Source organism: Nicotiana tabacum, chromosome 9, assembly GCF_000715075.1.
Source record: "Nicotiana tabacum cultivar K326 chromosome 9, ASM71507v2, whole genome shotgun sequence".
Taxonomy (NCBI): Eukaryota; Viridiplantae; Streptophyta; class Magnoliopsida; order Solanales; family Solanaceae; genus Nicotiana; species Nicotiana tabacum.
In genome coordinates, this window is record NC_134088.1 from 69,839,285 (window position 1) to 69,911,373 (window position 72,089).

Genomic DNA, 72,089 nt, shown 5'->3' on the forward strand with positions numbered 1-72,089 from the left:
TGATTGAATCCTCGAAATGAGGCCGATCCCCTCGAATTTCAGGGTTGTACGCGTCGTTAACAGTCTTATCTACCATTTTTATAATTTTTCTAAGACAAAATAAGCAAATCGCGTTAGTAAAAAGACAAGGATCAATTTAATTGCACGACTGTCTAGGCCCCACAGTGGGCACCAAACAATTTATCTGTAAAACCGTACAGTTGAATTTATACGTGGTTTCTAGACAAGTGAACTAATTTGATCCTAAAATAATGCAATAATTGAAGAAATATACAATACTTAGCCTTAGAATGTAGATGAAATAGCAAGGATGATGATTCCGGGACAGTGTTTCCGGGCACAACGATGATGAGAACAAAAATCAAGAAAGTAAGATTATATTAAGCTTTGTATAGAATATAGTATCAGGTTTGCCAGATAATTCGTATCCTTTACAATGATAACTGAGCTCACTATTTATAGATATGTCTAGAGAAAGAAGTCATAGGATCATGTCCTCCTTTAATGTCAATTATGAGGGTCATTGATGAAGACGTAATGGTGAACATAAATGCCAAATTCTCTCTAACGGACCATCGCTCTTAGTGCTACAGAATATTCTCTAGTAAATGCTACCGGGTATAGAACATTTATTGTACCTTTATGAACGTTATCCTTTCTGATGACAAGTGGAACGGCTACGTCCGGTCTTCGGCCATCCCCATCTTGGGTTCCACGTATCCTCCTTTTAGACAAGCACGTGTCATATCATATTTTATCATATACATTCATAACAGTTTACACCTAAAATTAGCCATATGAATTGCTCCAGAACGTAATCTTGTAGAACTTCATTTTTAACACCTAGTCTCTCATTTAATTTCTATCTTTGTTCGGAGGCTAATAACTCTCAATTGTTTTTCTAATGGATTCACAAATTGCAATGAGTATATTAAAGTTTTCCCTGCTAGTGACGTCAAGTAAATTCCTACTTCAATTTATGTATGTAAAAGAAATAGTAGTAAATTCAGCTTCTTAAGTAATAACCTATACTCAAATTGGAGAAATAAAAATTATACAACAAAACGCATGGACTGCGCAATCATTCTCTTATACCAAAATCTCTGCCCAAATACTATTAAGAGGTGATTTATCCGTATCACTTTAAATTCCTCCCCTTTAGTGTTTTTCGTTTTATTGTGAATTATTAGTGAGTTGACAAGGAAAGCGTTTATCGTAAAATGGTACATTTGAATTTATACGTGATTTTTACACAATTGAATTAATTTGATCCTGAAATAATAGACGAATTATATAAATATGCAATACTTAGTCTTGAAATGGAAACGAAATAGCAGAAATAATAGTTCCGGGAGCATAGCTTTCGGGCACAACATCAACGGAATCAAAAAGCAAGAAGATAAGATTATATTAAGCTTTGAATAGAGTAGAGTATGTTTGCCAGAAAATTCGTGTTCTTTACAATAATAATAAAGCTCAATATTTATAGTTGCACCTAGGGAACAAGGTCCTAGGATCAAGCCCTTCTTTAATGTCAATTATGAGGGCCATTGAAGAATACGTAACGGTGGGCATGAATGTCATATTTTTTGTAATGGGTAATGTACTAAATGCTGTAGAATATTATTCACTAAATGCTACCGGGTGGCAGGCATTTATTTCGTCTTTATGAGTATCATTCTTTCCGGTAACAGATGGAATAGTTGCCTTCGGTTTCATCTATCCTCTGCCTTCGGCTCCACGTGTCACTTCCTTATGTGATCATTTAATATAACATTATTTTATCCTATACAGATAGTCTCCCTGCTTTCCGGTGGCATAAATTTATGTCACCGGAAAGTTGGTAGAAACATTCTTTTTGGCGAAAAATTTACTAATCCCTCTGAAAAGTTTCTGACGGTTGATTAGATGCACGTCTCTCTGCATTTAATGCCCCGAACACGTATCATCCTACGATTCAGCATAACTTTTGCAGGCTATCGAGGTAATTATGTCCATGAGTTTAGCCACCTAAACCTTTACTTATGCGCATCAACCTCCTTCATTTTCACTTCATAATTCTTCAAACTCGCTTCATTCAACTGGTACTCTTTTCTTCAATCTTTCTTTAATTTTCTTCATAAGAGAAAAGCTTTTCCTTCTTCTCTAATATAAGAATGGCTTCTTCTTCTAAAAACCTTAATTCCTCAAAAAACAAAGGAAAAGCTGATGAGGCTGCTCCTCCTACAGCAAGTACCATCATTCCCAGAAGTCTCGTCACAACTAAAGACTTCGAAGAGAAATTTCCTTCTTATAATCCTCGTACATGGGCCGTTGGTAGATACCCTTCTTCTATCCGTCCTTCTAGTATTCGTGTTGTGAAGAACGATTGCCATTGCTAGGATTTAGACATTATCACTCCTGATCTGACGGAGCAGGTGACCTTACCCAAGAAGGGTTTTACGTATTTCTATACGTATCCCTTCACTTTGGGAGCGTTTTCTCTGAGTGGAGAGCTTGACTCCGTCATCATGGAATTTTGCCTCTGCTACTAGGTATGTTTGGCACAAGTAAGTCCTTCTGTGTGGAGGATGATTGCTTGTTTGCGGTTCTTGTGCCAAGTAACGGGAGAGGAGCTATCCCTAACGTGATGAACTTCTATTCCCCTAATATCTTCCGCGGGGGAACAATAAATTTCAGCAAATATGGCCACCATGCTCTACTATCTAGCATGGATGATGACAATGACCGTAGGTGGATGAAACGGTTCGTTTCAATTGCCACCAATGATATCATTCTGGTAACGTCTTCATCCTTTCCGGAATCATGGAACCACACTCATAAGTTCCTTGTTTAATCTTTATTTCATTAGCGATCATCTCATATCATTATTGACTCTCCTTCTTTCGCCTATTTCAGCAACTCGATGGATATCACCTAGGGTTGAAGGCTTGGACCAGTGGATCTAGAAAATGTTGGACGTCACTACGCCTGAAACCCGCACGTAGAATGAACTGGCCCTTAAATACGGGTGGAAGACCAAAAATCATGGTAACTTAGACTCGTATCATCTTTGCTTTTTGTATGAGGAAATAAGTTAATCCTTTATCTCTTTGCTAAATTCAGGTCTACCCCAAGGCTCGGTTGTCATCCCTGAGAAGGACTTGGCTTATCCTACTGATGCGGCGAGGTTGCTTCAGGAGGTGTTTACTCGAACAGGCATCTCCGGGCCTGCTTCTGGTGTGAGGGATTCTTCTCGGATTCCCTGGCCGGAGAACAAGCAACCAAAAAGAAGGCATTTCTCCGCGGCCGAGGGAAAGAATAAGAGGGCGAAGAATTCCGCCCCCGAGTCATCTCCGAATGTTGTGGTGACGAGCCCTCCACCCGGGCCAACCATAGATAACGTGATGATTGACGATGATGCAGAAGCCAACAAGGAGGGGGCTTCTCTACACAGAAAACGATGACCTTCCTCAACTCAACAGACTGCTCAATCTATTGAGTCAGTTACACCAACCGAGGATGATGCCTCGACGCTTTAGGGGGAGTTTGAGATGGTGGAAAATTCCAACTCCCGTATTCGAATCCCAGTCGATGTGCGTATTATTGTGGAGCTGAGTAATGGGTCATTACTGTCTTCGGTTGATGAGCAACCAACACCTAGCACTGCGCTTGCCGTAACCACTTCTCATCCTTCTACGTCATCAACTTTATCCCCTTCTTCACCAACTCTTCCACCAGCAACTGCTACATCATCTCCAACGGTCGCATCCGTCCGAGAAGAGGATGTTTCTCTTCCCCAATCCCTAGTTCATTGGAATTTAAGGCAATATTATGCCGCCCCCTTAGAAGATCTGCAAAGAAGGAGGAGAGTTACTCTCTCGGTTTCTACAGGGTGCAATATGATATCCCGACCAGTAGAACTTGCTAACTATCTGAAGCCTTTAGCTTTAGAAAAAGATTGGGAAAAGATAAAAGCTCTCTCGGGAGGGTGCTTGTTGAACAATGCCATGAACAACGCCGCATCGGTATGTCTTTCATTTCCTTTATCATTCTTCTATCTTTGATTTAGTAGTATTTTGAGTTGGTCTTTCTTGTTTCGCAGGCCAATTTTCGTACTTCCGAGGGCCTCCAAAGGTTGATTGGGGACAAGGAGGAACTTATCTCTGAGCGGGACCAAATTGCTGCTCGCCTCTCAGAATTGGAAACCAAAGCTGTTGAGGCTGTTGTGTTAGAGGATCGTTTGCAGCAAAGAGAGCGAGAAATAAAGACCCTTAGCCAAGAGATCGCCCGCTGAGGGTTCAATTTGAAGAGGCTAGGGCCAAATGGGCTGAAGTCCATAGTGTCGTTCTTGCTGCATCCAATCGCGAGGCTGCCTTCACTGAAAGATTAACTAATTTGGAGGCAGACTTGAACTCCAAAACCGAAGAGCTTGCTGCTGCAGGGGCGAAACATGTCCAACTGGAGGAGAAGTATAAGAGGACCATTGAGCATAATATACTTTTCAGCTCTACTGTCCGTGATCCCGATGTTAGCCTCCGGTCCTTTAAATCCGCACAGGAAAATTTTTCTGCCGAGGTTGACCAACTTAAAAAAGAATTCAAGCGCTGAGCGGCTTCCCTCATTGTTGAAAAAATATATGTTATGTACAATATGAGGAGGAAAACCTTGGAAGAGGCTAAAATGGGTGTCATCGACTTTGATGCTGAAATCGATAAAGCACGTAAGTTGGAGTTAGTTGCTAAAAGGGGTCGTCCGGCCAGGCCTGATGCTTTCGGTTCTTTTGGTTCCAATTTTTAATCCTCGAAAACTGAAGAGGAACCGGAAGGCGAAAATGTTGAAGGACAAAATGATGAGGGCCAAGAAATCGAGCCGGCAACAGATCTACCCATTTCCCCTGGGGGCGCGGATGCTTCTCTTGCTCCGGGTTCTTGAGATACAACAACTTAGCTTTTCATTTCTTTTCCCAACTTTTGTACTTGTGCTATTTTTGGCACATTTACCATAAATAAAAATACCTTTTTCTCATGTATTGCATGAGTCTTTCTGCATTCTTTTGTTTGAACATTTATGCAAATTTAATCTTTGCGTTTTGTTTTTGCTTAAGTGTTTTGCGCAAGTTTTACTGTTTGTGTCTGATTATTCAAGGCTTTGGGTGTATTTTCCCCCGAAAGCATTTGGATTTAGGGCACAAGTTCTTCCGAAATCAACCCTTTATCGTGAGGGTTTTCATAAGAAAGGGCCCTCTTATGTTTACAGTGCTCTTGAAGAGAATGTCTCTTATTCATTACGGCACTAGCATTTGAAGTACTTGTTTAACTTTCAAATGAAAAAATTAATTCATCGTTCAGACAAGAAATAAGATAGAAATAAAAGGACTTTACTTTATTCCTTCCATTTTCAAAAAGTACATAAGCATTCGTTATGCTAAAAAGAAATTGCCATTTCTTGTGGCTACTTGTACAACTTGTTTCTACGGGGCTAGCCGCGTAGTCCCCGATCCTGATGATATAACTATGTTTCTGATTTTTGTATTCCAGTCGATGTGGCAATCATCGAATGCGAAGAATACGAATTTGAATACTATAAGTTCTGCACCTTCGAGGATTCCACTAATGAATTGCTAGATAATCTTCAGTTTGGTAACAAACTTCATTTCCCCTTAGGAATTTATGCTATCGAGCCAAAGACTATCTAACAATCCCCTAGTGGTTCGCACTTGTGAACGGTCGAGTAACCTTTGCTCGATAGCAAACTTAACTTCCCGATGGAAATTTGCTACCGAGCAAAAGATTATCTAACCGCTCCGGAGTGGTTCTTCGCTTGTGTGCCTTGCTATTAAAAGGTCTTATTGCTACTGTGGAAACCTTCTTCGTAGTATGCTTTCCGTTGTTGCCTCATTAAAAACCTTGCCAGAAAAATCCAATTGGGATAAAAACTAGATGAAGGAAAAAAAAGTGCAGCATATACTTTCAGTATCATGATGTTCATCAGCAATAGTATATCTTGAGGTGTGCCACGTTCCAATTGCTTGGAAAAACTTTTCCATCTTGATTCTCTAACTCGTATGAAGCTTTCCCAGTGATAGTTGAAACCCGGTAAAGTCCTTCCCATGTTGGACCTAGCTTTGTTGCATGGAGTTCCTGGGTGTTTTGAGTTACTTTCCTTAGAACCAAGTCTCCCACTTTGAAATAACGGAGGTCGTCTCTTCGATTATAATATCTTTCAATTCTATGCTTTTGAGCTTCCATCCTTATATGCGCCAAGTCCCTGCGCTCATCGAGTAGCGCCAAATTGACTAACATTGCTTCATTGTTTGCCTCTTCATTTGCCTGGAAATATCTCAAGGTAGGCTCCCCTACTTCCATCGGGATGAAGGCTTCTTCTCCGTACACAAGGTAGAAAGGAGTCTCTCCTGTGCTCGATTTGGCCGTTGTTCAGTATGCCCATAGTACTCCAGGCAGTTCCTCGGGCCATTTACCTTTAGCTGCTTCTAATTTCTTTTTGATGTTTTGTATAATCACTTTATTCGTTGATTCTGCTATGCCATTTATGCTCGGATGATAGGGCGAAGATGTGATACTTTTGATTTTCAAGTCTTCAAGAAACTTTATGACCTTTGCGTCCATAAACTGTGGCCCGTTATCGCAGGCTATCTAATTTGGTATTCCAAATTTGAAAATTATATTCTCCCACAAGAAATCCACCACTTCACGTTCGCCAATCTTCTTATAAGGACCTGCTTTAACCCACTTCAAAAAATAGTCAGTTAAAATCAAAAAAAATCTTACCTTACCAGGGGCCGGCGGCAGTGGTCCGGTGATATCCATTCCCCACTTCATGAATGGCCATGGAGACAAAACTGAGTGTAATGGTTTTGTTGGTTGATGTACTAACAATTTGTAGCGTTGAAACTTATCGCCTTTTTGTACGAAAGCTTTGAAGTCTTGTTCCATTCAGGGCCAATAGTATCCTGCCCTTACCAACTTTAGTACTAAGGAGTCTGCGCCCAAATGATTTCCACATATCCTTTCATGGACTTCTCGCATAATATAATTAGATTCGGAGGCTCCCAAGCATCGAGCCAGTGGGCCTTGGGAAGATTTCTTGTACAATTGGCCTCCTCTAAAGCTATATCGTGTTTCTTTAGCGCGCATCGCCCGGGATGCCTTGGGGTCTTCAGGCAACTTCCTGTGCTTGAGATAATCAATGATCTTATTCCTTTAGTCCCAGACCAAATTGGTCGTGTTTACCTCATAATAGCTATCTACATCTAGAATCGAGTGCAGGAGCTGCACTACCATACCAGAATCTAATCCCTTCATTTCCGTTGATGAGCCAAGGTTAGCTAATGCGTCTGCTTCTGAGTTTTCTTCCCTCGAGATGTGTGTAATTGACCACTCCCGTGATCGAGCAAGCAGAGCCTGAACATTCACTACGTATTATTGTATGCACTGCTCTTTGGCTTCGAAGATCCTATAGACCTGATTTACCACCAGCTGGGAGTCACATTTTATTTCTATGACCTCGGAATCTAGTCCCCGGGCCAATTCAGGCCCTTCAATCAAAGCTTCAAACTCTGATTCATTGTTAGTCAAAAGGACCGTTCTTATGGCCTCCTTAGGGTTTCTCCCGAAGGCGTGGTTAATACTATGCCAAGCCCGGACCCCTTTACGTTGGACGCTCCATCTGTAAACAGGGTCTAATCTCTCGATGTCGATTCTGACACCATCATTACTTCTTTGGTTGCCAAAGGAAGCAATCTCGGACTGAAATCAGCCACAAAATCGGCCAAAATGTGTGACTTAATCGTAGTCCTAGGTTTATATTCTATGTCAAATTTACTCATTTTGATGGCCCATTTGGCCAACCTACCCGAGAGTTCGGGCCTATGAAGGATATTCTGCAGGGGAAAGGTGGTCACCACAACTATCGGGTGACATTGGAAGTAAGGCCTTAGCTTCCCAACGACGACTACGAGAGCTAAGGCAAGCTTCTCCAAATGCGGGTAGCGAGTTTCTGCTTCAGTTAAAATTCTACTAACATAATAAATGGGAGATTGCATACCTTCATCCTCACGGACTAAAATGGCGCTTACCGCTACCTCCGAGACTGCTAGGTAGATTAATAATTTTTCACCTTCCTCCGGCTTTGATAGCAACGGAGATCTAGACAAGTACCTTTTCAAATCCCTCAAAGCCTGCTGGCATTTCGGGGTCCATTCGAAGTTGTTCTTCTTTTTGAGTAGCGCAAAGAAACTGTGGCATTTCTCTGATGACCGGGAAATGAACCTGCTCAAAGTGGCCAATCTCCCTGTGAGCCTTTGAACCTCTTTTACGCTTGATAGCTGGTCCGGAATGTCTTCAATGGCTTTGATTTTGTTGGGGTTTACCTCAATTCCCCTTTGTGACACCAGAAATCCTAAGAGCTTACCGGAACTGACCCCGAATGCGCACTTCTCGAGGTTAAGCTTCATGTTATACTTCTTTAGGATGTCAAAATTTTCTTCCAAGTGCTTAAGATGATCACCTGCATTCAAATACTTAACAAGCACATCGCCTATATAAACTTCCATGGTTTTCCCTATCTATTTTTCAAACATTTTGTTTACGAGCTGCTCATAAGTGGCTCCGGCGTTCTTTAGCCCGAAGGGCATCACATTATAGCAATATGTGCCGAAATTCTTTATGAACGAAGTTTTTTCCTGATCCTCCGGGTTCATCTTAATTTGGTTGTACCCGGAATAAGCATCGAGGAAACTTATTAACTGTTGCCAGGTCGTTGCATCATTCATTTGATCATTGTTTGGCAATGGGAACGAGTCCTTTGGGCACGCCTTATTCCAGTCTTTATAGTCTATGCACATGCAAAATTTATTGTTCTTATTAGAAAATACTACTACGTTTGCTAGCCAGTACGAATACTTTACCTCTCGGATCGAACCGATATCAAGTAGGCGAGTTACCTCTTCTTTGACAATTTATTTCTGGCCTCGACAATAGGACATTTCTTTTGTCTTACCGAAGGGATGTTGGGATCCAAGCTTAGCTTGTGTATGGCCACTTCCGTCAGGGTACCTATCATATCCGCATGCGACCACGCAAAACAATCGGCAATAAATTTAAGAAATTCAATAAATCCAGACCTGAGCTCGGGGTGCAGTCCTGTCCCCAAGTGGAATTTACTCTCAAAGAACTTTTCAAACAATGTGACTTGCTCAAGCTCTTCCATTGTGGACTTTGTTGTGTCCGTCTCTTCTGGTACCTAGAAATATCTTGGCACGTGATAAGATTCCGACGCATCTTCCCCCTGGTTGACTTCACTTGATTCGGGAGCAGGCTCCGGTTCCTATAATTGCTATTCCGCATGTTTCTTCCCTTTGCTACTGGAGACCGAAATCTCATTCATCTCCCTTGCGTCCGGTTGATCGCCTTTAATCTGTTTAATCCCCTCAAGAGTTGGAAATTTCAGCAAATGATGGTATGTCGATGGTACAGTTTTCATCTCGTGCAACCACGGTCTTCCCAGGATAATGTTGTAGCCCATATCACCATCCACAACCTTAAAAAGGGTCGTCTTCATCACCCCTTCATTATTTGTGGGTAGCAGGATCTCTCCTCGGGTTGTCACGCTTGCAAGGTTGAACGCGGTGAGGAGTTTTGTGGCTAGAATGATGCTTCCGGTAAGTTTGTCTTGTTCTAATACCCTCAATTGTATAATATTTGCCAAATTCCCTGGATTCACCAGAACATATTTGATTTTAAAATCTAATACATTTAAAGAAATTATTAATGCGTCGTTGTGCGGTAGCAACAATCCGTTTGCATCTTCCTCCGTGAAAGTGATGTCGTCTTCAGCGATTTCCCGAAGCCTCTTGCTGTGGGTTACTGATACCTTCGTCTTTTTTGTTGCCGAGAAGGTAACCCCATTAATCTCGTTCCCCCCAAAATTCATGTTGACCGTCTGACGCGGGGGATCTTCTCCTGGTTTTGAGGGCTCCGTGTTATCACGGTTGCGACCGTAATTATTTTTGGCCCGGTCACTTAACAATTCCCCGAGATGGCCATTTTTTAGTAGTGTCGCCACCTCTTCACGCAGATGTTGGCAGTCAGTCCCCAGTCCGGTAGTCGTTCGTCCCGTGGTATTCGCACCACAAATTAGGGTACCTTTGGCTGGGATTGGATCTTATCGGCTTCGGGAACCGTGCTTATTTGATGTTCCTCATAGTCGATGCCAACTCTATTACACGGACGTTGAATTTGTATTCTGATAGTTTTAGGTAGGAAAGATCTCGAGAACCAGACGTTTCCTTGTCCTGTAATGATCTGTTGTTTCAGTAGCGATCAATTCTTCTATCGCTAATGAACCTTTCTGCTGACCGGAAACCTCTGCCCCGTCGTTCGGCCCGTTCATAAGGAAACAACCGGCCCCTCGAAAACCGTCTATTTGTGTCAAAATCATCTTTTAATTTCTCTTTATTCTTCTCTCAACCCTTAGCTGACGCCGAAAAGCCGAGCTGATCCTCCTCAATCCTTATATTTGACTCGTACCGGTTATGAACATCCGCCCAAGTCGTCGCTTGGAACTCGAGAAAGCATTCCTTCAATTTTCGGAAAGCATAAGAACTTCTCTTATTCAAACCGTTGGTGAATGCTTCAGCCGCCCATTCATCCAGAACAGCCGGAGCAACATCCTTTCCTTCTGGAACCGGGTTACGAATTCGTGCAGGAACTCGGACTCTCCTTGTGCAGTTAGAATATGTCTGCTTCTAAGGCTGTACCTTTCTGGCCCTGGCATGGGCCTTAACAAAAAAATCGACGAGCATCTCAAAGGAATCTATGGAATGCTCGGGCAACATCCTCGTGAGAGTCTCTCCGAATTTTTTCAGCAAAACTGATTCGATCTCGTGGGGGACTAAATTGTTCCCCTTCCCCGCCGTCGTATAGGTGGTAATATGCTCATGAGGGTCCGAAGTCCCATCACATTTCGGCACGTCGAGTATTTTAAATCGCTTCGGGATCAATTCTGGTGTCGCGCTCGGTTTGTACGACAATTAAGTGTACTTCTTTGAGTCTGATCTTTAACACAATTATTTGGCATTTTCTGTGATTTTTTTCTAAGAACAAATAATCAAAACACGTTAGTAAAAGAGGCAAGGACTAACTTAATTACACAACTGTCTAGGCCCCACGATGGGCGCCAAACTGTTTACCCCTAAAATGGTACAGTTGAATTTATACGTGGTTTCTAGACAAGTGAATTAATTTGATCCTGAAATAATAGACGAATTATATAAATATGCAATACTTAGCCTTGAAATGGAGACGAAATAGCAAAAAAAACATAGTTCCAAGAGCAGGGCTTTCGGGCACAATAGCAGGGCTATCGGGTGGCAGACATTTATTTTATCTTTATGAGTATCATTCTTTTCGGTAACAAACGAAATAATTTCCTTCGGTTTCACCTATCCTCTGCCTTCGACTCCACACGTCACTTTCTTATGCGATCATTTAATATATCAGAATCTCTCTCTCTCTCTCTCTCTCTCTCTCTCTCTCTCTCTCTCTCTCTCTCTCTCTCTCTCTCTCTCTCTCTCTCTATATATATATATATATATATATATATATATATATATATATATATATATATATATCTATAATCTATATTATTATAAAAGCATGAATACAATGTCGATTTTCAAAAATAACCTTATAATATTAAGCATAATAACTCATAATAAAAGGACATAACTGAAATTCTAGATATTAGCCTTATAATCCTATTAGTTTTAGGACATAATACTACACGTTAGGAATCCTACATGATTACCTTTAGGAATCCTATTAGTATAATTACTTTCCGCCTGTCTAATTCATATAAAATTAAACTAGTAAATATCTTTAATCATGTAATCCTATTACTTTTACGATATACTTCTTAAAAATTTCTATTACTAATATAATTTAAAAACGTATTATAATGTCCTATTACTAATTTAATTTGAGAATGTATTATATTGTACAAATCCATTTAGAAAAAAGAGAGCCTATATTATTATAAAAGCATAAATACAATGATAATATATCAAAATAGCCCTAAAATATTAAACGAAAGAACTCATAGGGAAATGGCATAACTGCAATAACATATTTTTTTGACTACAATATCTTCTATGCTAATTTTTAATATTTAAGATTTTAAAATTAATAAAATTTATCTATTAAATTCTTATTAAAAATATGTAGGAAGGTTTAATAAAATCAATTTCTTCAGAATCCTCCGTATTGGCAATACATTACCATTCCATAATGTCCAATACCAAAAAAATAAAAGTAATATTAAATAGACTGCATAAAGAGTTGACATTGAGAAAAACATACCCCCATGATAATATATTTTTATATTATATTTGAACTATTTTCCTTCTCAAATAATATTTTTTTATTAATTTTTCGTGTAATATTAAAAAATACCCAATTATTAAATGACAATTAAGAAAATATTTAAGAATATAAAAGCCCGTTTGGACATAAAATTTGATGGAAGTTTTTTCCAAAAAAAGTTCACTTTTTTTCGAAATCAGCGTTTGTTCATAAAATTTTTAATTTTCACTTGAACATGCATTTTCAAAATTTTCAAAAATTTAAAAAACTCCAAAAAGCTGTTTTTCAAAATTTTCACTCAAATCACTCACAAAACTTCAGAAACAGCCCAAACTGAAATTTATGTCCAAACACAACTCTAAATTTTAAATACCATTTTCACTTGAAATTGTTTTTCACCATTTTTCAAATTTTACAATTCTTATGTCCAAACGGCTACTAAATATGTGAGAAAGAGAAAAAAAATGGTTGGTAAGAGTCAATACCACTAATGATTCTACAGACATAAAGATCTAAAAGTGAAATATCATATCAATCTTTTACTCTTTAAAAATAAAATTTATGGTAGATAAAATTATAATTATAATTAAATATTCAAAACAAGAGATAAACTAATATTAAGATTTGAATCAACATAGAATAAATTATTTTTTTTATGTTAAATCAAATAATTAAATCTTTTAATTAATTATTTAGCAAGAGAATCCAATTCAATTATTTTTTAAATTCATCACATGAGTAAAATTCTTATTCAAGTTAAAAAAACATCTTAGGGTATATAAATATATTCCATAAAAAGAGTGTTAGAACACAAAGTAAAAAGGTTAATATATTATTAAGAATTAAAATGCTTTATAAGTGTCTGAGGAAGCACAGTCAAAACTAAATCCTAAACAAGAATAAGCTTTCAAGACTTTTTTATAAAAAGTCGACTCTGCTATAATGGGATTATTCTTTGTAGATGCCTCTGGCGGAATCAAAATAATATTTCTATGTCATGCATTACTTGCAAATATCATATTAAGAGGCATGACACTGTTAGTAATAATAGCAAGTGGTATACCAACAACGATTTTATTGTGAGGTCACCCACTTTAGATTTGATATACCTCTTCAAATAACTTAAATAACCGTCACAAATATATCAAAGCAGAGCAATGATGCTAAATTTATAAGGAAAATAAAATTGATAATATGGGATGAAGCACTTATGGCTAAGTGTCAAACGGAGTTCTAGATAAATATTGGATATTAATGAACCGTTTGGTGAAATATTAATGGTTTGGGAGGTAATTTATGTCAAGTACAACCAGTAGTTCTAAAATCGACAAAAGCAGAGATTGTAAAAGCTAGCCTGCCAAAGTTATACTTCTAGCCTCAAATGAAAAGGATTCAACTGACAAGAAATATAAAGTAAGAACAGATCTAGTATTCAGTGTCTTCCTGATTCGTGCCGGAAACGAATAAGAGCATCCAATAAAAGATGATTTGGTTCTTCCTGAACACTTGGTTATAAATCCTAATGGTAATAGTAGTGCATTTAATAAGAGAAATATTTTTATCATTAGATTAAAACGTAATTTGTGCAAATCGCATGATAGAATTAAAAAGACATCTTAATTAGCTAGCAGAAATGAATATGTTGATCAACTAAATAAAAGGTTGATTGCAAAATTTTATAGTAAAAATAAAATATTTTTATGTTTTTGACTCAGCAGAAAATGATACCAATAATTACTACCAAGAAGAATATTTAAATAATTTAATACCAAACGACCTTCTACCATACATGTTTGTTGTCAAGTTTATTATTTCTTCTGTATGTTAATGTCACCGTATATATAATAGACTAAGTTGATCTTTCATTGTATATAGGTTGATTTTGAAGAAAAATATGTCCATCATGCAACTGAAAAACGTAAACACACCGAATAGCTTATGTAATAACACACAAATGGTATATAGAAGTTTTGACAATAATGTCACATATGCAAAATTATGATACTGGTCAATGTGCTTCTAAGTATATTATTATCCTTGGATTCAACTTTCGTCTTCCGAAACTAAGGAATATCCTTTTAAATTTGTGTGAAAATAATTTTTAGTATGTTTATGTCTTGCAAATATAATAAATAACGCACAAGGACAAACATCCTAAATATTGGACTATATTTACCGCAATATGTTTTTTTGCACGAACAACTGTATGTTGCACTTTCAAGAGGGATATCAAGATCGACAACAAGAGTTCTGGTTAAGGCAGAGCAACCAATGCATTAAGAGGAAACATACACACAAAAATATTGTCCACAAAGAAGTGTTTGTTAAGATATTACCACATTAAATACTTTTTAACTATAATATATAATTATCTAACTAACATGACAAAATTGATCATTTGTGTTAGTTTTGGTGATGTCTTTTTATTTTAAATTCATGTATTATGCTAATGTAATAATAATTTTCGGCATTTAGATGATTGTTGTATTATTATACATAAAATTTTTCTTACTAATTAAATTTTTCTGTTCATATAAATAAATATTTAAATCATTACGTGTCATTATTTACGTGCAACGCACGTGTATAGATATATATATCATTTTGTAATGATTAATTGATATTTATTTTTAATCGATAAGATTAAATTAATTGTTAAAATTAAATTTGTTGATTTGATGTAAACAGGGTACAAGCAAGTATTTACCTTCTTTGCATCTAATTTACGCTTTCCTTCCCCCTTCTTCATTTCCTCCTTTCCTCTTCTTCCTCCATTCTATCCATTCTGATTTACAATTTAAAACCCGGGTTAATTTTTCCATGCTGATTTGCAGTTGAAAATTAGGGTTAAGGTTAGGGTTGGAGTAAAAGATAACTGCATACTATTGTATATTTAATTGTAAATCGAGGGAGTCCCTCTATCAAATCCAATCTTTTATTTAAAGTTTAGCTATGAGGGATCTGGTTCTATGCCCAGTCCCTTTTCAGCAGATTATAAGATGCCACCCTCTGAGTAACGACATTTGTTACAACTTTAACAGAGGATAAAGTTAAGCATTATTTAATACTTGAAGAGTAAATGTCAACAGACCACCATGATGTGTATGATATTTCGTTGGTTTTATTTTATATTGGTCTTTAATGTACTGAAAAAGACCCCCACGTTCTCCAAGGTATGATTCTTCGATTTCACTTCCACCTTTTCCTAATGATAAGTTTCGACAATTGATAGTAACTGAGTAATACTTAAATCATTTTCTCAATGATTTGGTAGATATACTCTAGTCATTCTCAGAGTTTCCTAATCAGATGTTGTGTTTTTATATACCCCATGAAGGGTTGCATCGTTTAGGTCATAACTGGTTGAACAAAGTCTGTCTTAGTTGTACTTGGCCCATTTTGGACAAAAAATATTAATTACTACTATTTAAAAAGAGGTACGGGGCATATTCTGCTTATTAAATATTCTTGGTTGCTGAGTCCTTGAATATTTTATATTGATATACCAACCAAAGTCAATCCATCCTATCATTCCCGTGTATTTGTATTGGTATAAATATATGTGCCTCTATCTCCCACATATTGAGCTTCTCCATTATAAAGCAGTTAAATAGCACAACTCCTTCATATAGCAGAACTCCTCCATTTCCCTCAGGCTCTAGTTGTAATAACAGTATGGAGCCTGTGGCGTCAATATCAGGGGAATGGAGCTCCTTCAGTGGAATGTGTTTAATTGAGGAGGCTGATTTTATGGCACAGTTACTTGGTAATTGTTCACTTCCAAATGAACTACCATGTAGTTCTAACTTTGGAGTCTCCTCCACTTATTGGACTGGTCATGAATCAACCATGAACATGGGAGAAGTTCCATTTTATTCTTCAAATGACACTAACAATAGTGTGTATAGTGGTTCTTGTTTTCCTCCTCGGAGTCATGAAAGTTACTACTCAAGTCATTCTCGGCCTATCTTGATGAGAAATGATAGTTCAATAACAACGGAATATGGTGTTGTGGAAGGTCAAATCAATCCAATTGAAGCGGATGATTTCCTTAACCGAGATGTGAGCAATGACAGCATGGAGTACAATGAAAACATGCCTGAAGCTGTTCTTGATATTGGAAATGGTTTGCAGCTTGGAAGAAGAGATAATTATGAACAATTTCCTGAAGATAAAATGGATAGTTCATCAGAGAGCTCCAAGAAAAGATGCCGGTTGCATGGGCCTGGGCATGTAAGTGTCGTTGAACTTTGAGACCTATCTACGTTTTTGTGGTTCCCTCATGATCTCACTTTTCTGTTGTAGGTCCCGAAGAACAAGAGAAGCGCAAAGCTTGAGAAGGGTGGGATAAACAAGGTAGTGCTTCAGAGGCAGAACTCTATGATCAGTTGCTGCTCAGAAGATGATTCTGTTAATGTTTCTCATGAATTGACCCGAAAAACCAGAGCCAGCAGGGGTTCAGCAACTGACCCCCAGAGCTTGTACGCCAGGGTATGTAACTGCCTATGACTTCCGATATTCCAGTTTATGTGGCACTCCCCGTTTAGAAAAGGATAAATTTATATATTTTGAAATATTTTAAGTTTAAAGTTTTTAATTTACCGTAAATGACATGCAATTATATCCATAAGAATGTTATGACATAATTAAGACCAAGTTCTAAGAGGGTAAGTTATAAAGTCTTTCTTTTTTCACAGACTCCATCTCTAGAGTTAAATGGAGGGAGTATTTGTATTAGATAGGTGTGCAGTCAGTTGCGTCATTTCTAGATCTGCTAGCATATCTAAGAATCTTTCTTTCCCTAATTCTTACAGAAAAGAAGAGAGAGAATTAATGAGAAATTGAAGACCTTGCAGAGTCTCATCCCTAACGGAACTAAGGTAAGTGAATGTCAGTGAAACTGTATTAGTGATCATGTTATCTGCTGAGAGAATGGGCACCTAAAAAAGCAAAATATTTGATGACAGGTTGACATTAGTACTATGCTTGAAGAGGCTGTCCTCTATGTCAAATTTTTGCAACTCCAAATCAAGGTAAGATTTATTTTCCCTTCACAAATTAATTATTACAATGCATTAGGAATTAAACAAGATGAAATACTGATCTAATGTGAACATACACTAGCTTGTTCGAGCGGAGATAGCCAAAGAAAGAGAGAAAAGCAACTATAGCTTGAAAGTCTAATCATTTTATGCGGACATGGGTGGTATTAAAGAAATAACTTAGTGAGGGTGGGAAGAAACCAATGTATAGAATAGTTGATTATTTAGCTTATATGCATACACACGCATAAGAGGATTCAAATAATGCTAAAAAGTCACCGTTAAGAGTCAAACAATAGACCTAAAACATTTTAGAACCCCCTTCACACGATGCTAGAAGCTTTTCATCTTTAATGAAGTTCCAACAATCAAGACATGCACACACACACATATATATATATATGAAAAACTTATGGGATTCAGTTAGCCCTCCCATGGGCCAACGCTGTTGAGCAACTGGTTATATGATGTTATTTACTTTATTTTTTAGATTACCAAATTAGACTTATTATAGACAGAAGTTAAACTCGCTGTTAAATAATGGCATAGCTGGCTTCTTTCATTGAGATCGATGTGCTTCTCACATTGAGATCAAGAGATAGATCTTAATGCCGTGCCTTTTGTTTGGGTATCTGCAGCTTTTGAGCTCTGATGATCTATGGATGTATGCTCCCATTGCGTACAACGGAATGGACCTTGGGCTCGATCTGAGGATTGGCATTCCAAAATGATGAAGATTGAGAGCGTTATCATATAGGGCATGAAGAAACATTGCAATTTTGTAATGGTGCCTATAATTAATACTTACTGCTTTTTAGACCGGTTATTATCTTATCCACGACAACTAACCATTCTGTTGATCAATTATTCAAATGTAATAAGTTCCTTTCTGGAACTCAACCTGCTGAAGAGTTTTACCAATTTCTCGTTATGTCGATTATTTTGTATACAACTCTGAACTCTGACAGTTTACAAGAAATCACTGTAATTAATTGATTTATAGTTTGTTATTTTTAATGATGAGCTGATCGATTCTATATATTATTTGTGAAAATTATTGTGATCTGTCTGATACTCATCAAAAAGCAAAAAAGTTGCACGCAATGAGGTCCAAGCTAAGATGAAGATTCACAAACTTATTCTTTTCATTATTATGTACACAAGCAAGAGTAAAATCAATAACAACAACAACACTACGATCCTACATTATAAGCTATTAGATGAATAAATCACCATTATACCAGACAACAAGGTCTAAAATGTTTGACTTCTAGGGTGTGTTTGGTACGACGGAAAACATTTTCCGGCGCCCCAGACTCCCGGTGCCCCCGCAAAACAAATTATTATTTTTTTACTTTTATTTTTTTTAAAATATTTTTATTTTTGTTTTTTCCGTTTTTCCTCAACCCTTCCCGCGGCAATTTTTTTTTATATTTTCAGTTCTAGTTTTTTCATTTTTCATTTTACAGGTTCGAAATTTTACGAGTTCTCAAGTTATGAGTTCGGAGGTTTATGTGTTTGTAAGTTTGCGAGTTTAGAAATTATAGAGTTTACGGGTTCGAAAGTTTAGCGGTTCAGAAGTTTATAGAATTTGTGGGTTCAGAAGGTTATTGGTTCAAAAGTTTATGGCTTGTGTTCAGTGTTCCGATTATGTAGTGTGTTCAGTGTTCCGATTATCTCAAACCAATTTTATACACTACATTCACAAAGTAGATCAATATATCGTGACTTGCATGCTGGCAAAGAGGATCCATAAGATAAGGAAATATTGTAAAACTCATTTAGCTGTGTTCTCAAAAAAAGAATAAGAAAATATGCAATTCGTAGTTATCATTCGGACAATATGCAATTACAAAACTTCAACATTGAGCTGCAAATGTTCTGGGATCAAAACAGAAAATGGAGGTTAAAACAAAAAGGGCATATATATTCTTAATTCTATGTTCGATTCTTTCCTGATTATGAGGGGCCATAATGTGAGGGCATGTAATTAGAAAGGTTGTACTTAGGGGTAGGGGTGGCAAACTGGCGGGGATAACACAAAAATGGATAAAATATACTATTTGACCCATATTTAATATAGATAAAAAATAAATTAATGGGTGGATAAAGCGTCATTTTGCGAACAATAATGAAATGTCTAAATCCTGCAAATATAGCACTAATTACTATTTCAGAATATAATTCGTTGAAGAACTTTATTTTCGCGTGGAAGGGAGGGTGCTTTGTCTATGTCAGCACAAACACAGAACTCAAACTATCAGAGCAGAGGTCACAAATCTAGAATGGAATTTCCCCTAGCAGTCTTAGTTGATTTACTTTCGTTTCGTAGATTTAGACTACATTAGCATCTTCTGGTTAGTTTTTTTTTCTTCTTCTAGAGTTGGTCTATAAGCTCAAGTATTTTTTTTTGGGGGGGGGGGGGGGGGTATTGGTATTCTGGTTTTCAGCTTAATATAAATGAATTATGTCAGACTTTGAATTTTATAATCCAAGGACTTAATTATTGTTTGTGCAACGAACACACTCATTTTTCTAATATTTTATTACCTTGTTTAAGAAAGGATATACATTTTCTATTTAGAGAAAGAATAATGTCGGAATATCCGAGCGTATATACTTGATCGCCCCCCTACTTAGAGACTGTTCGTGGGAGGAACATGAATAAACTTTGTCAAGTCAAATAACACACACAAAGTTATATCCTGTTGCTTATTCTTCAAATTGATTGTGTTGATGAGTTTTCCAACGTTTGATTGGAAAGAGTAAATTCCTGTTGAACTCTAGATCACAAATGTATGATCGGATTGAAAAGTTGTGGCAAATGTAGGTGGATGTCATGTACATGTAAGTTTAGCTTGAGAAGTTACTATTATTATTATTATAAGTTAATTGGTTTTTTTCCTTCCAAGGATTAGAAGAATTTGTAAGCTCATGATGAATCAAAATCAATTGAGATATGTCAAAGCGTGAGAATCAATCATGAAAATATCAACAATTGTATAAGGGGAAATATCACAATGTCACGATCATGAAGGTCTCGACTAAAATGGAATTTATATACTTTGGTCTATACATAGATAACGAAGTTTTGGTTTAAAACGTACAAAAACTTTAATGTGTTGACAAACATGATAGAGTTAACTTTCACTATAATTTTGAGAGATATTTGAGTATGATTCACCACTAAGATTATGGTGAGATGGCTAGGATCTCTCCATCCTTAACTAGAGGCTTCAAGTAGATCTTAAGACACATCTTAATATTCAAATGTGTATTCAAATTCAAATATCTTAATTTTTTATATACATCTTGATATTTAGATGTGTATTCACAACATGTCTTAATCTTAAAAAAATAAATAAGGCTTAAAACTGGGTGTAGTGGGAATATCAACTATTATATTACTCTTGGCAAGATGAAAATGTTCAAATTTGTCCTTCAACTAATTTCTTTTTCCTTTTAATAATGGGGCTCCAAATTGCTAATTACTGTATTCACGCTGAAGCTGATAATTGCCTCCACGTATGAAACATGCTATAAAACTCATTTTACCCATTTATCCTCTCATGTTCATCCAATTTACCTGTTGTAATTTTGCATTTGAAAATTAGGGTTAAGGTAAAGGTTGGAGTAAAGGATAACGGCATACACAGAAATTACCATAGCTATTAAACTAATCAATTTCTTCGAATAATTGCCACGACACAGACCGACGGCGAAATGCTCAAAGATATAGAGAAATTATCGTAGCATCCTTTCTAATAACCTTTGAAAATTAGGGTCTTGAGCTTTGCTTTGTTCACCGGCGGCATAATGCTCAAAGATACCAACCGGACTGGCGAACTGGAGCCAGAAAAATCGCCCGATCCAGTTCCGACTGAGCTCTCTCTGCCACCCAATGACCGCTGGACACACTGGTATTCATTTCATTATTTTATCTTAAAAATCTGTCCATGTAATGGAGCTCCGGCAACGGCAAGTCCATTTTTCTCCAATCGGGTTGGTAGTGCGCCGGTGTTGAGAATTGTCTGTGTTAATGCCTAAGTAGAGGGATCCTGAACTGGCTTCTTATGGCCTTTGCAAGCTTAGGGATGATATTTTGGGTAATGGCAAGTGTAATATTTGTGACAACTTCTAATCAGGGGCGGATGTAGCATATACTCAGCGGGTTCAATTGAACCCATAACTTTTGATGCGGAGTAAAAATTTATATGTAAAAAATTATTAAAATTACAAAAATAGTAGACATGAACCCATAACTTTAAAAATATAATGGGTTCAATACTAAAATTTTTAAAAATTGAACCCATAGGGTTTAAATCCTGGATTTGCCCCTGCTTCAAATCTAACTGTTAATTAGTGAAGAGTAAATTTGAACACTTTTTCTTTTTAGATTGTCAAACTCACGACCATGATTGATATATTTCCCAGGTATATGCTATTTTTAATTTGTTTTATTTTACATTGCTTTTTAATGTATTGAAAAAGACCCCCACGTTCTCCAGGTAAGATGCTCAATCTCCTTTCCCATATCACTTCCACCTTTTCCTAATTATACGTTTGGACAGTTGATAGTACTGATAATACTTAATCCTTTTCCCAATGATTGGTATATAAACTCTAGTCATTGTGAGCCAGGGTTTACCTAATTAATTAGATCTAGTGTTTCTATACACCCTCTGAAGGGTTGCATCATTTTGTCCTTAACTGGTTGAAGTTTAACCAAGTCTATCTTAGTTGTACTTGGCCCATTTTCCACAAAAAAATATTACTAGTACTATTTTAAAAGGTTGGGGCATATTCTGCTTATTAAATATTCTTGGTTGCTGAGTCCTAGGATTTGTATATTGATATACCAACCAAAGTCAATCCATCCTGACATTCCCTTTTATTTGTTCTGGTATAAATATGCGCCTCTATCTCCTACTTTTTCCAAGAAATTGAGCTTCCCCATTATAAAGCAGTTAAATAGCACAACTCCTTCATATAGCAGTATTTCCTTCAGGCTCTAGTTGTAATAACAGTATGGAGCCTGTGGCGTCAATATCAGGGGAATGGAGCTCCTTCAGCGGAATGTGTTTAGCTGACGAGGCTGATTTTATGGCACAGTTACTTGGTAACTGTTCACTTCCAAACGAACTACCATGTAGTTCTAACTTTGGAGTCTCCCCCGCATATTGGACTGGTCATGAATCAAACATGAACATGGGAGGAGCAAGAGAAGTTTCTGTGTATTCTTCAAATGACACTAACAATAGTATGTATACTGATGGTAGTAGCCTTCTTTTTTCCCCTCCGAGTCATGAAAATTACTATTCAAGTCATTCTCGGCCTATCTTGATGAGAAATGATAGTTCAATAACAATGGAACATGGTCTGGTGGATACTAATAATCCAAGTGAAGTGGATGACTTCCTTAACCAAGATGTGAGCAATGACAGCATGGAGTTTGATGAAAACATGCCTGAAGCGGCTCTCAATGGAAAAGGCTTGCAGCTAGGAAGAACAGATTATGAACAATTTTCGGAAGACAAAATGGATAGTCCATCAGAAAGCTCTAAGAAAAGATCACGGCTGCATGGGCTTGGGCATGTAAGTATCATTCATGAACTTTGAAACCTTTCTATCTGATTTAATAGAACATAATTGTCAACCTATTTCAGAATGGTAGATATGGTGCTTCATCTTGTAGTTCCTGTCTCATGATTCTATGACATAGGTCCCGAAGAACAAGAGAAGCGCAAAGCTGGAGAAGGATCTAAAGAGTGGTGAGATGGATGGGAAAAATAAGGTTGTGCTTCAGAGGCAGAACTCTACGATCAGTTGCTGCTCAGAAGATGAATCTAATGTTTCTCACATGTTAACCCGGAAAACCAGAGCCAGCAGGGGTTCAGCAACTGACCCCCAGAGCTTGTATGCAAGGGTATCTATCTGCCTTTTCTCAGTTCAGTTTATATGACACTCCTTCCATTTTGAACTTCTTAAAAAGCACACCTTTATATATTTGAAACTTTTTGAACTTTCTTTTTATTTTAGTAGCTTAAATGACATGCTCCACAAGAATGGTGTGACATGTTTAAACCCATATGTTCTTACTTCTAAGGGTACTTTGGGCTTGTTATAAAGTCTTTCTTTTTCCTTAGACTCTGTGTGCAGTCAAACTCTCTTAAAATAAAATGAAAGGAGTATTGTTAGCAGAGTAGCATACGGTCAGTTACGTTGCTTGATCTCCAGATCTGCTAGTATATATATGTCTAAAGGATTCTTTCTTTTCCTTCTACAGAAAAGAAGAGAGAGAATTAATGAGAGATTGAGGACCTTGCAGACTCTCATCCCTAATGGAACGAAGGTAAGTGAATGTAGGTGAAACTGCATATATTAGTGACCATGTTATCTGCTGAGAGAATGGCACCTAAAAAAGCAAAATATTTGATGACAGGTTGATATTAGCACCATGCTTGAAGAGGCTGTCCAGTATGTCAAATTTTTGCAACTCCAAATCAAGGCAAGATTTATTTTCCCTTTGCTAAGTGTTAAAATGCATTAGGCTTAAACAAGATGAAACTATTGCATGAGCATGGCACACGGAGATAGCAAAAGAAAGAGAGAACGGCAAGTATAGCTTGAAAATCTTATCATTTTGTGTGGACAAGAGTGGTAATAAAGAAATAACTTAGTGAGGTGGTGGCAGAAAACTAACCTATAAAATATTGGTGGCATTATTTAACTTATATATGCGGACTATCTAAAGATTTTTAGCAAGTATATAGAAGGTCATTTACTTTACTTTTTATTTTACCAAATTAGATTTGCTAGAAACAGTTACTTGTATACGTCACCTTGACCTGATAGGTTTTTAAAAATTTTGCATTGTCAATGCACAAAATAAACTCGTTATATGATGGCGTAGCTAGCAAATCAACTAAAGGTACTAAGACTAATTACTTCTCACTTTGGAATCAAGTGATGGATCTTAATGTCGTGCTTTTTTGTTGGGGCATCTGCAAGCAGCTTTTGAGCTCTGATGATCTATGGATGTATTCTCCCATTGCATACAACGGAATGGACCTTGGGCTCGATCTGAGGATTGATATCCCAAAATGATAAAGTTGAAAGCTCAAGAGATGGCAGTGCTAGCTGGATTTCTGTCTTCGTAAATTGAGAGCATTATCATACAGAGAGAGAAAGAAACGTTGCAGTTTTATAATGGTTTCTATTTAAAATACTTACTGCTGAAAGATTAGTTTTTATCTTATCCACGAAGCTAATCATTCTGCTTATCAAATATTCAAATGTAATAACTTTACTTTCTGGCTGCGGCTGGCTGTCATTTGATGAAGGGTTTTATATTATATACGTCTCAGAATTATGGCAGTTTACAAGAAACCACTGTAATAATTGAGTTATAATGTGCCATCTTTTAATGATGAGTTGATTGGTCTGTATTTTTTGTTAAGAGTTGTGTTTTGTCATCTCTATTCATACTCATCAACAAGCCAACATGTTGCATTCAATTATGATATGATCATGGATAGTCTGAGCAAAGCGGAGAACATTGTGGATAATCTTCAATTATCTAGTGGACCATTGAGACGCTTCAAGTCCAAAAGTGTCCAACGAATGCATGATCTTCAATATTTGGCTAGAAGATGTTTGGAGAATCACTCGGAGGATTCATGCAAAGAATACCACATTTAAAGGCTTGTGATTGTGAAAAACAAGCACCGGAGAGTGCTGAGTGTTGCGCGCCAATGCAATATCTGACAAAGAGTGTAGCTTCAGAGTGCAGTGAAGGCAAACTCACCGGAGTCTCTGCGCGCCCTAGGCCCCAGGTGTGCTGCAACGCACGTCCATGGCGAGTTTTATTTGGGGGAAGTATACACATACCTGATTTTGGGGCCACCATTGAAGTCATACCCACATTGCATAAATTTTTGCAAAACTTTACCCACTTTGAAACACACTTCAAAATTAGCATCTGATCACTTCCGAATTCGCATTTGAAGTTATAAATTTAGGATTTCGGAATCAGATTTGAAGCTATTATATATCTCCTCAATACAACTTTATAACCAGATCTGAAGTTCGTTTATATCTTCAATGCAACTTTATAATCAGATCTGAAGTTCTTTTATATCTTCAATGCAACTTCAGAATCGGGATCTGAAGTTCTTCTATCTCTTCAATGCAACATCAGAATTGAATATGAAGTTCCTCTATCTCTCAAGAGGTTATTTTATCGGTTTCAGCGAGGTCATTATCGAGCAAGCTTTCTCTAGGTTCAACAATGGTGGCTTACAATTTCTCCACTACAGTCTACAAGTACTAACTCAAAGTTTGAATCTCAGTTCTAAGAAAAGGAAGAAAAAAAGCAATGCCAGAGAAGAAGCAGCGACAAAGAAGCAGGCAGAGAGGAAGCATCAACGGATAAGAAGCAACAATAGAGAACAAAGCAGTATCTGAAGTTAGCTAAATATTGGGAATCAGTTAAACTTTTAAAAAAAAAAGTGCGTACAAGTTAAATGGGGTGTAACGACCCGACCATTCGTTTTGAGCTCTAGCACATCGTTTGTCGGTTTGAGGCTTTGAGTAGCTTCACTTCAGGTATTATGACTTGTACGTGTGGTCGGAAATGAATTTCGGAGTTGATTTGGAGAGAAATTTCTAATTCTGGAAGCTTTAAGTTGGAAGAATTGACTAAGGCTTGCCTTTTGAGTAAACGACCTCGGAATTGAGATTTGAAGATTCCAATAGGTTCATATGATGATTTCGGACTTGGGCATATATTCGGATTGAGTATCGGGTGGCCCGGTAACATTTCAGCGCTTATTATGGAAAACTAACATTTTGAAAGTTTAAGAATTTCTTAAGTTTGATTTGAAGTCGACTTTGGTGTTATCAATTTTCGTTTAACGTTTCGAGCCTTCAAATAGTTTCTTATTGAGATTTGTGACTTGCACGCAAAGTTTGGCATTATTCCGGAATGTTTTGATATGGTTCAGACTTGTTCGTCTATGTTTGGAAGTTTGAAAGTTTAAAGAAGGATTTCAATCGCCGATTCATAGTTTCGATGTTGTTTGGCTTGATTTTAGGCCTCGACTAAGTTCGTAATTTGTTTTGGGACGCGTTGGTATATTTGGTCAAGGTTTCGGGGGCCTCGGGTGGATTCCGGATGGTTAACGGAACGAATTTTGGACTTAAGGAAAAACTGGAAAAATCAGGTTGCTTGTGCAACCGCTTCTGCGGAAGCTTTATCGCAAAAACGACCTCGCAGAAGCGAGGAAGGCTGGCTGGGTAAGGTTTCGTAGAAGCCAAAAACGGAACGCTTCTGCAGCCTCGCAGAAACGACAAAGTGGTCGCATAAGCGAGCTGGAGCGCAGAGGTGACTATGGCTCCACACCTGCGGTTGCGCAGAAGCGGGAAAGAGTCCGCAGGTGTGATAGGGCTGCTGACCAGTGGACTTCGTAGACGCGCATTTTTGGTCGCAGAAGCGACGTCGCAGATGTGAAGATTCTGTTCGCAGAAGCGAAGCTGAACAGAACATAAGGTATCGAACTTGGTCATTTTGTTATTTTCGATTGGGATTTTGGAGCTCGGTTTTTGGGCAAATTTTTAGGGGTTTTCATCATGCAACACAAGATAAGTAATTTCCCACTTGTTGTGAGCTAAATGTATGGTTTATATGTGGATTTAAGGAGGAAACTTTAGGAAAAATTATGGGATTTTAGTAGGAATTCTAAAATTGATAATTTTTTATTTTGACCACGATTTTGGAAATGGAATTAAGAATAAATTAGATATTTGAGTTGGTAATGTTATGGGTAAAGTTTATCTTCAAACATTTTCGGAATCCGGGCACATGGGCTTGAGGGTTGACTTTGTTGTCTTTTTTAGCGGAGTTGGGGATCATTATAAATTGTTAAATTATACGTATTGGGGTATATTTTGATTAGTTTGCATATTGTTTGACTAGTTTTGGAATGATGGCCATCGGTTTGAGGTGTTAAAGAGATGTTGGAGCCAGTTATGGAACTTCGGAGAGAGGTAAGCCTCCTATCTAACCTTGTGAGGGGGAAGCTACCCCTAGGTGATGTATTTGTTATGTGCTACTTATTGCTGAGGCTACGTACGCACGAGGTGACGAGAGTCCGTACGTAGCTAGATTCATGTTATGTTCGGGTAGGCTTAAGTTCACGCCATGCTATAATTGTACTATTGGAGTTATATTTGCTCGTTTAATTTCCTTATTTTACGTTACGACTTGAGACTAGACTTGCGTAAGGTGTTAGACTTGCTATTGTAGAGATTTGATGCGCTACTTGATTTAGCCGCGGAATAATTGTGCTCCCCTTACGAATTTCTTCCGCATTGTGCGTTTTCATCGAAAAGCTTCCTTAAAGTTCGTAACTCACACGTTTATTCGTGAATGGGGTCAAGGACCCGTTAAAGCTTCTTATTCTAATGGGATCAGGTCATTCGCCTCAGCAGTATAATAGATGCATCTACGGTTCGGGTCGTTCGACCCTCGGTAGTGTGCACATTATGATGGGATCAGGTAGTTTGCCTCGAAAGGATTATGTATCACACTCTCATGGGAGCGGGTTATTCGCCTCGGTAGTATAATAGATGCATCTATGGTTCGTGATGTTAGACCCTCGGCAGTGCGCACATTATGATAGGATCGGGCCATTGGCCTCGGCAAGATTATCTATCACACTCTCATGGGAGCGGGCCGTTCATCTCGGCAGGATTATGTATCACTCTCTCATGGGAGCGGGCCGTTCGCCTCGGCAATGTAACAGATGTATCTATGGTTCGTGTCATTCGACCCTCGGCAGTGCGCACATTATGATAAGATCGGGTCGTACGCCTCGACATTTCTATAAAATACTCTTATGGAATTGTGTGTAATATTTGACAAGAAGCCAGTGTATCTATGAGTTTTCCTGATTTGAACTGTGATGGCATGTCTGGTGAGGTCCCTTTTATACATATACTCCAGTTGAGGAGGTAACTGCTAACTGAGATCTTGAGTTTATTGTTGAGAGGAGGATTTGTACCACGTATTTATGCTTGTTTATTTCGTTTATTTACTCTGCCTCACATTTGTTTACTTCCTACTGTATTTGATTTATTGGACCACTAGTAAGTGTCGATGTCGACCCCTCGTCACTACTTCTCCGAGGTTAGGCAAGATACTTACTAGGTACGCATTGATTTACGTACTCATGTTGCACTTGCTGCACTTATTGTGCAGGTACATATATGTCTAGTGGTCTTTTGGGCGCAAAGGCACAACTATTGCGGGGAATTTACCGTGAGTTACATTCCATGTTATGATCCGCAGCATACAGAGTCTCCATCAGAGTTATTTATTTTCTCCTATCTAACTTGTATTCCAAACAAATGTTGTATTTTTATTATATTTTTCTAGTTGATGCTCATGCACTTGTGACACCGGGTTTTGGGAGTACCTACTGGGTGTTCATTATTGTAGTTTGCGTAGTTATCATCATTTTACCTTGTAATTTATACCTTATACATAAATTGGAAAATAAAATCACGGGTTTTCTATGAGTGCTAGATTTTACACTACTTTTTAATGGGAATTATGATTTTAAAGTAATCAAAATGAGTAATTAAGTTGATCGATCACTGTTGGCTTGCCTGACGGCGGTGTTAGGTGCCATCACGACCTTTAGTGGATTTTGGGTCGTGACAGCTTGGTATCAGAGCGTTAGGTTCACTTAGGTCTCACGAGTCATGAGCAAGTCTAGTAGAGTCTTGCGGATCGGTACAGAGACGTCTGTACTTATCTTCGAGAGGCTACAGGGCTGTTAGGAGCACTTTCCCTTCTTGATTCCTCATCGTGCGATTTGATTTTTTGAGTCTTATGCCTTCATTTTCTTCCTACTTAATCATACGCGACATAGAGCGCTTGTTATCACTTGGGCATCGAGGAGTTGTAGTGGTACTGCACACATGGTGTCGGATGATTTTCCCTGCGTATTCGGACAGGCTATTATCGTCTCCTTATGGAAGGATGTTCTGTTGTTTCAGCTTAGTATCTATATTTTTGATGGTTTTGAGGCTATGCTTAGATTGTTATGATGTTCATGCGTTGTTATCGCACGGTGTTGGTGTAATGGTAGGGTGATTGTTTATGTGTCGAGGTAGTGAATGACTTGAAATGAGGATTTCTCAGTGCATGATTTGGAGGTTCAACATTTAATTCCAATAGAGGAAAGGCAACCGGACTATGGATGTTCATGCTTTGGTTGATGGAGTAACGAGACTTGATATTTTCGAGCGTGGTGGAATTTTCATTTGTGATGCGGTGTCGTCATCCTTGTTTGAATGCATTAAGGTTCATCGGTGTTATGGTCTTCTTTGATTTGCCTTCGGGGCAGGGTGTGGTGAAATAGTGTCTAAGAAGCGGTTGTCAGAGATGGCGGTGTGTAACAGTTTCAGAATCGAATCGGTTTTTTGAATGCTCATTGCTCGAGAGAGATGATCTTCGAGGAAGCTTATAGTTGGTAGCAATTTATTAGTTCAGGTGCCACGGAGATGGATTTTGATTTGATGCAACATTTGGGTAGCGAAGGATGAGGAAGGACATGGTGGGAGGTGTCTCGCGGTGGTTGAATTGCTAGCAGGTCAAGTATGAAAAGCAGAGGTCGGTATGGAATTCCACACGTGGGCTATCTCCTGTGGGTAGGTTAGCGGTTGCGTGACTTTTGATAAAGTTTCTACGAGGAGTTCTACTTACTACCCGACGGAAGGTCAAATATGCGATCGTGGCTGATAATTTGGAATATTCATGAGAAGTTTAACAAGAGATTACGAGAAATGTGGCGGGTTAACGGTGCGAGATCATGGTAATTGAGAAAGAGGAATATTTGTGGGCTCTAGGTTTATGTGATTGTAGCTTAAAACTAAGTGGGGGAGCCCTCTGCCTACGATTGGATCGCGTGGTTGTCTGCTTGTGCGGTTTCTGGTTATCGATGTATTGGTGGATTAATTATGACTAAGAAAAGAAAACATCAGGGGTAATTCGAGTAAAGAACTTAATGAATGTGTACTATATTTCACCTTATCGATTCATGTGCAAGTTTTGGGAAGACTCAGAGTTTATGTTTCTTGTGGATGTGATGTGCAAGGAAAAGAATACATCTGGTTGCTTCTTTAGGTGTTCATGTGCTAACAGAGCGTTGGAGTTTGATTATACTTGAGACCAGGTCAAAGTGTATGACTCCCAATAGTGGTTCTAATGGGTTCAAGGATGTAAGCGCAGTGTATAAGGATTTTGGGTCCTTTAGTGGTTTTAAAGTGTATGATCGAGTTTTTGCAATAGGTATTGAGATAATGTGAACTCGTGATTTGGGTCACTCGGGATGAGTGTTGATCGAATTTCGTTATGTTTTTGAATGGAGCTATTATTATTTCTAAGGTAGGTCAAGAGTAAATTAGAGGAAGTTGGGTCGATTGGTAGTGGTTTGAATCAGCATGATTGTGACAATGATCAGTTCCTTCGTCGCATTATGTTATACAGGTGGTTGGTGGTTGTACGTGTGGGCTTGACAGACACCATAATTTGATTGATTTGGGAGGTATTTGATTCTAATGGCCTTGTTATGTGTAAATGGATCCTGGAAGAGTTATGACGGCTTAGACTATGACTCGAGGTTTGTATTTTCTGCGATTATGGGAATTCAGTTGCGTGTTGCAATGTTTCTTCTGAAATGAGTTGAGTGAAAGGAATTCTAGCCAGTGAAGTATTTATTCTACTAGTAGTTCAGGGGTTATGATGAATTCTTGTACTCTCGCGTAGCGGCGCGATAGATGTAGTGAGCGGCATGGGAATTGGAAGTTGAGGATCAAGGTTGCGGTTCGGTGTTGACAAGAATGTCACGAGCTCGGATGAGCAGGGAAGAATTCAGGTGTTTAGAGTAAGATAGCATTTTCTTTAGTCTCACCTGAGAACGATGTCCTGTGGAAGAGGCTTTGTGTATTGATTTGCAGACTCTTAGTTTGCTTTACAGAATTAGTACAGTTGGTGGTGCAGAGGTGCAGACTTTTCTACCTCATGTGGAAGGTTGTGGGAGCGTATCCCACGGGAAACATTGTATAAGTGTGACATATTAGTAACTTGATTATTAAAGATGGAAACCAAGCATGGAGATTATGGTACTATCGTTAATGTGAGAGTTTATGCCTGGAAGATGCTCTATTCCTTTTGTTGTAGACTGTGGGAGTTTGTTCCAGATTGGGATGGCTTCTCATGTGTGTCATGAATAGAGCCATTGTGGATCCTTGAAAGGTTTTTGGCCCAGTATGGGATGATCGGAATTGGCTTGGGGTCCGTTGGCGGGTCTAATGTGAATGTGTACTCTACATCAGTTTAAATATATTCGTTCGGCATAACATTGCTTGTGAAGGAGTCTTCGGGCGTTAGATGTATTCCCATCGTCAGCTATACCATGTAATACTCTATTGTGCCATGTGGGTTATGAGACGTCTTGATTATTCGCACATGTGTTGTGATCCCGTGTAGCTTGTGGTGTTATATGAGCAGGATGACTCTCGAGATGCAGGTCATTTATTGCACCATAGTCGTGCTTGGGTTTTGTAGCATATGGCACTATCCATCTCCCCAGGGTTGTATTTATGCACTTGGCGTGCTTGTGGTCGTTATTCGGGCATTTCGTAGGTATAAGCATTTTGGGTTGATGAATATTTCCTTATTTATTGTTATGTGTTGATCGGGTGGCATGCCGCCACAGGTATGTTGTTTGGATCGGGTTGTACGCCGCAAGGGTACCATGTGTGGATCGGGTTGCACGTCACAACAGTGACATGTTGAGTACGGTGCCCTATATCTATTCTTGTGTGTTTTGTTTCTCATTCTCTGAGAAAGGCTCATAGCGTCTGTTCGACCATTTTATTCATTACGTGGGCTGGGTAGTTCTTTTTCCAGAGTTCGTTCCTCTATATATATGTCATATTCAAGTTGTGGCTTGTCGGCGCATTGATGGCGTCATATGAGATCTTGGTCAGTATTTAAGGTGGCTTATTGCTTGAGCAGCTTGTACTGGGTGAGACGAGATTATTGGACCTGAAATCAGTGCTATCAGATCTATATAAAGTATATTAAAGAGCAAATATCGTTATTCAGCTCAGAATGAGGTAATGGTCCTTGTCAGGAGGAGAGACTCCATGATTTGTTGATTCGACAGGTGGTAATGAGTTTATACACATCCCTTTTGTCGTGGCAGCATTGCGAAAGTTGGAACATGGCTTATATATATCATGAGGTGTATTGCGGTTATCGGATTTGTGAAATTTCAGCTATTGTGATCGGAGGATGTTATTATGGGAAGGCAACTTATGTGATGCATTGTGTGATTTCAGCATAGGTACATGATCAGGTTCTGGTACAATGTGTAGTGATTGATACAGTGTTCGTATGTTAGAATCGGGTTTTGTAGAGAAATTCGGAGGTTGGAATTTGGTTCTAAGGCTTATTGACTAAATAAAAGAGAGGATCTTCAGTCAAGCTCGAGTTAATGTGCTCAACTGGGTTGTGGTGGCACGAGTAGGTGCACAATGTGTTGAACATTGATTTTGGGGAAACTCTAGAGCAGTTCTTAGCACATTCGAGGACGAACATATGTTTAAGTGGGGGAGAATATAACAACCCCACTGGTCATTTTAAGCTCTCGTGCGTCTTCCGGTGGTTTGAGGCCTTGAGTAGATTTACTTCAGGTATTATTGCTTGTACGTGTGGTCGGAATTGAATTTCGGGAAGTTCGGAGTTGATTTGGAGAGAAAATTCTAATTTCGGAAGCTTTAAGTTGGAAGATTTGACTAAGGTTTGACTTTTGAGTAAATGACCTCGGAATCAAAATTTGAAGGTTCCAATAGGTTCGTATGATGATTTCGGACTTGGGCGTATGCTCGGGTTGAGTATCGGGTGGCCCGGGAGCATTTCTGCGCTTATTATGGAAAGCTAACATTTTAAAAGTTTAAGAATTTTTTAAGTTTGATTTGAAGTGGACTTTGGTGTTATCGATTTTTGTTTGAGGTTTTGAGCCTTCAAATAGTTTCTTATTGAGATTTGTGACTTGCACGCAAAGTTTGGCGTCATTCCGGAATGTTTTGATATGGTTCAATCCTGTTCACCGATGTTTGGAAGTTTGAAAGTTTAAAGAAGGATTTCAATCACCGATTCATAGTTTCGATGTTGTCTGGCATGATTTGAGGCCTCGACTAAGTTCGTAATTTATTTTGGAACGCGTTGGTATATTTGGTCAAGGTTCCGGGGGCCTCGGGTGGATTCCGGATGGTTAACAGAACAGAATTTGGACTTAAGAAAAAGCTGGAAAATTCTGGTTGCTGGTGCAACCGCTTCTACGAAAGTTTCATCGCAGAAGCGACCTCGCAGAAACGACCTCGCAGAAGCAAAGCAGTGAATTGCAGAAGCGAGGAAGGCTGGCTGGGGAAGGCTTCGCAAAAGAGGAAAATGGAACGCTTTTGTGGCCTCGCAGAAGCAACAGAGTGGTCACATAAGCGAGCTGGAGCGTAGAGGAGACTATGGCTCCGCACCTGCGGTTGCGCAGAAGCGAGAAGGAGTTCGCAGGTGCTATGGGGCTGCTGACCAGTGGACTTCACAGATGCGCATTTTTGGTCGAAGAAGCGACGTCGCAGATGCAAGAATTCTGTCCACAGAAGCGAAACTGGACAGAACATAAGGGATCAAACTTGGTCATTTCGTCATTTTTGTTTGGGATTTTGGAGCTCGATTTTTGGGCGAATATTTAGGGGTTTTCATCATGCAACACAAGGTAAGTAATTTCCTACTTGTTGTGAGATAAATGTATGGTTTATATGTGGATTTAAGGAGGAAAATTTAGGGAAAATTGTGGGATTTTGGTAGGAAACCTAAAATTGATAATTTTTTATTTTGACAACGATTTTGGAAATGGAATTAGGAATAAATTAGATATTTGAGTTGGTAATGTTATGGGTAAAGTTTATCTTCAAACATTTTCGGAATTCGGACACATGGGCCTGAGGCTACGTACGCACGAGGTGACGAGAGTCCTTACGTAGCTAGATTCATGTTATGTTTGGGTAGGCTTAGGTTCACACCATGCTATAATTGTACTATTGGAATTATCTTTGCTCGTTTATTTCCTTTATTTTATGTTACGACTTGAGACTAGACTTGTGTAGGGTGTTAGACTTGCTATTGTAGAGATTTGATGCACTACTTGATTTAGCCGCGGAATAACTATGCTCCCCTTACGAATTTCTCCCGCGTTGTGCGTTTTCATTGAAAAGCTTCCTTACAGTTCATAATTCACAAGTTTATTCGTGAATGGGGTCAAGGACCCGTTAAAGCTTCTTACTCTACTGGGATCGGGCCATTCGCCTCGGCAGTATAATAGATGCATCTATGGTTCATGCCGTTTGACCCTCGGTAGTGCGCACATTATGATGGGATGGGCCGTTCACCTCGGAAGGATTATGTATCACACTCTCATGGGAGCGGGTTGTTCGCCTCGGCAGTATAATAGATGTATTTATGGTTCGTATCGTTCGACCCTCGGCAGTGTGCATATTATGGTGGGATTGGGTCGTACGCCTTGGCATTTTTATAAAATACTCTTATAGAATCGTACGTAATATTTGACAAAAAGCCAGTGTATCTGTGAGTTTTCCTGAGTTGAAATGCGACGACCTATTTGGTGAGGTTCCTTTTATACATATACTCTGGTTGAGGAGGTAACTACTAACTGAGAGCTTGAGTTTATTATTGAGAGGAGGATTTATACCATGTATTTATACTTGTTTATTTTGTTTATTTACTCTGCATCACATCTGTTTATTTCCTACTGTATTTGATTTATTGGACCACTAGTAAGTGTCGATGTCGACCCCTCGTCACTACTTCTCCGAGGTTAGGCGAGATACTTACTGGGTACGCATTGATTTACGTACTCATGCTGCACTTGCTGCACTTATTGTGAAGGTATATATATTTCTGGTGGTTTTTTGGGCGCAGAGGCACAGCTATTGCAGGGACTTTATGGTGAGATGCATTCCATGTTACGATCCGCAGCATACAGAGTCTCCATCAGAGTTATTTACTTTCTCCTGTCTAACTTGTATTCCACATAGATGTTGTATTTTTATTATATTTTGCTAGTTGATGCTCATGCACTTGTGACATCAGATTTTGGAGGTACCTACTGGGTGTTCATTATTGTAGTTTGCGTAGTTATTATCATTTTACCTTGTAATTTATACCTTATACGGAAATTGGAAAATAAAATCACGAATTTTCTACGAGTGCAAGATTTTACACTACTTTTTAATGGGAATTATGATTTTAAAGTAATCAAAATGAGTAATTAAGTTGATCGATCACCGTTGGATTTCACAACGGCGGCGTTAGGCACCATCACGACCTATAGTGGATTTTGGATCGTGACAGCTTGATATCAAAACGTTAGGTTAACTTAGGTCTCACGAGTCATGAGCAAGTCTAGTCGAGTCTTGCGGATCGGTACAAAGAGATATGTACTTATCTTCGAGAGGCTACAGGGTTGTTAGGAGCACTTCCCTTCTTGATTCCTCATTGTGCGATTTGATTCTTTGAGGCTTATGCCTTCATTTCCTTCTGTCACGACCCAAACTCTTACCTGTCGTGATGGCGCCTATCTCAATGCTAGGCAAGTCGAAAATTTCAATAAACCACCATCTCTTTTAAATTTGAAAACATAATTAAATTCAGCAGAAGAAACTCACAATTTCAAATATAACACTCCTAAAACCCGGTGTCATTGAGTACATGAGCATCTAATATGAATACAAATTCTTACTAATAAAATCTCTATCTGAAAATATAGAAAAGTACAATAATTAAACAGGAAGGGAATAAAGTCTGCGGACGTCAAGCAGCTACCTTGATAGTCCCCAACAGAATTAACTTCGAAATCTAGCAGCCGCCACATCCGGGAGCGCCTGGATCTGCATACGGGGTGCAGAGTGTAATATGAGTACAAGTAACTCAATAAGTAACAAGACTAACCTCTGGGCTGAAAGAAATGACGAACTCCCAGGTACAGTTCAGTATAAATAATGGTACAAAAATGTAGGCATGCTTTCAAGTTTAACAGTTAACTCAGTACAAGTGAAATAGATCAATACTGCATGATATGAGGTATATGACATCTCAGTAGAAAGACCTCATGTAAATACTGGTCACAAACTATTCGATCACTCGGTACTTTTTATGGCCAATCCAGCATAGGGGTGTTCCAACCCGTATATAAATACACATCGACTGACAGTCCGTCACTTAGTACAGTATAAGGCCAATCTATCCGTGGGGTAATTTATCCCCAAATGTAAATGATATGGACAAGATCCATATCCAGGTAAATTCAGTATAATATAAATCAGTAAGGCAAGTCCATGCCCTGGGAAATCCATCCCGAACGCGATCGCATCCCGCTTCACGCGATTACGAAACACAAAACTCAGCAGCCCTCAATTAACCTTACGCGATCGCAGATATCACCACGCAATCGTGAAGCACAAAACCTCTACTGACCGACTAAGCCTACGCGATTGCAGACGCTTTCACGCGATCGCGTATAAGGAAATCAGATACAGATGTTAGAAAATTCCAGCCGGTGTTTAAGTTTAAATTTTGATCCGTTAACCATCTGAAACTCACCCGAGTTCCTCGGGACCTTAACCAAATATACCAACAAGTCCTAAAACATCATACAAACCTAGTCAAACCCTCGAATCATCTCAAACAACACTAAAACCACGAATCATACCCCCAATTCCAGCCTAATGAACTTTGAAACTTTCAATTTCTACAAACAACGCTGAAACCTATCAAATCACGTCCGATTGACCTCAAATTTTGCACACAAGTCATAAATTACATAACGGGCCTATTAAAATTTTCAGAATTAGATTTTGACCCTGATATCAAAAAGTCAACCCCCCGGTCAAGCTTTCCAAAAATTTAACTTTCGGCATTTCAAGCCCAATTCCTCTACGGACCTCCAAATAATTTTTCGGACAAGCTTCTAAGTCCAAAATCACCATACGGAACTATTGGAATCATCAGAATTAAATTCTGAGGTCGTTTACACATAAGTCAATATTCGATCAAATGTTTCAATTTAAGCTTCCAACATGAAAATTCATTCTTTCAAGCTAACTCCAAAATACCTTAAAACCAAAACCGACAATTCACACAAGTCATAATACCTCGTAGGAAGTTATTCAAGACTTCAAATAGTTGAAAGGAGCGTAAATGCTCAAAGCGATCGGTCGGATTATTACAATCTCCCCCACTTAAACATACGTTCGTCCTCGAACGTGCCAAGAGTTGTTTCCAAGCCATCACATCACTATTCCATCTACCACACACATACGTGAGGGTGATCCCACGTCACCCTATTATGTGTAAATTGTATGGGCCTGACTACACAACATAATTGAAAATCGTTACTTCAATCTTAGCCCATAAACTTTGAAAGTTAATTTCCAACATTCAGAATTTCTTATTAAGACCTGAATCTCACATCTACATGTTGTATGAGTTTGAACAAGCTGTATCAAGCCATAACCATAACCCCAGATATAATCACTTAACGTACTACAAAACTCGCATGCTCGCAACACCAGTTTCGATCACATTGACTACTCCAAAGTAATCCGGTAATAGTATTAAACCCCATATTAAACAAAACCTCGTTCTAAAACCTTCATACACTGCTGATAATGAAAGAAACACGCAAAATCTCATAACACCTTATCAGATCGACAAGTCATGGAGATCTCCCGCCCCAACCAGAACCATAACCACTTTCTAAGATGACCTTCAATATTATCCTCCAATATACCGTAATCAAACATGATAGTATCCATTCTAGGTCCAATAACCTTATATTATTAAACGCAACTATCCCATTAACATGCCACACCAATACAACTAAATCCACAACTACGCAACCTTGTACCCAAAATGGAAGATGGCTCAAAGTAGAGAACCGTATTGTAAGTTCAACAAGCACCACCACAACTGTAATGCTATTAGCTTATTATATATAGTAGAACAAAGATACACAAATTTAATAGCAGTAACCAGCTCTTTTAGAGCTCACATTTACATCACTCGCACGGACAACTCACGTGTTATAGTATCAATATCTGAGCCCGCACGGACAACTCATGTGCCAATAATATCAATAATTTGAATATCAACAGCCTATCAACCAGGAGAGTACCGTAATACCAATGAACATCCGTAAATCAAAACACAATGCCCCTTTCAACCGCACACCCTTCCCAGGGATTATCGAGCAACTATAACATTAATCTAAATATATAACACTGACCATTCCGTCTAGAATTCATGATCTTCCTTTCATGAATGAACTGCCACCTCATACATATACATCTAAATTCCGCACAACACACCACATCTATCACGTGAAAAGCACGAGAATCTCATTATAAACTTTGAGTCACCAGCAAATTACATACCCTATTAGTTGGAAACTTTTCTCTTGCTTCTTTCTAGGAGGAAATCACAATGCACAACATGTTCCCCACAACGGTAGAAAATATCCGGTTCAAACCATGGTAGAAACTATTAAGAACACTTTGAAATTCATTTTCACTTAATCAAGCTAACAGAACTAATTTCCTCTATCTCGCCTAAGCCACGATGGTCACCAAAACCCAAAAATATTGTCACTAAAACATCTGTAAAGCCTTCACATCACTATTACCCAAAAGAATTGAGCATGCCATTACCATACGGGTCTAGCCTACTACCCAATGGTCCTATTTTCTCCGAGGTTCTCCTGAATTACCCTCAAGTTGACGTTTTCCTTATCAGAACACTACTACCCTTACCCAAAGCTCACTATAATACATCCCAACATAAAACCACACCGTCCTAAGGTCCATAAGCCATTGTATTCATCTTAAGCACCACAAAAGTACCACAACCGTAACACTCACTCTAAAAATACCTTATGTGAATTTAAAATTGTTCTTTTTCCCTTCTTATACTGGAATGTGGAATCCATAGTCATACAGAATTAACGCAAGTCCCGCACTATCCAGTGCAATAATCGATTCTGGCGATAACAAATTCTGAAAAATTTTCAATTGACACATATACATTTTGAATCCATTATAACCCTTTTGAAAGTCACCCACTATGCTCAAATCTAAATTGCACCGCCCGAACGGGCCAAAATACACAAGCCCCCATTAGCACAACAGCCCCCAAGGAAGTAACCCTGCCTTAACACTACCCATCAAATTCATACTCCGTGCGCACTATATTCTTCAAAATAAAAATTTAATCATCTCATGATTTTTCATAAAGTTCAATATAACCCGTATTTAAGAAATATTGTTACTCAAGTCATCCCGTATCTCAACCTCTGCAAGTCATAACTAATCCACAAGTGTACCTTGGAAAGGAACCAATACCGCACATAATCGCGCACTCAAATCGTAGATAGCAGACTCCTCCACTTGGCCCAAATCCATATAACAAAACATCTGATATCTCACTATACCCATATAAGATCTAAATTGACCATACTAAGAAATAAAAGATCAACTCTTGTCTCGTCCCCTAATAATATCCACACACGACTGATACGCCTGGTACACAGTTATAGTATCGCCCACCTGCGTAGATACATGAACAGGTAAAAGTAAGGACTCACGAGGCATATCCAAAAAATGAACAAAAATATGATGAAACATACGAATATGTCGAACTAGGGACAAATAATATAGATGCCTCTCTGTGGCACACTGAGACAATACCTGTGATCACTACATCTGAAGCAACAATATCTGGTCTAGTAGGAAAAGCATAGAATCGGCCCTGACCGCCACCGGATCGACCTTCCCCTCTTGGGCGACCCCTAGCTGACTGAGCCCCACCCCGAGCTGGCTGAGCGGGTGGTGGAGCAACTGGTGCAGAAGTAGTAGCCTGACTCCTCTGCTGAACAAGACCTTGCGTATGGCGGGGACAATATTTCCTCACATGGCCCAGCTCTCCACACTCATACCACTTCATCTCGAAGAATGGTGGCAAGTTCTGAGGTGAACCTCGGGAACCAGAATAACTACTAGAAAGACCTGGTATATATGATCCCTGAACTGATGGTGCACGGAGCGTACCCGGGGTTGGAAGTGTACTGAGAGCTGAAAGACTCTGATGAGAACTGTATGAACCATGGCTGGATGATGCACCACAGTGAACTAGACGACCCCTGTTGTGGTAGAACTTCCCTCCACAAGGTACCCCACCAAAACTGCCCGAACCTCGAGGCCTCTTAGCCTCCCTGTCACCACGCTCCTGGCTACGGACCACCTCTATCTGTCGAGCAATGTCAACCACCTCATCAAAAGTGGCACCAGATACCCTCTCCTTAGTCATATGCAACCGCTGCTGATACGTGAGGCCATCAATAAACCTCCCAATCCTCTCCCTATCAGTGGGAACCAACCAAACTACGTGACGAGCCAACTCAGAAAATCTCATCTCGTACTGCGTCACGGACATGCCATACTGACGTAACTGCTCAAACTGTCTGCGCAGCCCTCTCTACTAGACTGCGGCACAAACTTCTCCAAAAAGAGAATGGAGAACTCATGCCATGTAAGTGGTACTGCACCAACCGTCATGCGCCTCTCATAAGCCTCCCACCATCTGAAGGCAGCCCCAGAAAACTGAAAAGTAGTGAACGAGACCCCACTGGTCTCCAGAATACCTGTTGTCTGAAGCATCCGCTAGCACTTATCTAGAAAACCCTGAGCATCCTCTGACTCAGCACCGCTAAATGATGGAGGTCGAAGCTTCCCAAATCTCACAAGTCTTCTCTGCTCATCATCTGCCATAACAGGGACTACCGGGGCCTGAGCAGTTGTAACTGGCTGGGCTGGTAGTGACCCCGGTATCTGAAGTCCCTGTACTACCTGGTCTGGAGTACGGGAAATGGGCGTATGAGTACCTCCCCCGGCCTGAGAAGTGGAAGGTGCGGCCTGAGTCAAAACCACCTGAGCAAGGCCAGTGCAAACTGTCAATATCTGGGCCAAAGTCTCCTGAAGGCCTGGAAACTCAATGGGTACAGTTGGTGCCTGAGCTGGTGCAACTGGTGGCACTACATGTGTTGGTCCCACTGCGGTACGAGCTACACCTCGACCTCTACCTTGGCCCCGGCCTCTACCATGGCCCCGGCCTCTACCATGGCCCCGGCCTCTCGCGGCCCTAACAGGTGGCTGACCGTCCGATCCGGTAGTACGTGTCCTCACCATCTGTGAGAGAATAGAATAACAAGACTTTTAGTTTCCGAAATCAACAAGTTCATATGACTGAATACAATAAAGTGAAATTTCCTAAGGGTTTGGCAGCCTCTCGAAGATAAGTACAGACGTCTCTGTACCGATCCGCAAGACTCTACTAAACCTGCTCATGATTCGTAAGACCTATGTAACCTAGGCTCTAATACCAACTTGTCACGACCCAAAATCTCACCTGTCGTGATAGCGCCTATCTCAATACTAAGCAAGCCGAAAATCTCAATTAACCACAATATCTATTAAATTTGAAAACATAATAATTAAAATCAGTCGAAGAAACTCACAATTTCAAATATAAAACTCCTAAAACTCGGTGTCACTGAGTACATGAACATCTAATATGAATACAAAGTCTGACTAATAAAATCACTGTTTGAAAATATAGAATAGTACAATAATTAAACAGGAAGGGAATCAAGTCCGCGGACGTCAAGTAGCTACCTTGATAGTCCCCAACAGAATTAACTTCGAAATCTAGCAGCTGCTGTATCCGGGAGCACCTGGATCTGCACACGAGGTGCAAAGTATAGTATAAGTACAACTAACTCAATAAGTAACAAGACTAACCTCTAGGATGAAAGCAATGACGAACTTCACAGATACAGTCTAGTATAAATAATGGTACAAAAATGTAGGCATGCTTTCAAGTTTAACAGTTAACTCAGTACAAGTGAAATAGATCAATACTGCATGATATGAGGTATATGACATCTCAGTAGAAAGACCTCATGTAAATACTGGTCACAAATTATTCGATCACTTAGTACTTTTTATGGCCAATCCAGCATAGGGGTGTTCCAACCCGTATATAAATACACATCGACTGACAGTCAATCACTTAGTACCGTATAAGGCCAATACAGTCCTGGGGTAATTTATCCCCAAATGTAAATGATACGGACAAGATCCATGTCCAGGTAAATTCAGTACAATATAAATCAGTAAGGAAAGTCCATGCCCTGGGAAAATCATCCTGAATATATATGTAATCATCTACGCTCACTGGGGGTGTGTACAGACTCCGGAGGGCTCCTTCATCCCAAGTGCTATATAAAGTCGATATGGCCTACTGCAGGCATGCAGTCTGAATGTGTATAATAATAAAGCTTATAAGGCCTGCTGCAGGCGGACAGCCCCGATCCATAAAATAGTAAAGCCTATAAGACCTTCTGCAGGCGGGCAGCCCCGATCCATAGAATAGTAATGTATAAAGCCATTATGGCCTGCTGCAGCGCGCAGCTCGATCACATAAATGTCCTTACACTGGACGAATATGACTAAGTGTGTAACGTATATTTTTGAAACAATTTAATTCAATAGAAACACGACCCTATGGGTCCCAAAATATTGGCACGTAGCCTAAACATGATATTTAATAAGAGTCTCAACTCAATTTCTCTAACACGTGGAACATGTTCAGATAATAACATGATTCATTAATTTTACAACTGCACAAGATTTATTCAAAACACAATTTCTATGGTGCACGTCCACATGCTCGTCACCTATCTTGTGTGTCACCTCCAAACAATTTATATCATACCGAATTCAGGGATTCATACCCTCAGAACCAAGTTTAGAAGTGTTACTTATATCAAACCATGTAATTCTTTACTCTGCTATGCCTTTGACTTGTGAATTGGCCTCCAAACGCCTTGAATCTAGCCACAATTGATTCGATTCAGTCAATAAAAGTTATTGGAACTAATTCCATAAGTAAATACTAATTTTCCATAAAAATCTCAAATTTAGCTAAAAAATCGTGGGACCCACGTCTCGGAATCCGGCGAAAGTTACAAAATATGAACGCCCATTTAACCACGAGTCCAACCATACAAATTTTACTCAAATCCGATATCAACTTGACCCTCAAATCTCCAAATTAAACCAAGAGGGGTTTCACAATTTTCCAACTTAATTCATATATTAAATGTTAAAAACAACCATGGATTCGTGTAATTTAACCAATATTGAGTTAAGAACACTTATCCCGTTGTTTCCTCTGAAAATCTCCCAAAAATCGCCTCTTCCCGAGCTCCAATCCGTCAAAAATGGAAAATGGGACGAAGTACAATTTTCAGAACTTAAACTCTCTGCCCAGTCATTTGCTCTACGCGATCGCGAACGTTCCCACCCGATCACGAAAAACTGTTTTCCACTGCCCAGATTTAACCTTACGCGATCGCGGACTTTCCCACGCGATCGCGATGCACAACATCACAGACCTACGCGATCGCGAACTCGTCCACTCGATCGCAAAGCACAAAACGTGTGACTTCTATCTCTGCTCCACTTACTCTACGCGAACGCGGCCTTCTTCACGCGTTCGCGAGTAACAAAATCTCAAAGCTACGTGATAAGGAAATCAGATACAGATATCAGAAAATTCCAGTAGCTGTTTAAGTCCAAATTTTGATCCGTTAACCATCCGAAACTGACCCGAGCCCCTCGGGACCTTAACCAAATATACCAACAAGTCCAAAAACATCATACGAACCTAGTCGAATCCTCAAATCACCTCAAACAACACTAAAACCACGAATCATACCCCAATTCAAGCCTAATGAACTTCGAAACTTTCAATTTCTACAAACAATGCAGAAACCTATCAAATCACGTCCGATTGACCGCAAATTTTGCACACAAGTCATAAATGACATAACAAACCTATTAAAACTTTCAAAATTGGATTTTGACCCTGATATCAAAAAGTCAACCACCTGGTCAAACTTTCCAAAAATTCAATTTTCGGCATTTCAAGCCCAATTCCTCTACGGACCTCCAAGTAATTTTCCGAACATGCTCCTAAGTTCAAAATCACCATACGAAGCTATTGGAATCATCATAATTAAATTCCGAGGTCGTTTACACATAAGTCAATATCCAGTCAACTATTTCAACTTAAGCTTCCAACATGAAAATTTATTCTTCCAAGCTAACTCCGAAATAACTTAAAACCAAAACCGACAAATCACGCAAGTCATAATACCTCATAGGAAGTTATTCAAGACTTCAAATAGTTGAAAGGAGCATAAATGCTCAAAACGACCTGTCGGGTCGTTACACCTTCCTATTTAATCTTACGCGAAGTGGAGCACTTGTTATTACTTGGGCATCGAGGAGTTGTAGTGGTACTGCAGACATGGTGTCAGATGTTTTTGCCTACGTATTCAGGCAGGCTATTATCGTCTCCTTGTGGAAGGATGTTTTGTTGTTTCAGCTCAGTAGCTATATTTCCGATGGTTTTGAGGCTATGCATAGATTGTTATGATGTTCATACATTGTTATCGCATGGTGTTGATGTAATGGTAGGGTGCTTGTTTATGTGTCGAGGTAGTGAATGACTTGAAATGAGGATTTCTCAGAAACGACCTCGTAGAAGCGAAGCAATGAATTGCAGAAGCGAGGAAGTCTGGCTGGGGACGGCTTCGCAAAAGCGGAAAATGGAATGCTTTTGTGGCCTCGCAGAAGCGACAGAGTGGTCGCATAAGCGAGTTGGAGCATAGAGGCGACTATGGCTCCGCACCTGCGGTTGCGCAGAAGCGGGAAAGAGTCCGCAGGTGCGCTGGGGCTGCTGACCAGCGGACTTTGCAGATGCACATTTTTGGTCGCAGATGCAAGGGTTCTGTCCACAGAAGTGAAATTGGACAGAACATAAGGGATCGAACTTGGTCATTCCGTCATTTTCATTTGGGATTTTGGAGCTCGGGTTTTGGGTGAATTTTTAGGGGTTTTCATCATGCAACACAAGGTAAGTAATTTCCCACTTGTTGTGAGCTAAATGTATGGTTTATATGTGGATTTAAGGAGGAATATTTAGGAAAAATTGTGGGATTTGGGTAGGAAACCTAAAATTAATAATTTTGGATTTTGACCACGATTTTGGAAATGGAATTAGGAATAAATTAGATATTTGAGTTGGTAATATTATGGGTAAAGTTTATCTTCAAACATTTTCGGAATCCGGGCACATGGGCCTGAGGGTTGACTTTGTTGGCTTTTTGAGCGGAGTTGAGGATCATTATAAATTGTTAAATTATACGTATTGGGTATATTTTGATTGGTTTGCATATTGTTTGAATAGTTTTGGAATGATGTCCATCGGTTTGAGGTGTTAAAGAGACGTTGGAGCCAGTTATGGAACTTCGGAGAGAGGTAAGTCTCATGTCTAACCCTCTGAGGGGGAAGCTACCCCTAGGTGGTGTATTTGTTATGTGCTACTTGTTACGGGGGCTACGTACGCACGAGGTAACGAGAGTCTGTACGTAGCTAGATTCATGTTATGTTCGGGTAGACTTAGGTTCACGCCATGCTATAATTGTACTATTGGAGTTATCTTTGCTCGCTTAATTCCTTTATTTTACGATACGACTTGAGAGTAGACTCGCTTAGGGTGTTAGACTTGCTATTGTAGTGTTACACCCCATGTTTTCGTATGCGAAAGTACGCCATAAGTAAATTGATGGAAGCTCGAAAATGAGAAGTTACATCCTGCATTTTCGTATGTTAAAGTTTTGTCGTAAGTTAATCGACGTAAGTTCGGGAATGAGATTATATTGAGATTATAAGCATTATGCTATTGCAAACAAGTGATGAGTAAATTCGTGAAGGTGAAAGGGTAAGCAAATTGAAGAAAATGAATTTCGTCAAAATTTGACAATTTGGGATAAAATATGGTCTGAGCTATAATACCCGGTATTTATAGACTAGTACCATACAAGGTACCACATGATCATGATAGTAAGGTGTATAAAGTGTGTTAAAAGTGAGTAGCATTTTAAGTAAGTGGAGATATTCTTAATTACGTGACTTATTGGTTAATGGAGGAATTAGCAAGTTAATTAATATTAGTGGGTAATTAATTAACAATTTGTGGATAAGCCTAAAAGGCCCCCAACGTGGCAACAAGTTTTGGCCAAATTAATGACTCTTAAGTCATGCAATTTGGTGGCACAATTAGAGGACTTGTGGCCAAAGTCATCAAAGTGTGGGGCCCACACCCACTAATACAAAAGACTTCTTGAATTCACAAAATATACTTACATCCTTTAAAGTGACAGATGAACTTCAGCAAAGAAAAGTTACATAAGGTTAGGATCAAATTCAAAAGAGAGATATATCTATCTTCAAAAAGCAACAGATGAGTTCTTAAAAATAGGAATTCATATAAATCCTTACTATTATGATATTAGGGCACCGTTTGGAATGACTACAAGGATGTAAGGATTTCACTGGTTTGCAACGAAAGACGGTAAATGTTATGGCCTCGTCGTCTAAGAGAGCACAGTATAATCTTTTTCAAGAATATCATATGGATATTTCCCTACTTCAACCCGCCGTTACGTGTTATTCGCAAAGGACGTGGGTTAGAGGGATTGTTAAGAGAACCGGTTCAGGTATGTTAAGGCTATCCCTTCTTTCCTTTTGGTATGGTCCAAATGATACAAATCAAACGAGCAAAATACGCAACTTTCATAAATGACTCTATTCATAGAAATACTACGGATATCTATATTCTTGATTCCCCATGTGAATTATTATTATATCTTCTATTCATGGGTCTCAGAAAAATACGTAAGTTGATAAAGTTTATCCGAAAGGCATATTTATTTTATGATATCTTGAGAAATCTTATTAACGTAATTCTTATGCATTTCATGCATTTATACATGCACATTGACCCATGACCAGATGGCGTTATATACGTGTGTATATATATATATATGTTTATATATGTATATGGGATATGGGAAATGTTACGGCGTTATATACGCACCACCACCTGATCAGCTGATATACGTTGAATATTTGCCCACAGTGGCCGAAATGATATGATGGGATGCCCTCAGAGGCTTGATGATGATATGAACGCATATACCCATGCATGGTATGACATTTATACGCATATGCATGACATTATAATATTAAATGATTCACAGAGCTATTCAGATATACATGTTGAGTCTTTTACTCCATATGTTCTCTCATGTCTATTGTTTACTGATTTTTATTTCTTACACTCTCGGTACATTATTTGTACTAATGTCCCCTTTACCTGGGGACGCTGCGTTTCATGCCCGCAAGTCCCGATAGATAGGTCGAGAGTCCTCCAAGTAGGCTATCAGCTCAGCAGAAGGTGTTGGTGCGCTTCATTTGCTCCGGAGTTGCTTGTTTCGCCAGTATGAGTTAGACGTGTATTGTTTGGTATGCAGGGCTCTGTCCCGACCTTTATGACAATTATGTATTCTTAGAGGCTTGTAGACAGATGTCATGTACGTAAAAGACTATATGGCCTTGTCAGCTTATGTTCAGTGTACGAGTGGTTATTTTGGCCTTATAGGCCCGTATGTCTTAAGTATAAGTTGTTATTTCATGTTGTATCCTACTTATCTCACGGCAGCCTCTCCGGCTCAGTTATCTATGATAGTATGATACAAAAAGATACGTTATGTTGGTACTCGGTTGAGTAAGGTACTGGGTGCCCATCGCGGCCCATCGCTTTGGGTCGTGACAAAAGTGGTATTAGAGTAGTTATGTCCTAGGGAGTCTACAAGTCGTTTCTAGTAGAGTCTTATTTATGGGTGTGTTGTGCACCACACTTATAAGCAGGAGGCTACAAGGCATTTAGAACTGTCACTCTTTCTTTTTACTCTAGATCGTGTGATAGAGATCAGTTGTAAGAGTTGAGTCAGAGGAACTCGATTTTGCATGAGTCTTATGATGAGTAAATGTGAGGTCTTCAGCAGATCATGCGTGTACTAAAATGTGTAAAGTTCTTGATAAGGATCTTTAAGGCAAGAATATTTATCCACTCTTACGGTAAAAAAGGAATAAGAGAATCAAAAGGTAGACACAAGTTTCAGCAAGTAAAAGAAGCAAGGTGAAGAAGGGTACGAGGTACCCAATTAATGAAGATTAACAGTATTTACAATTCAGGTCGAGAAATATAAGGATTCTGAGTTACCTTCAATAGTAACAGAGGTATGTACAATCGGCCATACCTATCTCAGTTATGCCCTATTGGGGACTAACAGGTGTAGTTTAAGAAAAGGACGGGATATCAGGATCCAACTGGGGTGAGAGTAACCCAAAATGGTGAATGGATTGTTTGTGTTAGTTGACATTTCTGAAGGATATTACAAAGGTGCTAATAGATCTTCTTGTGAGACACCCAAATGGTGCACTCTAGAATATTACAATTAGATGTGAATACTGAAAGCCTGGAGGGGATAAATATTACCTTAGTTTGACTCGCATCCCTAGTAGAGTGAGAACGTTAAGCAACCCGAAGAACCAGTGGATGGAGCAAAGGCGAGCTAAAAGCAAAAGAATGTCTTGTTCGACTTTTCAGAATAAAGTGATCGGCATAAATGTTAGCGGGAAATAAGAAAAGAGTTAATGAAGCATTATGAGTAAGATGTAATACATGGATGACAATGGTAGATCAAAAATGTGACAGTATTACAGAGTCTATAGTCAATTGAAGGAAAAGACAAGAGGTGACATGCCTTGAGACAAGAAAAGAGTATAGGCCATAAAGTCATATCCTCATTTCAAGAAATAAGTTCATGACTCCAACGCGACTACCGGAAGGAAAAGTTAGACCCCAGAAAAGTAGAAATCAGTATGGGCTGGTGAACAAGATAAACTAAACATGAATTAGGGATTGAATGATTGAATAATAGTCGGCATCATGAGAATTTCAGATTTCATTCCGGCAATAATAGAATGGACGACAGAAGAATAACTTTTAAAGGTCATTCGGGAAGACTCTTTACTAAAGCAAGCAATGTGAGAAAATTTAAGCTTAAGGGATTGTATGTGCCAGTTATACCAAGTGTCATCCTCGTGAGTAAGGAATTTCGTTATCCTTGGTACATAAGGATTACCGTGAGGCGAGTAAGGATTATCAATGTTGGGAAAAGACGCCAAAGAGGAAGAGGTAAAACATCTATAGGTAGATAGTCAAAGCACTAAATCTTAGTACTCCCCTAAAGGGGGGAATATGGAGTGATGTGGCATTAAGTCAGAATTAAGTGGTTCTAGTAATTATGGAATGGTAAAGGAAGAATGCAATAAAAATGAGAAAGGGATGAGATTGCACTTATTCAAATCCTATAGATATGCTATGATTCCAGAACATTATGCAAACACGACGTCAAGGAAAGGAAGTAAGGGTTCCTGCCCGGGATGTTATTGATAAATAAAGAGCCAGTGCGAAAGATAAGTTAAGACAAAGGAAATAAACCAAGAAAGATTACACTGAACATTGATATGAGAATGGGCCAATGAGTAGTTGGTAGTTGATTCAGGAAGGGCCTAGTTATGGCTAGACAGGAGGTTACAGACAAGTCAGCAGATCCTGCAAGATAGTAAAACCCAATATAGTAAATTCAGCCTCGCAGTAATGTCATTGTAATACTTGAGAAATATTCAGATAAGAGTTGGGATAGTTAAAGGTACTGTATGAGTATTACGGGAATAAAAGAGAGTGTCACTAGGAAGACAGTCAAAATATCAGTTCAGAAGCAACCCTACAAGCATAAGGGCATGGAGGTAAGTAACTACGGATAATTATAGGCGAGGAAGGACATCAAAAAATTCCGTCGAGTATTTGATGTAATAAGCTCGCAGCTTTACAAGAGTCAGAGGGTCCTTAAGTACTACAATGAAAGACTAGCTGAGGAAATAAGGAAGAAGGCTTCAACCTAAGCACAATAACCGAAAGAGGATATGGTCTTGTAACAACAGTCTCACAACAACATTGTAAGCACTCTATAAGAAAGTGGGGGGAGTAAAACCAAAAGTAATATTCGAGATCATATGAGTTGCAAGAAAACTCCGGCACACAACAAGGAGGCAGAAAGACCAGGAAAAGTAATAGCTTACATTTAAAGAAAGCTGAGAAGGAACGAAAAGAATTATTCGATCAGTGATCCAGAGTAAGTTACATTATGAATGCACTTTAGATTTGGAGTATTATCCATGCAGCATATATGTTGACAATCATACAGTCGTAGAAGACTCTGGTATAAGTAAAAGAAAGAATTGAATCCAGGTCATAGACAAATGATTGAATTGTTAGATTATGGTATCACGGATATTCCATAGCGCCCATGAAAGGTTAAAGTAATAACTAATACCATGAGCTGCAGATCAAAAGATAGCTTAAGCCTACATAAAGGCTGATCATAAGGAAGAGGAAACTAAAGAGTTACATCAACGAAGTAAATCAGGAGTCTGATTATTTGACCCAGAAAGTTATAGACATCATGATTGAGAACATTGCAGAATTTCTTTTAATATCAGAAGTAAAAGAAAGATAGTACAACAACCGTATTCTATAACAGCTCTACGAGAAAGTCAGTTAGAAGAGTACCAGCCTCATAAGAAGTTAGTATGAAGCTCCCACCGGATTGTGTATGCACCAGAGGTGCAAGTATTATAATAGAACTTCAAGTCGTGGATGTGAATTATACCTATATGGAAGGGAGGTCATGAAAGAGATAGAAGATGTGATGCGAGATTTTAAGGTAAGTAAGGTAAATGTGAACAACTTAGGAAATTCTCAAATGCAGAAGGTTACAAATAATCCATATTGTAGATAGAAGGTCAGAAGCGTTGGGATTCAGTATCCAGGAATTGTAGCGGCGTCGTCAGTGGCATATCTTCCAGCCCATGGTTTCTAGGTACTGAGAGGTCTAGTTAAGAGAGCAAAGAAAAGTTAGAGACGATGTGATATCTCGCTTGATGTTCCAGAATAACACAAGGAAATCTATGGTGCAAGCAAGTTGAAGGAAGATTGCGAATAATATAAATAGATATGTGTAGGTTGCAAGCTAAAATATGGTAAAGCGACAAGGTTTTAGGAAGACAGAAGTAAGGATAAGAAAGGGCGAGTGAGAAGGTGACAAGAATGGATCAGTCCTCAGGATTAAGCCCATGAAAATAAGAGAGCTGATCGTTTCTCTAAGTTATAGAAAGCTCAGTATAGGCTGAATGAACTAAAAGGAGTCTAAGACTGATAGCATTTAGAAGAGATGGAATGATGCCATGGTAGTAGAATGAAGGTGTAATTATGATAGATGAAGGTTGACGTTTGGACCTTCGATCGAGTTATGATTTGAAAAGGATTTCATGAACTGTACGGGATTAAAATACCCACGTAAGGTGAATCACATTGGGATGCCATAAAATACGGTTATTGAAGTACAATGTCGCCCCTAAGTGGATCAGGAAAATCACTTTAAATATTCCTCGATGCAACGTAACCCCTAGTGGCAATGTATTACATAAGAAGTTTCAAGTTATCAGTGGTAGATTATAGATCAACATTGAGGTGAATCAACAATGGATGGATAAAAGTTACAAAAGTATGAGATGAGATTAGACCATCATTCTTAAGATGAACAGTAATGAGGAAGCATTAAAAGACTTATACTTATACATATATGATAAGCAGCGAAAGAGTAACCTGGAGTTTGGTAGCAGACCTCAGTAACAATAAATCGAAGTAAGAGTTATGGTACAGTATGACCTACCTAGTTGCAGTAAAGTCATACGGATAGATAACTAGGTCTATGAAATAAGATATAGCAATATTAGTAAGTTCAACAAAGTACCGAGCAGATAACTTCAGTGTACTTATAGATTCCCAAAGGGACATCTTATCAAGCTCTGTATATGCTTACAAAGTGAAGCCTAGAGATTGGTTAAAAGCCGGAGGAAAAAGGAGAGAAGAGTCGCATAGGCGCACTTACAAGGTCAGAGTCGTACATGCTGCAAGACAGAAGGTAGCAACAGTTACGAGATTAGAAAGATTCCGACCACAAGTCATGGTGTGAGGAAGAGGCCTAAAGGGGAGAATGCCCTGACCTTTAGATTTATTCAAACAACAGTTGCCTAAATGGCAAGAGAGTACTAAAGTATTTGCAAGAGCTATAGTTTATGATAATGATAAGTGCATCAGTCAACATTCGAGGACGAATGTTCCAAAGGAGGGAATGATGTTACGCCTTTTCGTACGCGAAAGTACGCCATAAGTAAATTGATGGAAGCTCGGAAATGAGATGTTACATCCCGCATTTTCGTATGTTAAATTTTTGTCGTAAGTTAATCGACGTAAGTTCGGGAATGAGATTATTTTGATATTATAAGCATTATGCTATTTCAAACAAGTGATGAGTAAATTCGTGAAGGTGAGAGGGTAAGCAAATCGAAGAAAATAAATTTCGTCAAAATTTGACAATATGGAATAAAATATGGTCCGAGCTATAATACCCGAAATTTATGGACTAGTACCATACAAGGTACCACATGACCATGATAGTAAGGTGTATAAAGTGTGTTAAAAGTGAGTAACATTTTAAGTAAGTTGAGATAATTTTTAATTATGTGAATTATTGGTTAATGGGGGAATTAGCAAGTTAATTAATATTAGTGGGTAATTAATTAACAATTTGTGGATAAGCCTAAAAGGTCCCCCAACGTGGCAACAAGTTTTGGCCAAATTAATGACTCTTAAGTCATGTAATTTGGTGGCACAATTAGAGGACTTGTGGCCAAAGTCATCAAAGTGTGGGGCCCACACCTAATAATACAAAAGACTTCTTGAATTCACAAAATAAGATACTTACATCCTCTAAAGTGACGGATGAACTTCTGCAAAGAAAAGTTACATAAGGTTAGGATCAAATTCAAAACAGAGATATATCTATCTTCAAAAAGCAACGGATGAGTTCTTAAAAATAGGAATTCATATGAATCCTTACTATCATGATATTAGGGTAGCATTTGGAATGACTACAAGGATGTAAGTATTTCACTGGTTTGCAACGAAAGACGGTAAGTGTTATGGCCTTATCGTCTAAGAGAGCACGGTATAATCATTCTCAAGAATATCATACGAAATTTTTTCTACTTCAACCCGCCGTTACGTGTTATTCGCAAAAGACGTGAGTTAGAGGGATTGCTAAGAGAATCGGTTCAGGTATGTTAAGGCTATCCCTTCTTTCCTTTTGGCATGGTCCAAATGATACAAATGAAATGAGCAAAATATGCAACTTTCATAAATGACTCTATTCATAGAAATACTAGGGGTGCCTATATTCTTTATTCCCCATGTGAATTATTATTATATCTTCTGTTCATGGGTCTCAGAAAAATACATAAGTTGATAAAGTTTATCTAAAAGGCATATTGATTTTATGTCATCCCGAGAAATCTTATTAACGTAATTCTTATGCATTTCATGTATTTATACATGCACATTGACCCATGAATAAAAGGTGATATATATATATATATATATATATATATATATATATATATATATATATATATATATATATATATATATATATATATATATATGGGAAATGTTACGGCGTTATATACGCACTACCACCTGATTAGCTGATATACGTTGAATATTTGCCCACAGCGGCCAAAATGATATGATGGGATGCTCTCAGAGGCTTGATGATGATATGTGTGAGCACCTAATTTTTGATTATATTTGAATTTTTATCACCTTCTACTATGAAAATATTTTCAGAAACTTAATATATATTGTTTTAGCTTTGTTACATTTGTTTTAGGGTAAAAATTAATAATAATTTAAAAGGTCAATTATTACTATTAGTATTATTTTTATTTTTATTTTTAAATAAAATAAATTAAAAAACCGAAAAAAAAATTAATTAATTATAATTTTTAAAACAATTTCGGATGTGAATTAAAAATAGTAAAAGTAGAAATATAAAATTTAAAAGTAAAAGTAGGTAAAAATTATTTAATAAGAAAAGTAAAAGAATGTGAAAATTTAAAAAATGAAAAGTAAAATAAAGTTAGAATTAAAAAATAAAAGTAAGGGTATCTGATTTTGTTTTTAAAAAAAAAGTAAAAGTAAGTGGGAAATTAAAAAAAAAAGTAAAATAAGTGGGAAATAAAAAGAGAAAAATAAAAAAAGTGGGATTTTAAATATATTAAAAGTAAAAAAAGTGAGAAATTAAAAAATAAAATTAAAGGATAGTGGTGAATTTTTTTTTAAAAAAAAATAAGAAAAATGGGAAGGGAAAATTCTTTTTAATAAAAAATACAAAAATAAATAAAAAATAAAAAATAAAAATCTGAAAATTCCGAAAATTTTTTCTATAAATAGAAGAGAAATGCGATGAAAAAAAAAAGAGAGGGAGAAAGAAAAAAGAGGGAGGAGGGAATTGAGAGAAATTTATTTTTTTTCTTTTAGGATAAGAGAATTTCTACTTGTGTCATTCTTTCTTCGTCTTTCTTTCGAAAAAATCAGTAGCTTCACCACCCAAAAACAACCTTTAAACCTCCATAGAACAGCCCTTTTAATACCATAAACTACCATCCAAACCCAGTTGAAACAATGAGGTTTTTAGTTGAGGGCGTCAGCGAGTTTTGATGCTCCGTTTGAGGTCTTGCGTGCGGTCTGAATGAGTTTAAGATTCAAAGTTGTAAAACCGTAAAGTTTCAGATTCAACTTTTGAGGCCCACTTCTTATATTGTTTTGATTAATGATATGAGTTCATTCTTTTTCTTTTGGTGTTATGTGGTGTTCATTTATATCTTGAATGAATAAAATTATTCTCTGTTAAAAATGCCAATTTTTGAGCTTCCTCTTTGTATATTTATTTTAGTTCATTAGCATGTTCTTTTAAAAAAGGGTTCATCCATAAATGGTTTAATGAAATTTGCTAATTGATAAGTGAGTTGTGATTGTTTATAAAAAAAAAAATCTTATTGAAATGGAAGCTCAAGCAATGTTATGTCTCTATTTGGTTATTTAGTCATTCATGTGTTAATAAATGAGCTCTAGTAGTTCCATCTTTGTTTTAAATTAAGCTGTCAATTGTCTAAAGTATAGAGTTAAGTTGTTAATCAAGTTTAACTAGAATTATGTCACTGGTGAAGATCCAATGTTTGGGCCTAGACACATGGGTTGTTGAAGGAAGTGGAGTTGTGAGGTTACTATAAGCTAATGAAGAAAGTTATTTTATTTTTGGGCCAAAACTTGAAATCTGCTAGGCCCATTAATCTCATACAATGGCCCTCTTTTGTAGTTCTTGAATAATTAATTTAATCTATTTCATGCTTTTATACAATGACATACTCTTATGGCTTTACAATTCTCAAATTAGTTTAAGACAAATAATTCATAAACTTCGTAGCTTGCTTTAGGCACGATTAATAAATTATCGTGGCCATGGGTACGGTTCCCGTGGCATGGTTACGATACGTAAATCCCAATTCGAGTGCGCATTTCACGCGACTTGACCATAACTTCAAATAATAATAATAAATATGTTGTAAATCGCGGGTGTGTTTCACGTGGCGCGGTTTGCAATGTGTACCAAACGACAAGTGTACGACATCGTAACTTGTTCAAGAAATAACTCCATAAATACTAAAAATTGATTTAAATACATAATTAAAAGCGGTCAAAGGTAAAATGCACAATAGGTTTAAAACAGTAATAAATCAGATAATTAAAAAGTAAAAAAAATAATTTAAAAAAATCAGATAATTAGGCCAAGTATTAATTGTTAAGCGACCGTGCTAAAACTACGGAACTCGGGAGTGCCTCACACCTTTTCCCGGGTTAACAGAATTACTTACCCGGTCTTCTGTGTTCGCGGACCATAAATAGAGTCAATTTCCTTGATTTGGGATTTTAAAATAAATCAGTGACTTGGGACACCATAAATTATTTCAAGTGGCGACTCTGAATAAATAAATAATCCCATTTCGAATAATGACACTTAAATTGGAAAAACTTCCTATCCCCTATCCCCTCGGGAAAAAGGAGGTGTGACAGCTCTGGCGACTCTGCTGGGGAAACGAACCTAGAATCTCTGGTTCAAGGTTCAGAATTCAAGCTTAGAATAACTGTTATGCTTGGCTTTCTTGTGATTCTCTGATATTATATGTTTGGGCCTAATGTGCTAAATGTCGCTTTTTACCTCTTTGATATTGATTGAACTGTATATAAACTGTTACGAAACCCTCTTCTCTCTGAGTCTTCTGAATCTTCTAGGAAGCGTGCGCTTCGCGTGGCTTCTTTTCTATTAGAGTCATATCCTAATTTTAGAACAAGGTACGGAGAAGTTGCAAAGCCGGTGAAGCTTCTGTATTCCCGGTACGCTCCCCCCTCCCTCCCGGCTCGAGTTGTCTGCTCGGGTAAGCCAGGTCTAGAACAATACACCCAGAATTTAAACTTAGAATGACATAATCTCATGCCGGATCCCTATTAGGTACGCTTGTTTGCATCACGTGCATATGACTTTGGGGACTCAACACAGGGGTTGGGTCCGTCTAGGACAGGAGTACCCAAATCAAAAGACCATCCTGATGCATTGTTACGTGCTACTTGTACATTTATTTGTTTCGGCTTGCATGTTGACCGTCTTCTATAATACGGAAAGGAAATCAAAAAAAACCAAGAGTGAGGCAAGAGAGAGAAATTTACCTGATTTCTGAAAATTCAGGTATTTGAAAATCCCAAAACTCTGCCAACATTTTGAAAAAAAAAATCATTTCAAAATACGCCAAATATTTTCAAAAAAAAAGGTCATGCTTTTCTGACCGAACTACGCGGGTCTGATTCTCACCGGACGTGAGATACGTAGGCAAACCTCATCGGTTTCGGCCCCAATTTTCAAAAATTCAAAAATATTTTCCTTTAATTCCTTCTTTATAAGTTTTTCTTTGACACATAAAATCCAAAATTTTTCCTTCTTTTGTAGAAGTTTTTCTTTTAGAAATTATAAAAAAAAAGGTCAAAATTCAAAAATATTTTTCTTTAACTCATTCTTTAGAAGTATTTCCTTTGAAAATTCCAAATAAAAAAAAATGAAAACCAAAATATATATATATTTCTTTAATAAAATATATATTTCTTTATTAAAAAATATATATTTCTTTTTTTGGAAGTCTTTCTCCCAGAATATTAAAAAATTAAATCCAAAATAATATTTTCTTTCTTTTCAAAAATTCTAAAAAAAAAACAAAGAAATCGAAATCAAAAAAAAATTCTTTCTTCTTTATAAGTCTTTCGAAAATTAAAAAAAGAAAAGAAAAAAAATTTCAAAATCCAGAAAAAAAGAGTTAGTTTGTTTACCTTATTCCTTATCTTTTCCCGAATTACGCAAGATCTGATTCATACGGCGTCATGATACATAGGCAATCCCCATCGGATTCGATCATTGACATCAAATAAAGTGAGTGAAAAAAAAGAGAAGAAAGAAAAAGAAAAAAAGAGTGACAAAAATAACAAAAAAAAAAGAGCGAAAAAAAAACAAAGAGCAAAAAGAAAAAACAAAAAAAGAAAGAAAGAGAAAAAGCAAGAGTGAAAAATCCAAAAAGAGAACTCTATGTCCAGATTGACAAAGAAAACCGCGGAATATTTTTGTGAATATGTTGTCACATGGCGCGAGCAAGCCGCCAGGGGAAAGCCCCCAATGGACGAAACAGAAATGGTTACGGTCTTCCTACAGGCCTAAGAGGCGAACTACTTCCAGAACATGATGTCTGCTATGGGTAATTCGTTCGCCGAGGCTATCAAAATTGGGGAGATGGTCGAAAATGGTTTAAAAACGGGCCAAATCTTGAGTCATGCTGCCTTTAAGGCCACATCACAGGCCGTTCAGAATGGTTCAGAGGGTTTGATGAACAGAAATTGGAGAGATGGAGAATTTGATACGGCACTGAAGGCCCTTACAGCCCTTGCCGAGACAGAGAAAAAGCCAAAAATGGTCGCCAAGCCTGAAAGTTCCCTATCAGACGGGAGTCTTAGTAGCTAGTCTTGCTATCCTTTCTGCGTCCGGATTATCTCAGGGTGTAATCCGGATGTTTTACTTTATTGTCTTACTTTCCGGTGTAAACCCTTCTATCTTTAAAATTCAAAAAAAAAATAATCAATCGAAATCAAAAAAAACATCAAATGAAATTAATATTTCATTGTCAAGGAATGTCTCTTTTCTTAATTTTGTCACTTCTCTTATTCTTTTTTCAATTCTGTTAAATGCAGATTTCAATAACATGGCATGCTTGCGGACTTCATGCCCCGATCCTAAAACTCTGTCAAACTTCGAAATAATGAATCAAGAATCAGAATGCAATGAAGATAGGTTTAAGGAAATAAAATAAAGAATCGGAACAACTAAAGAAAAATTGGCTTCAGGTTGGAAAGGTCCATACATTGAACAAGAGTACTGCCAAAAGAGAGCGTTGTACTTGGAACACATCGAAGAAAGTGTCCCTGAAACAACTGTCAATGCAGGTGCAGTCAAAAGGTACTATGTTGGATCCTCTATATAGCATTAATGTTCTCCTGTTGGGATGAATAAGGCTTTCTTTCTCACTATCCAAACATTTAACCCTTTGCAAACCCTTTTGAGCCGGCTCCTATTCTTTGATTACCCTCATTGGAACCCTGAAGTCATTAAAAAAATGAATGAAAAAAAAAATGAAAAGAGAAGAAAAAAGAAATATAAAAAAAAGGAAGAAAAGACAAAGAAAATGAAATGAAAAAAAAAAAAAAAAGGAAAAAGAAAGAGAAGAAACCAAAACAGACAAGAAAACGAAAACAAAAGAGAATAAAAAACAAAGTTCTCGTCCTTGAACTACGTTTGACTTGATTCCGAAAGGATACGTAGGCAGCCTCTCTCTGGGGTTCAGACACACCAAAACAAAAACCCAAATTCCCTCAAAAGTGAAACTGGGTAGATGTTATAATGGTTTGGCGATGGTTTTGTCTGAAAGGTTCCAAAGTTGTAATTCAATCCAAATCCTTTTACCCAAATCCTTTTCAAGTCCTTCCGATCAATCGGCAAATAGATTCAAAATGGGAGGATACAGTTACTCGGATCTGATACAACAAAATGAGAGAAATAAAATGAGAGAGTCTTATTGGTGAAAACCTCACGGGCACCATAAGGCGATGGTAAGCAGAGAAATTCGGAAATGAGAGAGTCTTGTTAGTGAAAACTCACAAAGAGCACTATAAGGCGATGGTGAGAAGAGAAATAAGAGAGGCCAGCTGGTGAAAACCCGCAAAGGGCGCCACTGATCGAAAAGAGGATCCTCACAGTCACTGGTATCGACACAGTCCTGGGCAAAGTTTCTCAGTCTCAAAGCAAGAGTTGTGATGAATTTCTGAGAGTTGGACGGTTTACACAGATCAGGCATCTAGTCCAAGAGGCATGTTATGTTCATTGAAGTCTGTATACACTCCAGATAAGTCGTTCTTTCTTTTCCCCAAAAGGAATACCTCTTGTATAAATTCATTTGTCCATTCCATTGTTTGCTTTTCTTTGAATCCTTTTCGGTTTAACTCTGTTCTGAAACTAAGACAAAGAAGGGAAGGCATGACTGATTTACAGGGTTCTCACTTGATACAAGCCAATATGCAAAAGAAAAGGCACCCAATCTCGGCAAGGGCATCAAGTTGACTCCAACTGGCCATGTTGGCCGATGTTTCGAAATCAAAAACTGTTCAAAGAGAAAATTCAAAGTCAAATGCCCACAAGGGCAAAATAAAAGTTGAAAAGGTTAAGTCCCACGTGACTAACCATCATGGCAAAGTCCAGAAAAGCCAGAGGTTCTCCAAGGTTAGAAATACAGTCAATATTCAGGAAACAACCAGTTGCAACTGAAAGGACCGAGACCAAGTGACTGAAACAATCAAGGCCACAAAACCATCCACCATTTCAAACTGACAAATTGTTCTTTGTTTGAAAAAAAATAGGGAAATAGGTGCAATCCAAAAGCAATCTTGCAAGAAGCAGGTGCAACCAAAACGAAATTACGCAAAGGCTAGAAATAGTTTTGCAGCAACTACTGCAAAAGGGAAGTCTTCTCCAAACTCTTTCCCACATTTTACTCATTATCTTAAAAACATATATGAAATTAAAAAGAAAGAAAAAAAAATCATGGTAGTATAGGGTCTCCAATCCCTAGCTGCATTTTTCAACATAGGGTCTCCACTCCCTAGTTGATGATTTTTAGACATAGGGTTTCCACTCCCTAGTCGCTTTTCCAACACATGGTCTCCACTCCCTAGTTGATTTTATTTTAGACATAGAGTCTCCACTCCCTAGTCGTTTTCCAACATAGGGTATCCACTCCCTAGTTGATTTTATTTTAGACATAGGGTCTCCACTCCCTAGTCTCTTTTCCAACATAGGGTCTCCACTTCCTAGTTGATGATTTTCCAACATAGGGTCTTCACTCCCTAGTTGATGATTTGTTTAGACATAGGGTCTCCACTCCCTAGTTGATAATTTTTAGATATAGGGTCTCCACTCCCTAGTCTCTTTTCCAACATAGGGTCTCCACTCCCTAGTTGATGTTTTTAGACATAGGGTCTCCACTCCCTAGTCGCTTTTCCAACATAGGGTCTCCACTCCCTAGTTGATGATTTTTAGACATAGGGTCTCCACTCCCTAATCTCTTTTCCAACATAGGGTCTACACTTCCTAGTTGATTTTATTTTAGACATAGGGTCTCCACTCCCTAGTCTCTTTTCCAATATAGGGTCTCCACTCCCTAATTGATGTTTTTAGACATAGGGTCTCCATTCCCTAGTCTGCTTTTCAAACATAGAGTTTCCACTCCCTAGTTGATGTTTTTAGACATAGGGTCTCCACTCCCTAGTTTGCTTTTCCAACATAGGGTCTCCACTCCTTAGTTGATGTTTTTAGACATAGGGTTTTCACTCCCTAGTCGCTTTTCCAACATAGGGTCTCCACTCCCTAGTTGAAGGTATTTTGGACATAGGGTCTCCACTCCCTAGTCGTTTTTCCAACATAGGATCTCCACTCCCTAGTTGATGATTTTTAGACATAGGGTCTCCACTCCCTAGTCGCTTTTCCAACATAGGGTCTCCACTCCCTAGTTGATTTTATTTTTAGACATAGGGTCTCCACTCCCTAGTCGCCTTTTCCAACATAGGGTCTCCACTCCCTAGTTGATTTTATTTTAGACATAGGGTCTCCACTCTCTAGTCGCTTTTCCAACATAGGGTATCCACTCCCTAGTTGATTGATATTTTAGACATAGGGTCTCCACTCCCTAGTCTCTTTTCCAACATAGGGTCTCCACTCCCTAGTTGATGCTTTTCCAACATAGGGTCTCCACTCCCTAGTTGATGACTTTTAGACATAGGGTCTCCACTCCCTAGTCGCTTTTCCAACATAGGGTCTCCACTCCCTAGTTGATGACTTTTAGACATAGGGTCTCCACTCCCTAGTCGCTTTTCCAACATAGGGTCTCCATTCCCTAGTTGGTTTTATTTTTAGATATAGGGTCTCCACTCCCTAGTCACCTTTTCTAACATAGGGTCTCCACTCCCTAGTTGATTTTATTTTAGACATAGGGTCTCTACTCCCTAGTCGCTTTTCTAACATAGGGTATCCACTCCCTAGTTGAAGTTATTTTAGACATAGGGTCTCCACTCCCTAGTCTCTTTTTCAACATAGGGTCTCCACTCCCTAGTTGATAATTTTCCGACATAGGGTATCCACTCCCTTGTTGATGATATTTTAGACATAGGGTCTCCACTCCCTAGTCTCTTTTCAAACATAGGGTCTCCACTCCCTAGTTGATTTGATCTTAAATGCAGGGTATATTATTCCCCGATATCTTTGCCAATATAGGATATCCTATTCCTTGGCCACATTTTTCCAACATAAGGTACACCAATCCTTAGTTGAGACATCCTTTTGACAATAAAAGAACACAATCCCAAAAAAAAAAAACACTCCCGACCTTTTATTGCTTTCAATAAAGAAGTAGTTTAGAATTTTGTTACAATAACTCACGAAATGTTTCTAGTGCAAACTATGGCAGAAAAATTTTGTTCGATTGTTTGTTTTGGTGTCTGAGTAGGTTTTACCTCGAGGCACAGGGTTCGAGATGACCAAAAGAAGAAGTCTCAATTCAGAATAAAAGAAAAGAAAAAAATAAGTGAATCCAAAATATAAAAGCAATTGAAAAGATGTGGAATGTTAAGACATGACTGAAGCCACGATGCATTGGAGTCCCGTTTTGATTAGAAGAAGCTATAGAACAATGAACTAGAACCTACGGCTAGCGAGCATCAAGGTTTAGATCAGAGTCTGCATGAAGAACCAGTCAAGACCTCAAGATCAAGTTTCTGAAGACTCATAGATAGGAATCTTGTAACTCATAATTGATAAGCTTGTTTAGTTTCTTGTTTATTTTGATATAATAGCAGGACCGCGGACCGGAGCCTCGACGGAACTTCACTCGACTCCTTAACTCATCATTCCACCATTCTCCTTGAACTACACGCGACCTGATTCCCCTATAACCCGGGATATGTAGGCTATCCAAAACCAGGACTCGGTTGCACCCTATTTTTTATTTCTTTTTCTTTTGAATAATGGTTTGCTCAAAAATTAGTCACGTGGCTCACCTAGTCTTTGCCTGAAAACTCTTCATGTTTCCAAGCAAAGAGGGGCAGCTGTGAGCACCTAATTTTTGACTATATTTGAATTTTTATCACCTTCTACTATATAAATATTTTCAGAAACTTAATATATATTTTTTTTAGCTTTGTTACATTTTTTTAGGGTAAAAATTAATAATAATTTAAAAGGTCAATTATTACTATTAGTATTATTTTTATTTTTGTTTTTATTTTTATTTTTAAATAAAATGAATTAAAAAACCGAAAAACAAACTAATTAATTATTTTTTAAAAAAATAATTCCGGATGTGAATTAAAAAATAGTAAAAGTAGAAATATAAAATTAAAAAGTAAAAGTAAAAGTAGGTGGAAATTGTTTAATAAAAAAAGTAAAAGAATGTGGAAATTTAAAAAATGAAAAGTAAAATAAAGTTGGAATTAAAAAATAAAAGTAAGGGTATCTGATTTTGTTTTTAAGAAAAAAGTAAAAGTAAGTGGGAAATTAAAAAAAAAGTAAAATAAGTGGAAAATAAAAAAAGAAAAATAAAAAAAGTGGGATTTTAAATATATTAAAAGTAAAAAAAGTGAGAAATTAAAAAATAAAAGTAAAGGAAAGTGGAAAATTATTTTTTTTTAAAAATAAGAAAAATGGGAAGTGGAAATTCTTTTTAATTAAAAATAAATAAATAAATAAATAAATAAAAAATAAAAAATAAAAATCTGAAAATACCGAAATTTTTTTCTATAAATAGAAGAGAAATGTGATGAAAAAAAAAGGGAGGGAGAAAGAAAAAAGAGGGAGGAGGGAATTGAGAGAAATTTATTTTCTTCTTTTAGGATAAGAGAATTTCTACTTGTATCATTCTTTCTTCGTCTTTCTTTCAAAAAAATCAGCAGCTTCATCACCCAAAAATAACCTTTAAACCTCTATAGAACAGCCCTTTTAATACCATAAACTACCATCCAAACCCAGTCGAAACAATGAGGTTTTTAGTTAAGGTCGTCAGCGAGTTTTGATGCTCCGTTTGAGATCTTGCGTGCGGTCTGAATGAGTTTAAAATTCAAAGTTGTAAAACCGTAAAGTATCAGATTCAACTTTTGAGGCCCACTTCTTATCTTGTTTTGATTAATGATATGAGTTGATTCTTTTTCTTTTGGTGTTATGTGGTGTTCATTTATATCTTGAATGAATGAAATTATTCTCTGTTAAACATGCCAATTTTTGAGCTTCCTCTTTGTATATTTATTTAAGTTCATTAGCATGTTCTTTTAAAAAAAAGGGTTCATCCATGAATGGTTTAATGAAATTTTCTAATTGATAAGTGAGTTGTGATTGTTTATAAAAAAAAAAAATTCTTATTGAAATGGAAGCTCAAGCAATGTTATATCTCTATTTGGTTATTTAGTCATTCATGTGTTAATAAATGAGCTTTAGTAGTTCCATCTTTGTTTTAAATTAAGCTGTCAATTGTCTAAAGTATAGAGTTAAGTTGTTAAATAAGTTTAACTAGAATTATGTCACTGGTGAAGATCCAATGTTTGGGCCTAGACACATGGGTTGTTGAAGGAAGTGGAGTTGTGAGGTTACTATAAGCTAATGAAGAAAGTTATTTTATTTTTGGGCCAAAACATGAAATCTGCTAGGCCCATTAATCTCATACAATGGCCTCCTTTTGTAGTTCTTGAATAATTAATTTAATCTATTTCATACTTTTCTACAATGACATACTCTTATGGCTTTACAAATCTCAAATTAGTTTAAGACAAATAATTCATAAACTTCGTAGCTTGCTTTAGGCACGATTAATAAATTATCATGGCCATGAGTACGGTTCTCGTGGCATGGTCATGATACGTAAATCCCAATTCGAGTGCGCGTTTCACGCGACTTGACCATAACTTCAAATAATAATAATAAACATGTTGTAAATCGTGGATGTGTTTCACGTGGCGCGGTTTGCAATGTGTACCAAACGACAAGTGTACAACATCGTAACTTGTTCAAGAAATAACTCCATAAATACTAAAAATCTATTTAAATACATAATTAAAAGCTGTCAAAGGTAAAATGCACAATAGGTTTAAAACAGGTAATAAATCAGATAATTAAAAAGTAAAAAATAATAAATAAAAAAAACCAGATAATTAGGCCAAGTATTAATTGTTAAGCGACCGTGCTAAAACCACGGAACTCGGGAGTGCCTCACACTTTCTCCCCGGTTAACAGAATTTCTTACTCGGTCTTCTGTGTTCGCGGACCGTAAATAGAGTCAATTTCCTTGATTTGAGATTTTAAAATAAATCGGTGACTTGGGACACCATAAATTATTCCAAGTGGCGACTCTGAATAAATAAATAATCCTATTTCGAATAATGGCACTTAAATTAGAAAAACTCCTTATCCCCTATCCTCTCGGAAAAAAGGAGGTGTGACAATATAAACGCATATACCCATGCATGGTATGACATTTATATGCCTATGCATGGCATTATTATATTAAATGATTCACATAGCTATTCAGATATACATGTTGAGTCTTTTACTCCATATTTCTCTCGTGTCTATTGTTTACTGATTTTCATTCCTTACATACTCGGTACATTATTTGTACTGGCATCCCTTTTGCCTGGGGACGTCGCGTTTCATGCCCGCAGGTCCCGATAGATAGGTCGAGAGTCCTCCAAGTAGGCTATCAGCTCAGCGGAAGGTGTTGGTATGCTTCATTTGCTCCGGAGTTGCTTGTTTGGTCAGTATGATTTAGACGTGTATTTTTTGGTATGACGGGGCTCTATCCCGATCTTTATGACAATTATGTATTCTTAGAGGCTTGTAGACAAATGTCATATATGTGAAAGAATGTATGGCCTTATCGGCTTATGTTCAGTGTACGAGTGATTATTTTGGTCTTATAGGCCTATATGTCTTAAGTATAAGTTGGTATTTTATATTGTATTCTACTTATCTCACGGCAGCCTCTTCGGCTCAGTTATCTATGATAGTATGATACGAAAAGATATGTTATGTTGGTACTCGATTGAGTAAGGTACCGGGTGCCCGTCGCGGCCCATCGGTTTGGGTCGTGACATGTAGAGATTTGACGCGCTACTTGATTTAGCCGCGGAATAATTGTGCTCCCCTTACGAATTTCTCCCTCATTGTGCATTTTCATCGAAAAGCTTCCTTAAAGTTCATAACTCACACGTTTATTCGTGAATGGGGTGAAGAATCCGTTAAAACTTCTTATTCTAATGGGATCAGACCGTTTGCCTCGGTAGTATAATAGATGCATCTATGGTTCGCGTCGTTTGACCCTCGGTAGTGCGCACATTATGATGGGATAGGGCCATTCGCCTCAGCAGAATTATATATCACACTCTCACGGAAGCGGGCCGTTCTCCTCGGCAGTATAATAGATGTATCTATGGTTCGTGTCGTTCGACCCTCGGTAGTGCGCACATTATAATGGGATTGGGTCGTACGCCTCGGCATTTCTATAAAATACTCTTATGGAATCGTGCGTAATATTTGACAAGCAGCCAGTGTCTCTGTGTGTTTTTCTGATTTGAACTGTGATGACCTGTTTGGTGAAGTTCCTTTTATACATATACTCCGGTTGATGAGGTAACTGCTAACTGAGAGCTTGAGTTTATTGTTGAGAGGAGGATTTGTACCACGTATTTATACTTGTTTATTTCGTTTATTTACTCTGCTTCATATATGTTTACTTCCCATTGTATTTGATTTATTGGACCACTAATAAGTGTCGACGTCGACCCCTCATCACTACTTTTTCGGGGTAAGGCGAGATACTTACTAGGCACGCGTTGATTTACATACTCATACTGCACTTATTGTGCAGGTACATATATGTCTGGTGGTCTTTTTGGCGCAAAGGCGCAACTATTACGGGGACTTTACCGTGAGCTGCATTCCATGTTACGATCCGTAGCATACAGAGTCTCCATCAGAGTTATATATTTTCTCCTGTCTAACTTTTATTCCAGACAGATGTTGTATTTTTATTATATTTTCCTAGTTGATACTCATGCACTTGTGACACCGGGTTTGGAGGTACCTACTGGGTGTTCATTATTGTAGTTCGCGTAATTATTATTATTTTACCTTATAATTTATACCTTATACCAAAATTGAAAAATAAAAGCATGGGTTTTCTACGAGTGCTAGATTTTACACTACTTATTGATGGGAATTATGATTTTAAAGTTATCAAAATGAGTAATTAAATTGATCGATAACCGTTGGCGTGCTTGACGGCGGCGTTAAGCGCCATCAAGACCTATAGTGGATTTTGGATCGTGGCAAGTTGTGACCAAGTAGGGCGCCCCATGAATTTTTACATTTTCTTTAGAGCATTAATTTCAAGAGTTCTCCTATTTTGCCCATTGAGTCTTTTAATAGTCTAGGGTTTATTTCTTTGAGGCCACAAAGTTATTTTGAAATAGAAAACTCTTTTAAGAGAGAATTGAACCTCTTGGTTTGTGTTCAACTTTTAATTTTCTGTTTCTAAGAATTGGATTCTTAAAAGGCACTCTTCTTTTTTTTTCTTCTTTATATCTAGGGTTTTTATTTCATTGTTTTGGGATGCGATCGGGTAATTTCGTTTATTGCTTGAGACGTTCACTTAGGATTCTATATTCTCTTTTCTCTTTGATTATTCAAACTACTTTCAATTACTTTAATTGAAATCTATCTTTAGTTTCGTTATTGTTATTTTTCATATTCGGCCGCTTTGTATATCTCTGATCGAATCAAATTAAGTCCAAGGGTCAATTTGATTTATATGGGTTCTTGTATGCTTGTTCGGAAAACTAGGGAAAAGCTAAGAAGAGGAGCAAATTCCGCCGTCAAGATTCGTTGATACAGGCAGGGCCGGCTCAAGGCCAAATCCACTAACGCAATGGCCTTAGGCCCCCAAATTAGTGTGGCCTCATTTTTTTAATAGTGAATTTTATATTTAATTTTAAAGATGTAATAAATATTTTTAAAATAAAAAATATAAGATCTTTATGTAAAAAGTGGTTAAATAGTAATAATTTAGTAATTTATATTTTGTCATCAATATATATATTTTTTCAAGTCTCAAATTAAAATTTATAATTTATGCATTCTTTTCTTTTACATATTGAACTGTTTATTCTCTCAAAAATAACACAAAGAACATTGAATAAATTAAACTGCACTTACTTTTTCATTCTTTTTCAAGTTTTTAAAAGCCAAAGCAATGAAATATTATTTTGATATCAAGTAATTCAACCTCTAGAATCATGCTTTATTATTTTCAATGTTTATTATCTTTTTTTTTAGTTAAACATTTATTATTTTTACCTAATATAGGTATTGTTTTTATATTATGTATTACTTTAAAATTTAGATTTTCCAACTAGAAAATATCAATGAGATTATTTAATCACATAATTAAAAAAAAAAAGAGAAAGAGGGATTGAAACATTTATACAATCTCAACGTACATAGAGCTCTTTAAAATAATGTTTCAAAAAAAAGATTAAATAGATTGACTGAATTGTCAATTAATAAAGAATTATTAGAAGAAATTAATTATAAAAAATTATTAACCACTTTGCATCTCAAACAAGTTAGGAAATAGACTTTACATAAAAATATGTTATTGATTCTTAAATATAAGAAAAGACTTAAGGCCTCTAAATAATGTTCGGCTTTAGGCCCCCGAATATATTAAGCCGCCCCTAGATACATGTACTAATCCAGTAAATATCACTTCGTGTTGGAAAACTAATTCAAAGTTGCAGTAGGAAACCTTAATTGTTTAGGATTTGATATTTGATAGTTTATATAATTCATGTCTAAATAGAATTTGTAGTCAGAATTATATAGGGATAGGTTTTCATGTTTCGAGTTAGAATAAGTTTAGTAATATATAAATATGGATATTGGTAGCTTATTTTAGGTGTGGAGATTTGTGAAGATTTATACTAAAATATTTTTCTTCATATTGATATCAGAGCTTCTACGATCTTGGGAGAGAATCAAGTAGCTTTCGCTGCCAGTGGGCGGCACTAGTCAATGTGTGCCGGCCGTCTTGCCAAAAATTATGTTGGCAAAATCATAGATAGTTGTCAACAAAATTAGATTATTTGATGAAAAATTTCAAGACAGATTCAAGAAAAAAAAAGCAAGTTTAAAGTGGTGCAAACAAATATGGTACAAGAGGAAGAAACTCTTCTCTAAAAGTTGGAGAGAGGATTAAAAAAGTTGGAAGTTGATTACGTGCTTCAACAAAATTGAGTATTGGTGACAAAGCGCATCAACGAGTGTTGAAGAAAGGTGCTTCAACAAAATTGGGGTGTTGATGACAAAATGCATCAACGGTTGGTGAAAAAGTGCATCAACGGGAATTGAAGACGGGTGCTTCAACGAAATTGGGTGTTGGTGACAAGTTGGTGACAAAGCGCATCAACGAGAGTTGGAGACAGTTGCTTCAACAAAATTGGGTGTTGGTGACAAAGTGCATCAACGAGGGTTGGAGACATGTGCTTCAACAAAAGTGAAAGTTAGAGAGAAGTGCTCCAACAAAATAATATAACGAACAAGTCATACGTAAACAACTTTGAATTACGGGAGAATGTTAGAAAACTAATTCAAAGTTGCAGTAGAAAACCTTAATTGTTTAGGATTAGATATTTGATAGTTTATTTAATTCATGTCAAAATAGGATTTATAGTCAGAATTATATAGGGATAGGTTTTCATGTTTCGAGTTAGAATAAGTTTAGTACTATTATAAATAGGGATATTTGTAGCTTATTTTATACGTGGAGATTTGTGAGAACTGTAGAGAGTTTCCAGAAATTAATAATATAATAAATTTTCCTTCACTTTGTATGCTTTATAAAACACTGGATAGATTTATCCAAATTAATTAATTATGCTGGTGAGATAACAGATATCCGATAAAATAGTGAAAGTGCACATAAATTGGCCTGAAACATGTCATCACAAAAAGTACGAAATGAGCATAGTATGTATATGTTCAACTCCTTTAGTGATTACAAGGAGACATAATGCGAGGATATATTTTAAAACCATTCAAGGAAGCAGGTTAATTGTTAGCAGACGGAAGAGAATACATAACAAGATCGAGTTGGTGAATAAATATAAGAGAAAGACTAAGCATTCAATACTTAATCTTACTGCGATATGTAGAGTGACCCAAAACTACTTTTATATACTCTTTTGAAAACTCTTACATAATCCATGAGAAACAATTATTAACTCAATGTCGTCCCATATATGTAACTCCAGTTTAGAGTTCAAACCTTCCAGTTCAATACGAGGTTACAGGTAAAGGTAATGGGCTCAAATATTATAGGCTGGCACTAGAATGGTGCGATAACGGCCAATACAAAAGTTAAAGCTGTTAAGAAGTGGTTCTTTTATTAGTTTGTTAACATGTCACTCACGTTTAAGCCTGATTAATTATTTTTCTTGGCCAAGCAAGTATAAATATTTTTTCCACTTATGAATGGCATTAAGCTTCAAATTAGTGTACCTTTGCTTGCTCTAATTATATCATGCACAAATGAAGATCAACTCTTTGTTTTCGTTGTTCCAGTTTGGCAATATGCAGTTATAGGCTAAATTGTTCCCTAAGTCGAAATAGTAAAAAGAGGTTAAAACACAAAAGGGCATATTATATGGTTCTATTCTTTCCAGATTAATTACAAGGAGCCACAAAGTTTCCTACCTGAAGCAAAGCCTCATTTGTGAATCACAAAAATATTCTAAACCTTACAAATATATAAATATAGCTATTATTTCAGAATATAACTTTATTTTTGCGCGGAAAGATGCTTTGTCTAAGTCAGGAAACGCGTAGCTAGCTCAACGCGGAGTTCGACTTACAATTCTAGAATAGGATTTCCCCTAACAATTTTAGAATATGATTCCCTTCGCTATTCCCTTCATACAAGCGAAAAGGCTCTGCTTGGCCATATGTAAATACAAAAGTAGTATGTTTTAATACTGGTTTGATCATCAATATTGAAAAATTCGTTTTAAGAGTATTTCGAGTGAAATAATTGTTTTACGCCACAAATTTTCATTTTCCATGTGATACTTGTATTTGAATACAACTTCAAAGTAACTTTTAGATACTCTTTCCCATTCACCTTCAACTTCAAAGTATTTTTTTTTATCTCAACTTCAACCAAATATTATCCAAAAGCTTATTCTTGTTCATAGCTTTTCATATATATATATATATATATATATATATATATATATATATATATATATATATATATATATATATATATATATATATATATATATATATATATTAAAAGCACGAAGAGTCATTATCGAAATGTCGTTCGCCTTTTTTATACTTTAAAAGTATAGTTCACATTGAACAAAATAGTCATTTGATTATTATTTTTTCATATTTAGAAATAGCCATTGAATTACAACAACAGCAGCAACATACCCAGTATTATCCCACACTGTGGGGTCTGAGGAGGGTAGTGTGTACGCAGACCTTACCCCTACCTTGTGAGGATAGAGAGGTTGTTTCCAATAAACCCTCGGCTCATGCGAAATAGCCATTTAATTATTTTTCCTAATATTTAAGACTTTAAATTCAACTAAATTTCTGTGTATATATTAAATATTTTCTTATTTGAACTATGTAATATAAGATATTTCTAAATGAAATATAATAAAAATTGAACGGTTAATTCGTTCCAAATATTTTAGTCAAATCTTTTTAGCCCTTCAATTCCTTTAACGTTTGGGATT

General features: G+C 37.5%; 3 protein-coding genes across 3 annotated transcripts; 2 read left to right on the plus strand and 1 right to left on the minus strand.

Annotated features, from left to right (window-relative positions):
- Nucleotides 1–9,336: 9,336 nt before the first annotated feature.
- Nucleotides 9,337–9,933, minus strand: LOC107761336 (uncharacterized). The gene has a single exon (XM_016579565.2). The coding sequence runs from the start codon at nt 9,931–9,933 to the stop codon at nt 9,337–9,339; it is 597 nt and encodes a 198-aa protein (XP_016435051.2).
- A 5,179-nt stretch (nt 9,934–15,112) lies between these two features.
- On the plus strand, nt 15,113–18,443 carry LOC107761337 (transcription factor bHLH84-like). Its single transcript, XM_016579567.2, has 5 exons — nt 15,113–16,595; nt 16,668–16,853; nt 17,177–17,242; nt 17,330–17,395; nt 18,043–18,443. Exons 1-5 carry the CDS (start codon nt 16,038–16,040, stop codon nt 18,133–18,135), a joined length of 969 nt encoding a protein of 322 aa, XP_016435053.1. The 5' UTR covers nt 15,113–16,037; the 3' UTR covers nt 18,136–18,443.
- A 2,537-nt stretch (nt 18,444–20,980) lies between these two features.
- Nucleotides 20,981–24,759, plus strand: LOC107761338 (transcription factor bHLH84-like). The gene is made up of 5 exons (XM_016579569.2): nt 20,981–22,999; nt 23,127–23,330; nt 23,691–23,756; nt 23,847–23,912; nt 24,419–24,759. The coding sequence occupies exons 1-5, from the start codon at nt 22,433–22,435 to the stop codon at nt 24,509–24,511; spliced, it is 996 nt and encodes a 331-aa protein (XP_016435055.2). The 5' UTR covers nt 20,981–22,432; the 3' UTR covers nt 24,512–24,759.
- Nucleotides 24,760–72,089: the final 47,330 nt, after the last annotated feature.

Coding starts and splice junctions, on each gene's coding strand:
- LOC107761336 (XM_016579565.2), bottom strand. CDS start 9,933: ATGAATTTTGGGGGGAACGAGATTAATGGGGTTACCTTCTCGGCAACA.
- LOC107761337 (XM_016579567.2), top strand. CDS start 16,038: ATGGAGCCTGTGGCGTCAATATCAGGGGAATGGAGCTCCTTCAGTGGA. Junction 16,596..16,667: donor GGTTGCATGGGCCTGGGCAT/GTAAGTGTCGTT, acceptor TTTCTGTTGTAG/GTCCCGAAGAACAAGAGAAG. Junction 17,243..17,329: donor TCATCCCTAACGGAACTAAG/GTAAGTGAATGT, acceptor ATTTGATGACAG/GTTGACATTAGTACTATGCT.
- LOC107761338 (XM_016579569.2), top strand. CDS start 22,433: ATGGAGCCTGTGGCGTCAATATCAGGGGAATGGAGCTCCTTCAGCGGA. Junction 23,000..23,126: donor GGCTGCATGGGCTTGGGCAT/GTAAGTATCATT, acceptor TCTATGACATAG/GTCCCGAAGAACAAGAGAAG. Junction 23,331..23,690: donor CCCAGAGCTTGTATGCAAGG/GTATCTATCTGC, acceptor TTCCTTCTACAG/AAAAGAAGAGAGAGAATTAA.